The 71652-nt window shown below is 44.6% G+C and overlaps 5 protein-coding genes and 1 pseudogene across 5 annotated transcripts; 1 reads left to right on the forward strand and 5 right to left on the reverse strand.

Annotated features, from left to right (window-relative positions):
* Positions 1-8211: 8211 nt before the first annotated feature.
* Positions 8212-9516, reverse strand: LOC124662424 (chitinase CLP-like). The gene has a single exon (XM_047200262.1). The coding sequence runs from the start codon at positions 9514-9516 to the stop codon at positions 8212-8214; it is 1305 nt and encodes a 434-aa protein (XP_047056218.1).
* Positions 9517-21778: 12262 nt separating this feature from the next.
* On the reverse strand, positions 21779-23366 carry LOC124668697 (probable jasmonic acid carboxyl methyltransferase 2). Its single transcript, XM_047205782.1, has 4 exons — positions 23253-23366; positions 22669-23058; positions 22213-22479; positions 21779-22120 (listed from the first exon to the last, which is right to left on the reverse strand). Exons 1-4 carry the CDS (start codon positions 23325-23327, stop codon positions 21779-21781), a joined length of 1074 nt encoding a protein of 357 aa, XP_047061738.1. The 5' UTR covers positions 23328-23366.
* A 1595-nt stretch (positions 23367-24961) lies between these two features.
* On the reverse strand, positions 24962-26859 carry LOC124668156 (salicylate/benzoate carboxyl methyltransferase-like). The gene is made up of 4 exons (XM_047205342.1): positions 26622-26859; positions 25996-26394; positions 25651-25917; positions 24962-25303 (listed from the first exon to the last, which is right to left on the reverse strand). Exons 1-4 carry the CDS (start codon positions 26694-26696, stop codon positions 24962-24964), a joined length of 1083 nt encoding a protein of 360 aa, XP_047061298.1. The 5' UTR covers positions 26697-26859.
* Positions 26860-31809: 4950 nt separating this feature from the next.
* Positions 31810-33060, forward strand: LOC124660304 (F-box protein At5g49610-like). Its single transcript, XM_047198116.1, has one exon. The coding sequence runs from the start codon at positions 31810-31812 to the stop codon at positions 32998-33000; it is 1191 nt and encodes a 396-aa protein (XP_047054072.1). The 3' UTR covers positions 33001-33060.
* Positions 33061-34659: 1599 nt separating this feature from the next.
* Positions 34660-36304, reverse strand: LOC124668574 (jasmonate O-methyltransferase-like). Its single transcript, XM_047205684.1, has 4 exons — positions 36227-36304; positions 35429-35823; positions 35093-35348; positions 34660-35001 (listed from the first exon to the last, which is right to left on the reverse strand). The coding sequence occupies exons 1-4, from the start codon at positions 36299-36301 to the stop codon at positions 34660-34662; spliced, it is 1068 nt and encodes a 355-aa protein (XP_047061640.1). The 5' UTR covers positions 36302-36304.
* A 3225-nt stretch (positions 36305-39529) lies between these two features.
* Positions 39530-40350, reverse strand: LOC124662426 (annotated as a pseudogene).
* Positions 40351-71652: the final 31302 nt, after the last annotated feature.

A 71652-nucleotide genomic window follows, 5' to 3' on the forward strand; every position in this document is an offset into this window, starting at 1 on the left:
TTTTCCATACATCATTAAACATAAGAAGGGAAAAGATAACATTGTTGCTTGATGCTCTATCTAGGAAGAATATGCTATTAACTCAACTTGATGTTAAAATTCCTGGTTTAGAGATACTATGTGATTTGTATGCTACTGATCATGATTTTGCTGAACCATATCGCTTATGTGCTCTTGGTAAAGCATGGGAAAAATATCACATACATGATGGGTTCTTGTTTAGAGCTAACAAACTATGTGTTCCGAGAATCGTACGTGCGTTTGCTCTTATTGCAGGAATCACATGCTGGAGGGTTGATGGGTCACTTTGGGCGTGAGAAGACGCTACTCATGCTAGCTGACCACTTTTATTGGCCAAAGATGAGGCGGGACGTGGATAGATATGTGAGGAGATGCATTACTTGCAACAAGTCCAAGTCCAAGCTGAAGCCTCACGGTTTGTATACTCCGTTACCGGCACCTACTACACCATGGGAGGATCTAAGTATGGATTTTGTGTTGGGTTTGCCGCGTACTAAAAGAGGCCATGATTCTATATTTGTGGTAGTGGACAGATTTTCTAAAATGTCACACTTTATTGCTTGCCACAAAAGCGACGATGCGTCGCATATTGCTAACCTGTTTTTCAGGGAGATTGTTCGACTACATGGAGTCCCGAAGACTATTGTTTCTGATCGTGATGTAAAGTTCATGAGCTACTTCTGGAAGACACTTTGGGGAAAGCTCGGGACAAAGCTACTGTTCAGTACTACTTGTCATCCTCAAACTGATGGTCAAACTGAGGTGGTGAATCGAACCTTGTCACAAGCTTGTTGAGATCCATGATCAAGAAGAACCTGAAGGAGTGGGAATAGTGTTTGCCGCATGTGGAGTTTGCTTACAACGGGGCGGTACATTCTACCACGGAGCTGTGTCCTTTTGAGGTGGTGTATGGTTTCAAACCCATTACTCCACTTGACTTGTTGCCTTTGCCCATACATGAGAGAGTTAATATGGAGGCATCCAAGAGGGCAGATTTTGTGCGTAAGATCCATGTGAAGACTAAAGAGTTGATCGAGAAGAAAGGCAAGAGCAATGCTTGCAAGGATGAACAAGAAGCGCAAAGAGATGTTGTTCAAGCCTGGTGATTTGGTGCAGGTACATTTTCGCAAGGATAGGTTCCCGAAGGCTGCGGAAGTCTAAGTTGAAGCCGCGTGGTGCTTGGTCCTTACAAAGTGCTTGCCAAGATCAATGATAATGCATACTCGATAGATCTTCCGAGTTGATGAGTTTGGTGTCGGTAATTCTTTCAATGTTGCTGATTTGACACCATATGACGGAGAAGACCTTGGAGCGTCGGGGTCGACGCCTTTTGAAGGGGGAGATGATGAGGACATCCCTACCTCACTACTACCTCCGTCATTAACAAATGAAGATGAACCTCTTTGTGAAGCTCAAGTCCAATGAAGTTCGGATTGGACCAATTACAAGAGCTCGTGCGAAGCTACTTAAACAACGGGTGAACTTGTTTCTAAACGGTACTTTGATTGATGAGAACTTTATACTGCCTAAGTCCTATTACTTATGTATCATCGGGTATCAAGAGGAGACATGCATCGCACGAGGAGAGGAGCATTTGGACGTGAAGACGGACGTCAAGAAGGCCGTGAAGGCTGGACATGGAGCTGGACATGAAGATATCTCATGGACGCGCGAGGGAGGAGCGGGAGGAATGCGCGAGAGGAGAAGAAGAAGTCCGGGCCGGTCAGAACCCGGTCTGACCGGCCACTGACCGGGCCGCCCGGTCCTCGGCCCGGTCGACCGGTCGTAAACCGGCCACCAACCGGAGGAAATTTATCGTACCGGAGCGAGACCGGAACTCCGCGGTTTCCGGTTTCCGACCGGTTGACCGGACCCCGACCGGACCGCCGGTCCACGGCCCGGTTGACCGGACCACCGACCGGGCCGTCCGGTCCACGGCCGGTCGGCCGGATCCCGGACCGGACCGATCCGAGTCTGTCTCGACTGGATCTATTCGGGTCGGTTATTTTTGTATCTTTTCGACAGAACTCGTCCCGGACACCTATATAAGTGCCCGGGACGCCCCCTAGTTGCTTTAGACCACGTTTAAGATAAACCCTAGTTCTTAGTTGTTTGCTCTGCAAAACTATTGAATTCCCTACACTATATTGCTTGGATATTGTGTAGATCATGTTTAAGTCTTGTGTGATCTCGCTGTTCCATTGGGAATTAGACGGTTGCAACTTACCGCTTCGTGGTCGGCGGCTACGTGCGCAAGTGTGTGGAGTTGCGAATATCTTGCGGGGTTGAGAGCTGTTGCATACGGCGACAGGGACCAATCGAGAGATCTCGTTGCGTCATACAAGTTATCATCCACTACATCGTCGTGTTTTCTCCGCTGCCATCACCCCGTGATCATCATCACCACCGTTGCTTACTGAGAAGATCGGGCCACCCCATATCACCGAGCTTCTCCTTCGTGGAGCTTGTGAAGTGGTTGTGGAGCTTGCCATCTTCGGAGTGGAGGAAAAGCTAGCCATAAGGAAAGGGCTATTCCTTCGTGGGATAGGCTCGGAGAATAGGGTGAGCCTTCGTGGTGTTGGGAAATCCTTCGTGGGATCCCCACCCCTCCAAACGTGACGTACCTTCTTGCAAAGGAAGGGAACAAGGGAATACATCTTTGTCTCCGCGTGCCTCGGTTATTTCTATACCCGAGCTTACTTTCCTTGTGAATGCTATCGTGCTTGAAGTACATATATCTTTCTATCACTTGTGCTACATATATCTTGTGCCTATCTTGGTTAGCTCTAGTTATTGTTGTTGCACTTAGTCAAGCCTAGCATATTTAGGATTTGTGCTTGTAAAATAAACGTTAGTTTAATTCCGCATTCTTACAAGACAAATTCGTAAGAGTTTTAAAACGCCTATTCACCCCCCGTCTAGGCGACATCTCGTCCTTTCAATTGAATACTATGTTGAGATGAATTATATATTCTTGTCATATGCTATTTGTGATCTTGCATGCTCTCTGTTGCTAGTAGTTGCTCTGGCCAAGTAAATGCTTGTGACTCCAAGAGGGAGTATTTATGCTCGATAGTAGATTCATGCCTCTAGTTTTCTGGAAGAGTGATAATAACTTCTAAAATTGTTATATGATGTTGCTACTAGGGAGAAAACAACAATGTTTTATCCAAGGGTAATTCTATTGTTTACTTTACAGACATTGCTTAATGCGACAATCTGTTGCTTGCAACTTAATACTGGAAGGGGTTCGGACGATAACCGGAAGGTGGATTATTAGTTATAGACACAGTTGAATTACGGTCTATGTATTATGTTGTAATGCCCAAACGAATCTCATAGTAATCATCTTGTCATGTATAGTCTATATTCTGACAATTGCCCAGCTGTAATTTATTCACCCAGCCTATTATTTATCTTTATGGAGAGACACCTCTAGTGAACTGTGGACCCCGGTCCTTTCTTTTACACAGATACAATCATCCTGTTCTGTTTACTTTCTGCAAACACTGTTCTCTTTAATTCCACTGCAAACAATCATCATCTTTCCACTCGATACGTTTAATCCTGTTTGTTCAGGAAAACCGGTGAGATTGACAACCTCAATGTAAGTTAGGGCAAAGTATTTTGGTTTGTTGTGTGCAGGTTCCACGTTGTTGCTGACGCTGATAGTGCGTCCTGCCAATACTTAGCTAGCAACACCTTCAGAAGTCACGCCTTTCTCCTATTAGTCGATTAAACCTTGGTTTTTCTTACTGAGGAAAAACTTGCTGTTGTGCTCATCATACCTTCCTCTTGGGGTTCCCCAATGGTGTGCAATCTGCGCTCATCATGGAGGAAATTGTTGTATCATAATTTAATAAGTATTGAGTTTCCAAAATCACTAGGAGCTAGAGGAAAATCACTAGGAGCCCAATGGTTTAGGGTTTCGTGCAATGCAATACATTAAAAGGATGAAAGTTTTTTTTTTACTTAACACTACTAACTAGAAAATTCTAAACTGAACAACTAGAGAATTATTATTTAAAAACACGGAAAATGTGTGAGCAAGTGGTAACCCAAGGAAGTAAATGTTATAGGAAAATAGTTGTTTCATTTGTTTTGGTTGTCTTTAAGTGAAGCACATAATTTTTTATACCATCTAGATGATAGAGTTCTAGTTTTGTGTGCGTCACGCGTTTCCTCTTTTCTACCTACACTAGGTGTCGTCACACACCTTATGACCTGGGCAAACAAGGCATTTAGAATATGAACTTGTTGATTAAACTCTTAGGCCCTTTCATGCGCGATCAAAGAAATAATTAAGGCTATTCCTAACCATCGCACTATCTTTTTATATAAACCGAAGTCCATTTTTCTTGTAGGTGGGAGCCATAAATAGGTGCATCCGTGTAACTACGCAATTACACTCCTAGTGACTGATCACAAGGAAAATTCCATGCACAAACAAGGGAATTATTAAGACATAAAAGCCAGCTACCGCTTTCAGTTTTAAGGTCCCCATTAGTTTATCCCTATTAAACATGCAAGTCCAAGAATCGGGACATGGTTTCTATCATCTTCATCCCTCCTCCAAGCCAAATGCAACATTGATGCATGTATGCATTCCCCCAATATATGCATGCACTCATACACCGGTACATAAGAATATCGTAGAAAAGAACAAACGTGTATACACAAAAAAACTATTTCATCATTGACATGACCAACTTACTACTCAAAACTAGACATAGAGACACAATAGATTAAGGCTATAGTACATTGCATCACACATGTTCGTCCATGTCATGTCCTATGATATGTGACTTTGACTCGGGTTGTAAGGGTCGAATGCATATTTCATTCGCATGTCTTTCGAAAGAAAGGATGCTTCCATAAAACTACTTGTTCAATAGTCCATACCGTAAACAAATCACAAGTCGTAAGCCAAAAGATCACAGCGGGAAGATGACGGAGATGTTGATGTAGATGGTGATGATGCCAGACGGGGTGGACCACCCTAGAGGCACGTTCTGAAGCGTTTCCCCCTCTAAACTCTACAGGTGGCGGACTACAAACCCTTTTTTCTCTCCTTATATCTGCCTCAATCCGTCCCAAAATAAAATACAAGGGGCTATTTGTAGATGGTTTTTGTCAAGACAGAGTGGCACACAAAATATCGTGGTTGATCGGACGGTCAAAGGGGAGAACCCCCATAGCTCAGTTGGGCTTCTCGACCTCCCCTTGGCCATTTTCCCTTTTCCTTTTGGCCTAGTCTGTCTATGGTGAAATACTTCGGTGGTAAAATTTCTAGGTTCTTTTGTGTTCGGGAAGGTCCTTGAAAGTAGAAAAAATACACAAAACTTGGGTTTTCCATTTTGTAGAGTTATAAACAAAATAAAGGGAATCCTTTGGAAAACTTGGCTTTACACAAAGAAACCTTAGTATATATCCTTCCCCTCAGCCAACTGCATTTTTTTTAATAATCTTGAGATGGTTTGCGAGTCCAATGTACTGACCTTACTTTATTCTACATGGTTATTTGCTTGGCCAGACCTATAAGAGAAGTATGTGCATGGAGGATATCTTCACAACTTTGCGACCTATGACGTCTCCCAGTCTAGGGTCCTCGTAGTTATTAAGATAAATAGAACAAAGCATTAGGTTCCGTGATGTCATCGAATTTCCCTAGAGAATTATTTTCAGCTACCTCATTCCCCGTTACTCACACCAAGGTTCGCGAGCATCCGCCCACTCTCCTCTACGAATAAATTTCCCTTCATCAGTCTTTCAGGGTAATGGGTACTAGGAATGTCCTAGGATAGAGGAAAAGACAAATGAAAAAAATACATGAAACGTAAAGCAATCACTACACCAACAATCCAATGTCAAAGAACACATATCTACGAGGTAGGCCTCAGCCCTCAGCCTAGGAGAACTACTCAGACATGATTAGGTCGATAACCATAAATATTGTATTTAAAATCCACACAGATGAATAATAAAATTGCCTTATGGTGTCAATAATCGCCAAGCAATCATAGTACAAGTATGGATGGCAATGTAGACGACTAGGGGAATGGTTATGGAGATGGTGGTGATAACAGTGCTTTCTTTTGAGGAATAGAAGTGTTGCTGTGGCGGTTGCAGTTCCTCTCTTTTCTTACAGGGAAATGGACCAGCGTAGGGTTTTAGAGGTTTTCTATTGTATTTTCTAGTGGGTCTTTCAACGACACTGGGTATAGCCAGATGGTACGGTCGAGGGTTGACCATACCCATGCTCGTTAAATCTTGTTTCACAACATCCTAAGGTCCTATTGACTCGGGCATTCCTCTATCATTTGGTTATTAACATACATGCTCAGATATCATCATAAAACGTCCATTTATACAAGGAAACAATTAATCAAATAGATGTTCACATCTATGCAACAATTAGTGACTAGCATCAGGTTAGTGAAATAATCTCATCAATAATTTGAGAATTATCTTGTTCAATCAAAGGTAAAAATCAGTGTGAAATCCACACATCATAGTGTACACTAGTTGTGATGTGCATTCTCCCTCGTATCGTAGGGATATTAATTTTAGGATCTAATTTTTGGTATGTATGAGGCATGACTGGGCATGATTTGTAGATTACTTGTTGTGTTGCATAATCTGTGTTTTATTGTTCTATTTGGATTTTTGTTGTGCTATACTGGAAAGTTGATCCATGGCACTGCTTGCCCCGACGTTTGCGAAGTCTCCAAGGAAGCCGGAGAAGGTAGAGCCACCAAGAGGGCGAGAGGAAGGCTGGCAAAGTTTGGCCACTTAGAAGGTTTTTGCACTCCGTTTTTGCAAGGTCATCTTAGCACATGCGTTGGATTTTCCTCCCATTCGTGTCGGCTTTTGTTCGTTCCTTGGCACTATCCTAATGACCATTGTTCTTAATACGAACACAAGCTTGTACTGGATGTGGAGGCTAAAGGATGTCAACGTAAGGGTTGCCATAGACCAAGGGTGGTCAACCTTTGCCATAGGTCACGAGATCAAGATCGGATACTTCTTAACCTTCTGCTATTATGCCTACTATTATGACTGGTTTAATCTGCTAGCTTCTACTTTAATCTTGTTATTGCAACTTAGTTCTCCACAAATGAGCTGATAACCTCATCACTAGAGGCAGAGGCTATCACAACACACGTTTTGCATAGAACCAGACAATAGACATAGGTTTCAGTTAACTAAACAACTGGCTTCAGTTTTGTGCCAGAATGCAGTAAAATGCCTTTTGATGCAACCAAACGGATACATAACTTATTTTAGAGGCTCAGTGAGAGGTGTTGAGATACATATCCTTGTATATCTGGATGTGTATCTTCTGTAGTTATGTATAGCGATACATATCTTTGTATTTATTATTGGGCCCGCCTCCTTCCTTGTATAGTCGAGGACGTGGCCTATATATGTACCGTCATATGCATCCGATCAATATATCGAGTATTGCATCTCATTCTATAAGAGGGAAAAATAGGAAACAACAAAACATGCCCTAGATGGGGCCGTTGTTTCAAATTCATCGACTTAGAAATGAAATTCTGAAGACTTAAATGAAAGTAGTGACCATGATATAATAAAAAATAGAAGAAAGTAGCAAACAAAAAAAAACTGATTCTTACAACGTCCATGAGAATATTTTCTAACTACACGCAACATGTTGCAGACATGACTTGTGTGGTGGCCTACGCAAAAATAAATAAAAAATGGTCTTACTTAGAGCATTCAGGGCTCCTTTAATTCATAGGATATTTATAGAAATTATGTAGGATTTATATGTTATGGGAAAAATTTCTACACAATTTGTTTGATTCATAGGAACATATGCTATAAAAATCTTGTTGCATAATAGCCTTGTAGTACAAAACATGTAAAAGGTCAGACCTCATGGAAAATTCTTTTGATACGATCAAACACTTCATCTTTCCATAGAATTTAACTAGCCATGACATCTCAATCATATGCTTCTTATTCTTATAATTTTTCTATCCTATGATGAAGTTGCTTAAGCCCTCACTGTATGATCCATGATACTACGCGAAGTGACCCCATTTTATTCTTCTTACCAGAATGCAACATCGAAAATGAACCTAATTTGATCAGTGGAGAAACCAGAGAGCTAGATCATACTCCCACGCAGGCACACGGAGCAGAAATTTGTAACGAGTCACGCTACGCAGGCATGGGAAACTTGAGAAAGTTGAAGTTGCTGCACGTCGTATGCTTGGCATAGAGCAGCGAGCTGAACCCGAGGCGCTGATTCTCCACGTCGAACACCAGCAGGTTGTTCTCCATCTGGAACCCTCCGATCACCACCGCTGGCGCCTCCTTGGGGCCGCCGCCGTACCCGTATTGCTTGTTCTCCTCCCTCATCTCCACGAACGCGAGGCAGGCCGTGTTGTCGTTCACCCTTGCCATGGTGTTGCCGCCGAACAATGTCCAGTTCTTGCCGCCCTCCAGCATCAGGTCGATCTGCGGCACGGCGTAGCCCATCCGCATCTGCCTCAGCTGCGTGGAGTTGTAGCACAGCTCGAACGGCGGAGTCTCCGGCTTGATCCGTGCCATCTCTGACGTGGCCTGGTCGAACGCCGTGATGAACGCGCGGTAGACGTCTGACCGGAGCGCCGTGTACGGGATCGTGGAGGAAAGCGCGATGAGTAGCGGCGCCGCCCCATAGCCGTCGAGCGGAACTTGGATCTGGTTCACGGCAATGCCCTTGTCCGCCGAGATGTAGTAGCCGGTGGACTTGCCATGCTTGCGGAGCGGCGTGTCACCGGCCAGCGTCGCGAAGAGGTCCGGGGTCCCTGGCGGGAGTAGGAAGAGCGGGCCGCCGCCGAAGATGGCCACGCCGTTGCTGACAGCGCTCGGGAGGCAGAGCGCGAACTTGTTGGGCACCTTCTGCGTATCCGCGATCTGCGCGGGGAGCGCGAGCGCGGAGCTCGCGAGCCCCACGACACCAACGTTGTTCCACGGCAGCCCCGTTAACAAGGATTCCGGCGCGCAGGACGTTGATACCATGAATGACACCGTGTAAATAGGGTTCCACCCGTCGGTGGCGTTGACGGAGGTGGTGAACTCCGTCATGTCGTCCGACGCTGTGTCGCCGGTGACGGGGTTGTACGGGTGGGCGGTGCACTTGCAGCGGCGGGGATTGTCGGCGTCAGGCCTGCCGTAGCCGGTCTGCGGGCAGTTGGGCGGGTGGAAGCGGTGCGCTTGCATGCACGCGGGGCTGGTACACCCCAGCGCGACGTAGCCATCTGGGCAGGTGGACCAGATGATGGGGCCGGAGAGGTCGAGGACGAGGTGGTTGGTGATTTGGTCGTTCTCGGCGACGGGGGCGCTGACGCTGTACAGCAAGGTGTCCGCGTCCTTGGTGATGGGAATGACCAGTGGCATCCCGCCGTCGCCGGCCACCGTGCACGCCAGCGCGCCGAGCAAGACGGCGATGAGCAGGAGAAGGGGTTTGAGTTGCCACATCTCGGCCATTGCTTAGAGCAGCTAGCTAGGCTGTGAGATTGATAGAGAGCTAGTTCTGTCGGTTTATGTAGAGTGGAGAGGGGGAGATCTGATGGGTTGGCATGAGCGAGTGATGATGTTTGCGGCATACGTCAGTGACGATGTTTGCTTAAAGATTCTCATTTGCTGTTTTCTACTACCTCTATACCATATTAGTTGTCACTAATTCAGACATACCTAGACATATTTAAATATAGTACTCCCTCCGTCACAAAATGTAAGGCCTCTAAGAATTGGTCAAAAGTCAAACCTTACTAACTTTGACCAAATATTTAGAAAAAATATTTACATCTACAATATCGAATTGACATATTAAGAAAATATACTTTATGTTGAGTCTATTGATATTGATTTAGTGTTGTAAATATTCATACTTTTGTGTATAAAGTTGATCAAACTTTAAAAACGTTGACTTTTGACTAATCCTTAGACGCCTTACATTTTGGGACGGAGCGAGTACATTCAAATCTGCGACAAATAATATGGAATGGAGAGACTATTTCATATTGCTTCGCGTAAAAAAATTGTTTGAAGTCAAACTTTGCCAAATTTAACTGATTATATGTAAAAATATAATATTATTTAGGAAATTTAAATAATACTATCTCCATCCCAAAGCTTAAGGCTTATATTATTTTTATAGTCAAACTATGTCAAATTTGACTAAGTTTTTACCAAAAATCATTAACATGCAAAATACAAAATTAATATTATTAAATATATAATAAAATATATTTTCCTATTGTATCTACAATTTTTTTTATTTGTTGATAGATTATTCTAAAATTTTGGTTAAACTTTACTTGGTTTGACTTTTCAAAAAAAAAAAATCTTAAGCTTCGGGACGGAGGTAGTTTTAATAGTATCGTAATGCAATATTAATATACTCATATACATATGATTATATATATTAATATTAAATTATTAATAGTTGGTTAAAGATTAACCTTGGAGGGAGTACTCTCGTAGTGCCTATAAGATTTTTTCAAAATTAAACCACGCAAAATTTTGATCAATTTATACAAAAAAGATCAACATCCAGAATATCAAACCAATACTGTTATTTGTTGTGAAGTTACTTCAATATAGTATACATACGGTTATGTATGTATAGATATTTTTCTTAATAATTTTGATCTAAGTTAGTGAAGATAGACTTTCGTGAAAACTAATGCGCATTATATTATGTCAATGGCACGACTTCCAGGCGCCATTGAACCAGTCCAAGCTTTTCCGTTGAATTAATCAAAGCTGTCAGTATATCTTAATCACATCCGTATCGTAGTTGAAATTAACTACAGATAGTGAGTGTCGGTGATGCGCAATAGCCGATCGATCAGAGTGTATTGGATGTTCACCACACGATGTACGTTCATGAGTCAATATAGTACACATACGGTTATGTATGTATAGATATTTTTCTTAATAATTTTGATCTAAGTTAGTGAAGATAGACTTTCGTGAAAACTAATTAATGCGCATTATATTATGTCAATGGCACGACTTCCAGGCGCCATTAAACCAGTCCAAGCTTTTCCGTTGAATTAATCAAAGCTGTCAGTATATCTTAATCACATCCGTATCGTAGTTGAAATTAACTACAGATAGTGAGTGTCGGTGATGCGCAATAGCCGATCGATGGATCGATCAGAGTGTATTGGATGTTCACCACACGATGTACGTTCATGAGTCAACCGGTGTAAGTTAATTAATACTTACTCCGATTCATATTATTTGATGCTAAAATAGATGTATTTATAATTAAAATTTATTCAGATACACCTATATTAATATCATCAAGTAATGTGAATCGAAAGAAGAGTAGTTCAGAGTTAGTGTCATACACATCAAGATCTGTCCTGATGTGGTGTAGCTTAAATTGGAAGCAACCGACCGAGCTGTCCTGCACTGATATGGAAGTAATAATGGAGTAATATATGGATAACATGGGTTGATTCACATAACAATGCGTGTTTACATATCGATGACGAGCATATACACGTGAGTGATGATCTTTGCTTGAGGACTTTGCACGACGTCGAGGCGCCATTGCATCGGTCCAAGCTATTGCGTTCAGTTGGGGTCATTAGTCAAAATTCTCACTACTTCTTAATCGATAAACACGTCGGCATGTGAGTAAAATTAACTACAGATACACAGTCCGTGATCTGGGTGTTGCTGACGCGACGATCGATGGGATATGAGATTTTCTTTTCCAAAGTTGGAACCTGATATCTGCATCGAACGTATTACCTCTGTCTATTATCTGAGGTTTGTATAAATCTGGATTTACTGTTACAGATGGAGGAATAACAAAAAAATGGCAACGTGTGCTTGTCGATCTTTCAGGTCGGCAGCTTGGTTTTCTCGCCGTTCTTCAGATCTGGCGAGATCTGTTTCTCGACGTGTCACTAGCGTTTGTCGTTGTCCACGACGGCGCTGGGGGCTGGGGCGAGGTGGTTCTTCTGGAGCGAAGATGTTGTCCGGAGGTGGTGGATATGTCGTTCTTCTCCGACTTCGTCGATGGGAGGCGGCGTATCTTGGTTCAAGACAGCACGGGGATGTCCCCCGGTCGACGTGCCACAGCGACATATGCCTCGCTGCTTGCAGCAGGCTTGTTCATCGACTCACAAAGCCTCGTTGGCGATGATGCTTTTTTGGATCTTGCAAAGGTGGAGGCTCAACGTCTCTTCTTGCGTTCGTCTCGGCGGCGTTGGAATTGGACGGCGGCCGCTGGCTATGGTGGTTGCAGGAAACCCTAGAGATCGTTTTGTATTTCTCGATCGTTTTGGATTTTATCTGCAAATTCAGGATAATCATTTTATCCCGGTTTGTCTTTTAGTTTCCACATGTGTTGCTTCATGTAACTTGGTTTTCGATTAATGAAATATGTGGTTGCTCTCAAAAAAAAAACAAAAAATGGCAAAAACCTTAAAATAAAAAATATATATCAAAACCACCAAACAATGTGAAAGCGTTATCGGGCAAACGAGGTCTAATTCCGAGCCATTACTTACAAGCCAAAACTAGAGGAAGCGTCTTACGCTAGTACATAAAGGCATCTACAGCGCTGGGCGCTAAGATGGGTGCCAGGATTGATATCCCGGCCGAATGATGGTTAAATTCTGAAATCCCAGCTTCAGACTCAGCGTCGACGCAAAAGGTTGCAGCGAGCGCTTAATTGTTTTTTTTTTCTGTGCGAGCTAGCGGGGAGGCAGCTGGGCAGCTAGCACCTGGACGGTTTTGCGCCCCTTATAGCGCCCAGCGTTATGAGTTGGGACTCTTAGGGCATCTACAATGTGAGACGCCTATTTCGGCGCTTGAGCTGAGGGGAAAATGGAAATTAATCATGTCGTCTCTCCAAGAGTCCAAGGTTCCAACGCAGACTCCAATTGCAGACGTCTATTCTTCGGTTAACTACCTCCGATTTTCATGCGGAAACGTCAGGCGCAGCTTATTGCATTGACTGCTTTAATTAAGCGCCTTCTGGCCAAGATCATATGGCATAACTGCCGATCGGATGGGAAAATTTTCCTGGCGCCCGCACATAAGCGGCTGCGTTGTAGTTGCCCTTAGGAGGTAAATCCTATTTTGTGGTATTTATTTTATTCACCTAAGCGCCTAGTTTAGCGTCTACCGTTGTACTTGCCCTAATAGCTCTCTAGTGGCGTTGCATTTTTTAATTCGTGGCGTTGATTCAACACGCAACTGAATTGACACCACTATGAGGCTGCTCATAGTGGAGAGTAACATAAGGTGGTGTCATGCATAAGTTACTAGTCCATGTTACTAGCTTCATAGTGGAAAGTAACTTAGAGATGGTATCATGCAAAGTCTCATTTATTAGTTTGTAGACTTATTTTATCTTGGGGTGTGTGATGTTATGGTAATATAGCTAGTTACCATCTTCCTCTTTTTTTCATTTATTGCTATGCCATGTCATCAAAATATCTTGAAATGTGTGATGTTACTACCTAAGTTACTCCCACTATGAGCAGTCTTACTCTGGCTCATTCCGGGAAGGACTCCAACAAATTGCAACCAAAGTGGGAGGGCCTCTTTCGGATGGTTCAAGTTTCTAGGTGGGGAACAGTCCGCTTGGAAACCGAGGATGGCACGTCGGTAGGTAACTCGTGGAACATCGAGCACCTACGAAAGCACCATCTTGGTAAGGGCATATCTAACGGGGCGACGTATTTTGGACGCTCAAATTGTTCGCGGGCGTTCGTTTGCATCGCCTGACAGACGCGGAAATAGTCGTGCGTCCATTTGCGTCGGGGGTGGCTTCAGAGGACCGACGCATTTCTGGCACGGGGCAATTCAGTTTCAGAAAATCCAGAAAAGAGGTTGTAGCCTCAAATTTAGCTCAAATTTACACGAAATGATAGCCTCAAATTACATCAAATTGATGTCTGAAATAAGTTCATCACACTTTGCATGGTACGGCGCAAAGTGGAGTCCAAAAGGGGCACAACAAAGCCTGAACAGCATAAAAAGTCCAAAAGGAGGCCATGGTGCTGGGCGCATGGCGCCGGTGATCAGGCCTCTCTCGCGCGGATTTCGGCGCGCCTCTTCAAGAACCAGGTTCTGTGTCGTCGATGACACTGGTCAAATCGGCTAGAATGATCCTTGTATCCTATGCACGGGTCTTGGCGTCGGCGTCCATCCTCCTGGCCTCGGCGTCCATCCTCCTAGCCTCGGTGTCACGCAATTTGGCCTCGGCGTCTGCTTTTTTGGCCTCGATGTCCATCCTTTGAACCTCAATGACCTCTTTCGTGAGGTTGACGTAGATGGCAGCTGCGGCCTTTTTTTTCAGACGCCTCTTCTCGTCCCTAGCAGCCAAGGCGGCATGATTGTCGGCCATCATCTTCTCCAGACTATGGGTGAATGCAATGGCATGTGCCTCCCGGGCTAGATCGGCCTTGGTAGCCTTATGGCCTCGGGGGTGAGGTGGAAGGGCTTGACGGCCATGATCATCGTCTTCGCCATCAAGGTTAACCGCTGTCCCATTATTCACAGCTTCATCGTAGGACGCAAAGCTTGTCTGCCACTTTTGCGCGTCCTTGAGCTTCTCCCGGCAATGGACCATATATATGGTAGCCCTTCTTATGCACTGCCTTGAGCCTCTCCAAGGCCCGGGAAACCAGCAATCACACCAACACCGCTGATGATGTACATACAATGATGTAAATAGAATAGAATGATGATGGTTGTCTCTTGTTTACCACTGAAATCACGCCAGTGCCGCTAACGGGGTGGCTCTTAGTATGTTCGATGGACGAGCAGAACTTGCTTGTCTCTTGTTTGATGTAGTTCCATATTTTTCCAAGAGACTCTTACGTGCGAGGGCTTGGGATATGGTACGGCGGGTGCATCTTTGTCTCGTTGTACTCCTGCATGACCTTGGCCCAGTACACCTTGCCCTTTTGTTGGGCGCCATTAATACAGTTATGGCTTGTTGCCAGCCACGCGTCGCACAAACACTTGTCCTCGTCATCGATGAATCCTTGTGTCCTGTGGCTCTCCCCCTTCTTCTTGGTAGCATTGTCCGTGGTGAGGACAAGCCCTGTTGGCGAAGTCGTTGATGCAGACGGGTGTTGGCTGCGTGGGTTGGGCGGTGAACAGCGGCGCACCATCGATGTCCTATGCATCTGGCGTCGGTGCCCACTCATCATGCGGGCCTGTCCCGGCCCCGGCGTCACCAACGAAGCCGCCGCCGAAGATCATGGCCTCGATGTCTTTGTCATTCCGGTCATTCCAATAGGCCTACGAATGACCGGACGTCAGACGCATGATACACGGTAGTCGCACACATTGAGAGAGCTCACGTACCGGGTCGTCCATTGTCGGGTTAGTTGGTGCCATTTCGTCAAACAAGATGCAGGGCACCGACATGCTCTCCTCCGGCAGCTGTCGTGTCTTGTGTGTCACGACCGGGCACGACTCACCGCTTCTAGGCGTCCGGTTGAGGTCGGGAACCGGCGCCCCGTTGAACTGCACCGGCGCCATGCCGGAGGCGAACCGCGACACCGGGTGGACATGCAAGTGAGCGGGAGTTCCAGGGCGCAGCTGGGAACTTACCGAGCTCACTGAAGACGTCGGAGGAGCGACGCCGGTGATCCCCTCTCGCTTGACGAGCATGTAGGCCTCCGCTAAGGTCGGATGGAGGCCTACTTGCGCGACGCCGGCTTTCATCTGCATCTGCCACGCCTGGTGGCCGGCGTCCATTGCGGCGGCCGCTGCATTCCTTTCCTTCAGGTTCTTGCACCGACCGCGACGCTTCGCAGCCTCGACGCCTTTCTCCTCCTTGGACAACACCTTCTTTGCCGCCTTCGGCTTACCGTCCGGGCCGCCGGTGGCGGCCCGCTTTGCTTCCGCCGGAGCTGCGGCCTCCATTGTGGCTATGGTCGTGGCTATGTGGGAGTCTGGGGTGGCGGCGGGTGCGAGGGTTACCTCGGAATCCATGGTGGTGGCTACGGCGGCGAGGATGTCCATCGCTTCAGGACTTCGCGCCGGTCTATTTTGATTTTTCGCTCGAGGAATAGCCACTGGCGGGAATGTTATCGGCCTCCCTGCCACTGACGCGTGGGGCCTACGTCATTGGGCTAGGTTTGCGCCGCCGCGGACGGTCCGATCACTTTACGCCGCCCCGCTGGAGTAGGACCCAGACGCATCGGTCACGATGGACGCAAACGATCACGTGGCCGCGTTGAAGATGCCCTAAGTTCTACCCGCACTGCTGAGTTAGCCGAGCGCGTGAGCTTCGACGGGATCACCCTGCATTAATCATGGTGGACGCGTGAAACCAAGTCAGGCGCAGCCGAACTTGCCCGTGATTCCTCTTCTTTGGCAGCAGGCTATCAATCGAGCAGTCTACCCGGGGGCTTCCCCCAAATAATAAAACAGCCTTGTGCACCGGCTTGGTCCCATAACACAAGCAATATATCCAGAAACTATTCAAGTGAATGAATACGGATGAGAGCATCTCCACTCGTTGGCACTCCCCACGCTCAAATTCGGTGAAAGTTTCGTCCGGATTGGAGGAAAATTAGGCCTGGGGAGCGCCGAAGTTCCAGCCGTCCCCCGGCAAGACACCCCCAACTTGGGGCATTTGACATATTTCAAACAAATTCGACATAAAATTTAACAAGTTCGGCAAACAAGATTCAGAAAATTTCTGAAACAAATTCGGCGAAAAGCAGTACAATGTTTAAGAAATGCTGAAACAAATGAAGCACACAATTTCACAAGTTGGCGTCGGCGTTGGCGTTGCCTCGGAGCGTCCATATGTGCTCCACCAGATCATCTTGCAGCAGTTGATGCATTGTAGAGTCTCGGATCTCCTGGCGCATAGCAATGAAGGTGGTCCATGATGTCGGCACCTGGTGATTAGGCTGTGCAAGAGGTCCCTCTCTCTCATATGGTGCTTGTTGCTCAGCCAGAGGAACCGGATGTTTTCGCTCATTTTCAATAATCATATTGTGTAGGCACACACAACAGTTCATCACCGCCCACATTTGATCTTTGGACCAAGTCATAGCAGGGAACCGGACGACAGCAAATCTCTGCTGGAGGACACCAAATGCACGCTCGACGTCTTTTCGGCAAGCTTCTTGTTTCTTCACAAACTCGCAAAGTTTTGGGGTGCCAGATTTCGAGACAGTCTTCACAAATGTTGCCCACTTTGGATAGATACCGTCTGCAAGGTAGTATCCTTTGTTGTAGTGCCGACCATTGATCACATAGTCCACCGGGGGAGCATGACCCTCAACAAGCTTGGAAAAGATCGGGGAGCAGTTTAGGACGTTGATGTCATTGTTGGATCCAGGGCATACCAAAGAAAGAGTGCCAAATCCCAGAGATCATGGGTAGCCACTGCTTCAAGTATCACAGTGCAGCCGTTTTTGTGACCCTTGTACATTCCCTGCCACGCAAACGGACAGTTCTTCCATTTCCAATGCATGCAGTCAATGCTTCCAAACATCCCTGGAAAACCCCTAGCTTCATTTGTTGCAAGGATCCTCTGAGTGTCTTCGACAGTGGGTGATCTCAAGTAAAAGTCTCCGAACACTGCTATGACGGCCCTGCAGAACCGGTAGAAACAATCAAGCGCGGTGGACTCCGCCATCCGAAGATAGTCATCTGTACCATTGCCGGGAGCTCCATACGCCAGCATCCTCATAGCCACTGTGCACTTCTGCAGTGACGAAAATCCTACCAAACCAGTGCAATCCGCCTTGCATCTGAAGTAGGGGTCAAAGTCTCGGATGGCATACACAATTTGCAGAAATAGCTTTCTGCTCATCCTGAAACGATGCCGGAAAACACTCTCACCATGCAATGGATTGTCGGCGAAGTAGTCGGCGTACAACATGCAGTAGCCCTCCATTCGTTGTCTCGGCTTGCACTTCCGGCGACCTGGTGCCGACCCACCACGTCGACCAGTTGCCAGTCCGGCGTACATGCTTGACAAGCAACCGAGGATCATCATGTGCTCCTCGTCTTGGGCGGTGGCTGCCATCTCTTCTCGCATAAGCTCGACGAACATCTGCTACTCCTCTTCGTCCGAGTCCATGGCCGGCGAGGCAAATGGACGAACACCTGACGGGCGTGGTCGAGGCAACCCGAGCCGCGAGCGACGAGGAGTAGGCCAAAGTCGGAAAACAGGCCGGCGGAGGAGCAGCCAGATAGGCCTTCGTCGAAAGACGGCGGAATATAGGTATGTGGAGAAGGAGGGACGGCGGAATCTGGGCAACAAGCCGGCGGGGTGGTGCCGGCGGCGAGAGAGATACGAGGGGTGGGGGAGATTTTGAGCGAGGTGGCGGTGGGGTTCGTGTGTCGAGCCGCCGACAGATCGGGCCCTTCCCCGTTTTTCACTCGTCCGGAGTCCCCGATAGATCCCCGGGGGACCGGGGATGGCGTGGGCTCGCCGGATGGATGAAGGGCCAAATCCGGACGAAAACGAGAAACCGGGAGCGCGACTGGGCCGAATTTCACCGTCCGGATGAAAAAAACATCGCTCGGGGGCCTCGTCGAGGTGGAGATGCTCTGAGTGGTCTTTCTCGCACTCATTTTGGTTATCGTTCATCCGGACTGCTTTGCGAATGGAGTCTCGTTGATAAAGTTTCGTTCTCGTCATGGGTGTCCGGGACTAACCCCGGCCTGCCCCCCCGTCAAGCAAAATAAGTAAAGAGTACTTCTACATGGGATCTCCAACGAACAGTTAAGTACACAGATCTTTAAGAGAAAACTAGTACAAAGTTTACTAGCCGGAAAAGCGGCAGCCCTCTTTTTCTCCCAGTGCTACTCTTTCTACCTGCTTTGCTAACGCAGGGCCAACATGGCCTCCCCGCAGGGCTACCTCCATTTTATGGCAAAAGAGCTCCACGATAAAGTGTTGTGCCGCAATAGGCTGAACACGAACAATAGATCGGAGTGATCACATATTGTTATGGATCATATAGTAGTGTCCGTTGTCACCAAAACAAACAATGTAATATGACTAAGGAGTTACAGGAACAAATAACACATTTGTTATCTTTCTGCAAGAAAAGAGAGCAATATTTTAACTACTAAAGAAACTAAGAAAAAGTGCTATGATCTCAGCCAATCTGGGCGCTTAGCTTCACTCTTGTTTCTGCTATTATCCTCCATACTATCTTTTGCAAGTTTTTCTGGTGTCTCATTTTCAATCTCCTGATGCGAATAGAATCTTCAGAAATGAATAGCACCTTGTGACTGATCTGTAAACAAAAGAGAGCAGGTGTTTTCAATCTCGAGCAGTCAACCAGTAACTACAACTCAAGCTTTGCAGAAAACATACTTCACAATTCTTGCACACTCACTTAGCTAGTTGGGCGAGTTCATTGGCAGCAGTATTTTGATAACGGATATAAATGACAGTTCATTCAATATTGCTTGTGCATATCTGAAGACATTCACAAGATGTTGTTTACGTAATAAGTGCACATGCATTGGTTGTCACCTTTTAAAATGTGAAGATGCAGAGTTACTTCCTAACACGGGTATGAGGCACTACGGGAGAATTGCCGTACGCCGACGGCCTGGCGATGTGCCGACGGCCAAATGTCGGGGCCGTCGGCACAGTAGCCTCCGGAGCGCGGCGACGAGGATGACCGTCAGCGTTAAATTGGCCGTCGGTACAGGCTGGATGTGCCGACGGTCACCGTCGGCATAGTTCTGGCCGTCGGCACAGGACCAGTCTGGCCGTCGGCACAACATTTTTTTTCCTTTTTTTTCCACTACAGACCTGTGCCGACGGTTTAACCGTCGGCATAGCTTTTTCCTATTTCTCCAAAAAGCATAACTAAATCATTCTAACTGAGAAAAATAAGTATAATATATCAAATTTTGCAGAAAAACAAGATCTATCATAGAAAAATATCAAAAATGGAATATTCGAATACCTAAATAAATTTTCTTAGAAATGAGCTATAATGTTCGAGGTTTCATGGCTTTCACACACGCCAAAAATGAAAAATGGTCGCTCGTGGGTCGGATTAGAAATCCACGTCCGGGGTATTGCTTACCATCCTAGGGCCCACACACGTGCCAAATATGACCTCGTTTCGGCAAATTATGCCATACCGAGGCCGTTTCCCACCTCATTTCCCCTGAAATCCATAGAACTCCGGACGTGATAGCTCTTTTCGTGAACGGTTTTCCAAAATAATTGCCACATCCCAGTTTTGACAAACGGAATAGTTACTATGACATATAAAATGACGCCACGCGGCTCCGGTGGGATTTTTTGACTTCGTTCAAATTGCCATCCGGCCAAAATAGGCCCCCAGGACATGCGGTATCGCCGTACGGGCGTGCGGGTGCACCCATTCGCGAAAAACTAAACGGACAAAAATTAGCACATATAATGATGCGTCTTAGAACTAAAAACATTTTTTCCGGAATTTCTGGAGCGACGGATAGTTGAGCCCTAGTTCAAATCCGGTCAGTTTCCAGCGGATTCGGCGGGACACCGCCGGAAGCCGCATGTGTTCCCAAAAAGCTAATGCGTGCACATATCATGTGATATGTGGTGCGTAGGTGGTCTACTATAATCGCACGGAGGTTTCACGTCATACTAAAATGCGCCCCATGTAGCTGCTTCACAAATAAAAACCGTTTGGGCACGCTAAAAATGAAAAGATGGTTGCCCGTGGGCCGGATTAGAAATCCGCATTCGAGGTCTTGCTTCCATCCTAGGTCCCACACACGTGCCAAATATGACCTCATTTCGGCAAACTATGTCATGCCGAGGCCGTTTCCCACCTCATTTCCGATAAAGTCAACCAGATTTAAACTAGAGGTACTTGATCTATTGCTCATGATTTTTGGGTAAATTAAATTGTAGGTTCAAAATATGATATGGATGTCATATTTGTATTCCTCTCATTTTTCTGATCAATTTAGACATATTATTTGCCAAATTCGTATTTACTGATATTAATTATTCCATATTAAATAAAAAAGACAAAAATGAAATCATTTAATTGTTTTTCAAATTCTATATTATTATTATTTATATATATTCATTGTTGTTTACTTAAGTAATTGTTTAGAATTCAAAAATATAGAGATGTGGCAGCACGGTCAAAGGGTTAATATGATTGATATGGTAGTATTAACAACAAGGACATCATTTCTTTCATGGAAGCTCATCCGAAGAGAACCAAGAAGTTAAGCGTCTTTGGAGCGGGAGTAGTGTGAGGATGGGTGACCAACTGGGAAGTTTGACTACAAGTGCAATTTGACCTAATATTAGGTGTAAGTGTGATTGTGAAAGATTAACAAGTAAAAAAGAATAAAAAGAATATTGGAAAAAAATATTTAAAAAAAAAACATAATTTGAATCTTTTTTCAAAAAAAAATTTGAAAATTTTGAAATACTATACCGTTGGCACAACAATCTGTGCCGACGGCCAGTCTGTACCGACGGTGATCGGGCAGTCCCCGACCAGAACTATGCCGACGACGCTACGCCGATGGTCACCGTCGGCACAGCCTATGCCGACGGCCTTCTTTGCTGTGCCGACGGCTGGCAGCCGTCGGCAGACTGGAGCTCTCCCGTAGTGAGGTGTCACCACTCACCATTCTTATATTTACACAAACCACAAAGACAAAGGTCAATGGAAATGAATTGGTGCCATCAAATTGGATGTACCTTTTAGAAAAAAAACAAATAGAAACAACAACAGTTACCTGGTCATGCTTTCGCGAGAGATACAGCCAACATAACTCGCGGGTTTCCAGAAATTTCTTCTTGCAAGCTGCCTGGCTGGCTCCACCGCTGCTCCGCGGTCCTCACAAATTCATCCATGACATTACCAAAATGCTGGACTATTATCGGCTCAAATACAGCTCTCAAAAGAGTTATGAACCTGCTTGGGATAATGAGTGTGCTGTCCCCACCGCTTGTAAGGTCATGCACCCGCATCTCACTAATTGAAAAGGATCCCTCTTCTTGGATGATCTCCCTCAGCTCCTCGTCGGAAGGTGCATACATCGGCACGTAGAAAGACTCAAACTTCAATTTGCTGATCACACCCTATCAATCATATCAGAATGTCAAAAACCCGCTTGTTTGTATGCAAAATTGCAAATCATAAAATACTATACTAAAAAGGTAAAGCGACATACCTCTGAAGCCATGACACGTAAAATCTGAGCTATGGCTTCCCAGATGTGAGAGAATTTGGAGGCGAGTTCATCAGAACGCCTCCCTGGAAGAGAAACAACCATCCGTCCTCCTGGGACCAACTCTTTGGCTCTTAATTCCAGGAAAAGTGTGAAATCTTTCCTGAACTGTTGTCCATAAGCCTCCAAGACCATTGGGAGACTTTCACGCCTAGCATACTCATCCATACCATACGCTGAGATCTGGTTACTGGTTAGAACTTCAGGAGCCTGTAAAGATAAGGTTTTGCTTACCAAGTTGATAAGTAATATTCCCTCTGTCCCAAATTAAGTTGATCCAAAGATACGCATGGTTGCTGAGAAGCACGCAGACATGCATATCTAGACAAAGTTGAGTCAATTAATTTGGGATGGACGGAGTAAACTGGATCAACCCATCGAGCAGTGTCAAACTCACACCTTTGAGAGCCAATGCAGGCTGTTGGACGAGCAGACAAGATGCAAGGATCCACTAGTGAAGAGCCTCTCGTAAAACGACCCTGAAGAAACACCGGTTACAACAACAGGATCATTGCTGTGGAGCTTGACCAGGCTCTTCACCACAGTGTTGAAGTCATTGTCAGGTAGGTCGTTGAGAAGCACACACACTTCCGGTGGTGGCCGCTGGAACTGAATGCAGTAACTATGGATGGCCTTCACCGCGATTGACACCAGCACTAGCGCGTTTGGACCAGAGGAGCACCCCAGGTCAGCAATCACCATCTTTGTCGGCAACAAGGTGTTGTTGTTGCTGCCTAAGTCAAGGATGGCCGCTTCTATCAGGGGTTTCATCTTGTTTTGTTCAGCATTCTGCAATTGAGTTATAGTTCTTTAGAAAAATCTAGTCTAGTATGTCTTTGATAAATGGTGTTCTTAACGTCCTCAACTTTTCTGTATAACTCAGTAATATAAGCGATAGACTGAAGGAGTGCTCGATGCAGTAGTTTTGATGAGCCAAAGGTGTCAAAGAACATTAGAGAATTAATCGAGAGAGGAGAAGGTACCTGAATAGTAGAGTTGTGAGCATAGCTTGTTTCCCCTTGTCCTTGATTCATATGCACCGTGTGTTTGGAGGCCATGGCGTTGGTTGAGAAACACTAAAACTTCAGATCTTGAATCTGCAGGAACCAGAAGGAAATGCCGACAGGATACTGGAAGCTGAAATACTTCTTATTTTGGTGGTCAACTGGGATGACTTTCCTGAGCTTGGAGCTACTAATTGGGGGCAACAGCAAGGCCGGCATGCTTTATTATTTTAATCTTAGGAGCAGCCTATGGAAACACTGAAAGGTTGGTCAAATCCAGATCAGAATACAATACTAGCAAACACTTCGGTGGATATGCATTATTTATTTTAGACTTCCAAGCCTGTTATTTTGAACTGGTTAAGTTGTTCAACATGGGATCGAGCTGAAAAATGCTGAAAATTTTAGAGCAGCACAGACAGTCCTTTTACTATTTTCGGAGTGGTATACTTTTATTTATTTACTGTGGCTGCACATTTGAGTTTTCCTTTAGTGCTTATGCAGCTAATAAATTCTTGACCAATAGGCACAAGAAATTGATCAGCCAATGCATGCCAAACAAGCATGTAAATAATGAACTATTTTACAGAATTCAGATAATTAGCATCAGAAGACAAATAAAATGGCAGAATATAATGAAGAATCTTAGAAGTTTCTTGATACTTGCAGGATTACCATACGAACGGAAGAGGATATGTCCTATCACTGCAAAGTTCCAGTACCGAACACAAAGTTCACGTCCCCGGCCAGCCCATGGTTCCGCATCTTGATTATCTGACGTGCATCTTCATGGTTTGTTAACTAAAAATGCCCACGAAGCAATTTGTTGTTGGACAGAGTGGTTCAGTCCGCATCCATGCCTTATCCCAAACTCCTCTGCACGTATTTAGTGGGCAAGCCAATGCATAGTAATTGCCCAAGCAAAATTTAATTTATTTGAAGAGAATATGAATGGGGGTGACGTGCATTATTATTTCTAATTTCTGACTCCAGCTCCTACTAAAATCACCCCTCTCATATTGGAGCTGTGCTTTCTAGTGCATTTTCACATTCCATCAAACAAGTAAACTGACACTGATACTGTTTCTCTGTATAGAGAATCAAAGTTCAGAGAACAATTGTGTTCAGGATTTGCTAACACAAAATAAGAAGCAACCATGTGTGTACTCAATTAGTCTGTCATACACTGACTACACAATCAGTTATTCCAGACCCAGGGGAGCTATCCAAGAATATCTGCTCTTTTTTTTTGCGAGTGAAGAATATGTGCTCTTATAAGTCAGCAATGCAACAGGTGTGTATTGGCCTAAAATGTCAATACTGGATGCAGTATCAGTGGGGTAGCTAGCTACATTTACATAAATATAGCAAGCAGGTGTAGTATGATATTTCCATCACAAGTACTAGAGAATGAAGCTCAAATTGAAATGTGCTAGACTGGGGTACTATGAACACTTGAACAGCAACACAGACCAAGTTCTTCCAGAGCTAGTTCGTTTTCTATGAATTTCTCAATCCTCCCTTGCCATGTGGTAAGAGTTTTCACTAAATATGTACAATAAGTTGGGAGTTTCACATAATTGGCACACACAATTGTTACTTTGATCTTCCAGATGTTTGAATCTCATTGCAAAACTTACTAAGATAGACGGAGTACATAACACAATCTACCGTCAGGTGCCTGATCATCATGCTTTTGCGAGGGATGCGACCAGCATAACTCGTGGGTTTCTAGCACACCCATCTTGCATGCTTCCTTCCACACTCCATCGACGCTCTGCGGTCCTCACAAACTCATCCATAACCTCTCCAAAATGCTCGACTATTATCGGCTCAAATATGGCTCTCAGATGATTCAAAAACCTGCTTGGTGTCACGAATGTGTTGTCATAGTCGGTTTTAGGGTCATGTTCTCGCATCTCCCTGATTGAAAAGGAGCCTTCTTCTTGTATGATCTCCCTCAGTTCTTGGCAGGAGGGTCCATATAACGGAATGTAGAAAGAATCAAATTTTGCTTTGTCAATCGCACCCTGCCAAAAAATACCATAACATCAGGGGGCAAACACTCGTGTATTTGTTAGCAAATGATAAATTCTATGCTAAGAAAAAACGAATGTACTACCTCCATCCCAAAACTTAAGGCTTATATTTTTTTGAAAAGTCAAACCAAGTAAAGTTTGACTAAATTTTTAGAACAATCTATCAACAAATATAATATTTTGTAGATACCATACGAAAATATATTTCATTATCTATTTAATGATATTAATTTTGTATTTTGCATGTTAATGATTTTTGGTAAAAGCTTAGTCAAACTTGACATAGTTTGACTTTCAAAAGATAATATAAGCCTTAAGTTTTGGGATGGAGGTAGTACCTCTGAGGTCATGACACTTAGAATCTGAGCTACAATTTCCCACAGGTGAAAGAATCTGGAGGCAATTACATAAGAAGGCCTCCCGATAATGGAAACAACCATCCGGCCTCCCGAGACCAATTCTTTGGCTCTCAACTTGAGAAAAAGTGTGAAATCTTTCCTGAACTGTTGAGCATAAGCCTCATGGACCATAGGGAGCCTTTCACGCCTAGCGTTCTCATCGATGTCATACGCCGGAATCTGATTCCTCGTTAGATGTTCAGGGGCCTATAAAGATAAGGTTTTACTTATATATTCAACAAGTAATCAAATGGATCGATCCATTGACCAGTGTCAAACTCACACCTTTGAGAGCCATTGCAGGCTATTTGACGAGCAGACAAGATGCAAGGAACCACTAGTGAAGAGCCTCTCGTAAAATGACCCCGGTGTGACACCAGTCACGACTAAAGGCTTGTTGCTTTGACGGAGCGTGACGAGGCTCTTCACCACCGCGTTGAAGTCGTTTTCAGGCAGGTCGTTGAGGAGCACACATACTTCCGGTGGTGACTGCTGGAACTGAAGGCAGTGGTTGTGGATAGCCTCGACGGCAAGCGATACCAGTGCTAGCGCGTTTGGGCCAGAAGAGCAGCCCAAGTCTGCGATCAGCATCTTTCTGGGGAACACAGTGCTGCTGTTGATGCTGCTGCATAAGTCAACGACGGCCGCTTCTATCAGGGGCTTCATCCTGTTCTGTTGAGCGTTCTGCAGGTCGAGTTCTAATTTTTCAAAAAATCTAGTCTAATCATTTAGCTAATTGGCGTGCTTCTTAACTTCTCACGGCAGTTTCAATCTCAGTAAAATAAGCCATGTTATGAACAGATTCTTGATTAAACAGTTCAGAGAAGCCAAGTGTCAAATAAAAAAGAGATCAGCATGCAATAGAAGATTAGAAACAGTATTAGTGGATGGAACAAGAAATGAGAAGATACCTGAATACTGGAGTTGCGAGCGTAGCTTGTTTCCCCTTGTCCTTGATTCATACGCACCATCTGACTGGAGGCCATGGCTTTGGTTGGAGCAGAGATAAACTCTAGATCTTGAGAAGTTCAGTGCTTCTTTGTTCTATGATCAATGCGAATGTGTTTTCTGGGGGCTACTTATTGGCAACAATACTAGGGAGGTACCAGGCTTCCTTATTCTAAATCCTGGACGAGCAAATGGAAAGGCGGCTGGCAAGGTTGGTCAAATCCGCATCAGGATATCATACTAAGAACCAGTCACTTGCAGGGTTGTTTCAGACTAACACGCTTGTTATTTTCAACGAGTTCAATTATTCAACATGGCTTCCAACTGAAAGGAAACAATCACGCGAGATACGTTAGAGTAGCACATACGCAACTCCCTGTTTGGACACTTGACTTTTATTTATATGCGGTGAGTGTACACTTGATTTTTTTTAGTGGTTACGCTGTTATACAACCCTTCAAGTGGACAAATGTCAACCGGTGCCATATACACCACGACTGAAGCAGCCAAATAATGACCCAGGAGGCGGCGTTCAAATAATAATGCATGAGAATGGAAATGAAATGGAGAAAACAGCATGTGAAAATGCTTAACAGGATTGGTGATATTCGTGCAAGGTTGCCTAGGAGCATTTGGTCGAACACCTCGCGTGCAGTGCCCAACGAGTCCAGCAGTGCCGCCTTTCTTCCTCGCATCCTCTATCCCAGATCAAACTCGGACAAGGAGATCATGAGCGCGGCGCCAATCGCCACCCGCCGGAGCGCGTCCGCCGTGCGCGGAGGCAGCATTTCGCCGAGCCACTGGCTGGCGCTCCGTCGCCTCAAGGCTCCTTCTGCAGTTTCATGTGTGTGACTAGTGAGTAGTGAGTAGTGACCTCTTTATGGGCTAAGCCCAGCCCAAGTTCATTTCGGCCCAATTCTACTCTGAAGACCTAACCTAACTCCCTTCCGCCGCCACACCACTCGCCGGCAACTCCTCTTGCTCCTCCTAGGAGGATCTTCAGCCGGCGGCCATGGCGGAGGCCGCAAGAGCACGAGCGGCGCCGGTCCACCCCGGCCTCCCGGATGAGATCTTCATCTGGGAGATCCTCCTCCGCCTGCCCCACAAACCCCTCCTCCGCTGCCGGGCCGTCTGCCGCGCTTGGCGCCGCGCCACCTCTACCCGTGAATTCCTCCTCGCCCACCACGGCCGCCAGCTCTCGCTGCCCATCCTCTACAAACGCAACAGCGCGTACGACGACGGCGGGTACCTAGACATCATGCTGCTGGACCACCGAGCAGGGGTCGCCGCCGCCGACCAGCTCCATTCGGTCGCCCGAATTGACACCGGTGGCGCGTTCACGCATATAGAGGCTTCCTGCGACGGCCTGATCATCCTCAGCACTAATGAAGGTGAGTCCGTCTGCAACCCGGCCACTCGTCAGTACGCTCCCCTCCCGCAGCTTCGTGGCTTCTGCATCATCGGATTGTACCCGCACTCTCCTACGGGCGAGTACCGGCTACTGCTGTACCTTGAGGCTTGGTTGGTGCACGATGAACCAGAACCAGGGCCCGACGCTGGATATGGCTGCTACGTTTACTCATTGGGCTCCTGCGAGCCTCCGAGGAGCATCAGGTGTCCCGAGCCGAAGCCGGATGCAGAGATGGAGGATGCGATTCATACAGCTGGACCTGTCCTTTTCCGTGGTGGCCTACATTGGTTCATTGAGAAAGATGAGAATGAAAACTGCATGATAATGGTATTCGACACCATAGCTGAGTTGTTCAGGCTGATGGGCGCTCCGGCTGTTCCTGGCGTTGCCGAGCTGTTTGAGATGGATGAAATGCTGTGCATAGCCAGCTTTTATAATGGGGAGACACCCATTGATATCTGGATGACACAGGACTATGACAGTGAGGTATGGGCCTTCAAATACCGGGTTGAATTGCCGGTTGCAGAGCTCACCGTGCGGTTTGGACTTCACAAATTCTCTAAGCTGGTGGTTGCGTCTTGGGATGATGGTGGTGGGCACATTCTGGTCAAATGTGGTGAGTGGCTACTTCAGATTGGCTTGGATGGCAAATTGGTTGCCAGTTTCCGTCGTGGATTACTTCGTACTACAGAATTTCGTCTCAAACAAAGTCTTGTCCCGCATGCCTTCTTTCCGAAAATAGAGGGTTATGTTGTGAACAGTTGGCCTTTCATCTCACCAGATGATCATGCTGTGAACACTTAGCTTTCCATCTGGATGCTGTTTAGTGTGGTGATGGTGCTTCTTAAAGGCCTAGCTGTTTGTTTCGTCATGAGCTGCAATATTTATTCACTGTACCCCACCACTACCTTCTAATTTGATGTATAAAAAGTTGTGATCGAGAAGCTCTGACTGTTACATGGTTGCATTATCTTTCCTTAAATAATCTTTTCGGCTGAAATATCTTTCATGTGTGTTCACTAAATACATCATTGTTAGAGATTACCTAGTAGTTTTACCAGAACACTAAAGATATAGCAAATATACATGTGTTTCATGCTTCTGTTTGTCTGTTGTAACCGACGCAGATTATCCACCTGTTGGCTGTTGACTAGCAAAATGCACCTGATTTTCATAAGAGCTTAGAGCAGTACTTGTTATATTAAATGGTTGAATCGTAGTCACCTTTAAAAAAATGTTCTACTGCAATTATGTTTTCCTTCCTGAACCCATTGCATCTGGTTAGGTGTGAAAAAATTCTGTTATAATTCCAGCTTTATGTTGCATCATGTGGAATTATCATTTGAGTTTAGTTGCTAACCAGTTTAAGGGATTAATATTTAGTGTAATGTTTTTTTCTTGACATAAGCTTAAGATAAGCAGAAGGAATATTTGTCATGGTGATACTCAGGTTAAACATTGTGCTCCCAGCTGGACAAACTATGAAACTTCCATCACAAATACTCCAATGAAAGTGAACCATAATAGGTCATTTTTCTGTCAGACTGTGATAAAACTTATGTTACAGTGTGGTAGACTGGTGGTATTATGAAGGTCACTGGCCACTGTGTCCATCACGCCATCAAAGCCGAGAAAAGGAAAACATCTTGCTTAATATGGGGTCCAAGTAAAGAAAAATAAACATTTCATACATACATTGTTTTATTGTGATCACCATGATTTGAGGCCTGACGTGTAGAGCAGCACAGGTGCAAACCAACATTGAGGGAGCAATTCTTAGCTTTGGCGTGGTATATAACTATAGATGGTCTGCTGATTTACAGTGATTCACACTTGCATTTTGCTTTAATGGATATGCAGAAATGCACTTCAAATAGCGATGAATCTGAGCGAAAAAAATGGCAAAAAATGACACAAGAGATTTCATGGTATTGTCAGAATTAGCTTAATACCACTGCGTTGTCATGCCAAGCTTAGTCTACGGGACACACTCGTTCCTATGATATTTGTATTACTGACTTATTGTCACTTCGTGGGTAATTTTATCCTAACTATGGTGGCAGACATCAGAATTCAGTAAGGGGGAGCTGACATCTTCGTAGGAGCAAATATTACCAGGTGAAAACTTGTTTTCGATGCAAACCATACGGCACAATGCTTCCTAGGCTTAGCTAGTTAATTAAGTTCATGGACAATAGCAACTTGCTAATTGGTGTGAATTATTGTTGCTTCAACATTAGTTTTGCATGCATGAAAAATATTCACAGCATACTCCATATAAGGAACAACCGAACAAGGGGAACAAACCAACGTGAAATAGTAACAAAAAGAAACAAAACAAAAAAGGATGAATGCCCCTGGCCTCTACATCGATTGATCTATACAACCAAACAAGATAGCAAAAGTAGCACACAAAAACGCATACATTCGCATCACCAATCTCCTTACAAAGTAGAGACAAACCAGAACGCCCGTCTATGCTTGGCAAAATTTCCAGGGAGACAGTTGGCCCCTCACAAATACTACAATTAAAGTGAGCCATATTGCCAGGTACCGATCCTCACTCGTTTGTAAGTGTCTAAGTGATATGTCTTTGCAAGCACGTCCTCCAAGCTTCCCTCTAGGCTAAAGTGTTGCAATCCAATCCTCGCGAAGTCACCCATCACATCTTCGAAATGCTGCAAAATTGTCGGCTCAAGCACGGCTCTAATCTCGTCCACTAGTTTTTTTCGTGAATAGGACACTGGCATTAAAAGAAACATCGAATAGTACAAAACACTCCAAGAAAAACGAAAATTACAACGAGATCCTTGAGAAACCATTCATCTTCAACCTCCAGACCGTGTCGACGGCGCGCCGCCGCTGCCGCTCCTCCCTAAGTCGGCTTGACATTGTTGGTTGCGGACAGGAAGTCGCCGATCGAATCAAGAAGACCACATCCGTTCCGAAGATAAAGAAGAAGGATGAACTGCCGCTGAAGCTCCTTGATGATCCGAAGATCCACACAGCCAGAAGAAACCTCGAAGACGACACCACTCCTACAAACCTCTCGACGTTGCCGCTGAAATGAGGTTGAAGCCGAGGAGACCTTATTGCACGAAGCGGCGCCACCCCTACAAACTTTGACCCTAAAATGGAGAACGGAGCCAACAAAACTGGGGGTGGAGACCTCCCGCCGACGAGGGCCGCGATCCACCGCACCCCCCATGACTCGAAGGTCACAGAGGCGGGGCAGATCGGCAGCGGCGACGTCAGGAGGCGAGGAAGAACTAGATCGCTATTGTAGCCTCACGTACCGGTTCGTTGCTCAAGAATCTTTGTGGGCTCGTCCACTAGTTAGCTAGTTTAATTTTCGTTCAATTTTGTTGCAAATAGTGTAGTTATATTATTAGAAGATTGCATATTCTTTTTACGTGCAATGTCCAAATTATCCAATTTAGCTTCAGATTGATTACTCTGACTTCATGTAGTTTTATTCACTCATAATGTAGAAAATGGGAGGTTTCATTATGTAGCAACGAATACAACGAGCTCATGTTTTTGAAAGCCTAGTAAGCAAAACAGGCTCCTTCTGTAGCATCAATTGAACTTCTTCTGGGCCCAGCCCAGTCAACGCATACGATCTGAATCAAATCAATCAATCAATCTCCCCAAGACCTAACCGATTCCGCCGTCACCCTCGCCGTCGCCGGCAACCACTCCGAATGCTCCTCCCAGGAGAGATCTCCTAGCCGGCGTCCATGGCGGAGGCCGCAAGAGCACGAGCGGCGCCTCTCCACCGCGGCCTCCCCGATGAGATCTCCATCTGGGAGATACTCGTCCGCCTGCCCCCCAAGCCCCTCCTCCGCTGTCGCGCCGTCTGCCGCGCTTGGCGCCACGCCACCTCCGCCCGCGACTTCCTCCTCGCCCACCACGGCCACCAGCCCGCTTTCCCACTCCAATACGAGCTCAGCTCCAGCTCCAGCCTGTCCGTAGACATCATACTCTTGGACCACCGGGCGGGGGTCGCCGCCGCCGACAAGCTCCATTCCGTCGCCCGGCTGGGTTTCGACGAGACCTACATCCATCTACAGGCCTCCTGCGACGGTCTCCTCATCTTCTGCACAGAAGCTGACTCGTGCTTCTCCGCTCCGTTGCACTTCTCCGTCTGCAGCCCGGCCACTCGTCAATATGCTCCCCTCCCGCTGCTCCGTGGCTTCTGCCTCGCCGGAATGTACCCGCACCCTCCTACCGGAGAGTACCGTCTACTGCTCTACCCTGACTCGATGTTGCCTTATGACGAACTGCCCCCCGGCGCTCAAGATGCCTGCTACGTTTACGCGTTGGGCTCCTGCCACCCGCCGAGGCACATCGGGTGGCCGGAGGTGGAGCTCGAGATCCATGCCATTGTGCCCGCCCTCATCCGGGGCAGCCTGCACTGGCACATAGAGCGGGACGAGTACGAAGGAAACAAGATAATTGTATTCGACACCACGACCGAGTCGTTCAGGAAGATGCGTGCTCCGGCTGTTCCTGGTTCTGCCGACCTGTTTGAGATGGATGGAGTGCTCGGCATGGCCAGCTTTGGCAATGGAACACTCGATATCTGGACGATGCAGGACTATGACGGCGAGGTATGGGCCTTCAAATACCGGGTTAAATTACCGGTTGCAGAGCTCACAGAGCGGTTTGGATTTAACACATACTATTCGGATGTGGTGGTTTCGTCTTGGGATCACGATGTGCTCATTCTCGTCCAGTCTGGCGAGTGGCTACTTCACTTTGACATCGCTGGCAAGTTGGTCGTAAGCTTCCATCGCAAATTACTCCGGGCTACTCAACTTCGTCTCAAACAAACACTTGTTCAACATACCTTCTTTCCGACAATAGAGGGCTATGTTGTGAACACTTTCCCTTTCATCTCACTAGATGATTCTGGTGTCCACACTTAGACTTCCATCTCAAGGTTGTTCAGTGTGATGGTGCTTCTTGAAGGCCTAGCTTTTTTGGATCGTCATGAGCTGAGATATGTAAGAACTGTATCAACCGCTTGTTTCCTTGTTGATGCATAAAAAGTTATGATCCAGAAGCTTCAACTGTTACGCGGGCTCTATTATGTTTCTTTAAATATTCTTCTGGGCTGAAGTGTCTGTCAAGTGTCTTCAGGCCAAAATTACAGAGTCATTTTTTGTCTGCATTTCAAATGTTTGATCTGACTCATGCCTCTGTTTCCTTGAACTAAAAATAGAGCTCTGACTTTGCTTTGTTTTCTTTATATAATGATCTTCTTAGTACTCAATAGTTAACGTTTTAGCTGCCTCATGTCTCTGTCTTTTTAACTGAAGAATTTGCCTGGCCATTTTTCAATGGCTTCTTAGAACTTAGTGGTCTGTTGTAACTGATGACGAAGCAAATAAACTTGTGCTTCATGCTTTTGTTTGTCTGTTGTAACTGATGACGAAGCGAGGTCGATTATCCACCTGTTGACTAGCAATTTGCACCTGATTTTCAGAAGAGCTTAATAGTAGTACTTGTTATAGTATATGATTGAATCATTGTCACCTTTTCGGAAATTTTCTGCTGCAAGTCATTGTCTTCCTGAATCCATTGCATCTGGTTTGATGTGGAAATATTATGTTATATTACAGCTTACTGTTTTGTTGTGTGGAATGATAATTTGACTTTAGTTGTTAACAAGTTTAAGGATTAATACTTCATGTGATGTTAAATCTTAACATAAACTCCATTGTATCTGGTTAGATGTGGAAATATTATGTTATATTTACAGCTTACTGTTTTGTTATGTGGAATGATCATTTGACTTTAGTTGCTAACAAGTTTAAGGATTAATACTTCATGTGATGTTCAATCTTAACATAAACTCAAGAAATAGAACTTGTATTGATAAGCAGAAGGAATTTTTTTTTGGTCACAATGATGCTCAGTGTAAGATTGTGCTCCACAATTGGACAAGGTATAAAATTTCCATCATAAGTACTAGAAACTCGTAAAACTGAAAATGAACCAAGTCCATAATAGGTAACTTTCCTGTTGAGTATGGACAAAACTTATGTTTTGTATGGTTGAATGGTGGTATTGTGAAAAGCACTAGCCACTGTGTCCACTGCACCATCAAAACTTAGAAAAAAAAACCACGTAGTTGCTCAATATGGGTCCAAGGAAGAAAAACAAACATACCATACACTGTTTTACTGTGAGCACCATGCTTTGAGCCCTGATTGTAGAGTTATGCTTTTCAACATTTCATACATTTTAGAGCTGGTTCTCAAAATTTCATTGATGTTAGAGCAGCTCCGATGCAAAACAAAGTTGAGCGGAACAATTCTTAACTTTGGAGTGTCATAGGTGTATTTATTATTTAGAGTGACTTGCACTTTCTGTAGTGGTTATGCAGAAATGCCCTTCAAATACCTATGATAGCAAGGACCGGAAAAGAAATGACAAACATAGGTTCTGTATCTGCGAAAAACATTCACATCGTACTCTAGAATGCAGTGACGCTGATTCCTTACTCTTAATGGTACTTCTTAAGGAGTAAGAGAATTAACAAGGGCAACACGACCACTGCCACTGCCACCCCAGTTGTCATGTTATGCCTTGGCAAGTGATACAAGCACCATAACTATTGGGTCTTCTGTACCCTCGACTTGCGAGCTTCGCTGAAGGCTCAAGTGCTTCTCGCCGGTCCTTACAAATTCATCCATGATCTCTCCAAAATGCTGGACTATTATTGGCTCGAATATAGCTCTCAGAGTATTGGCTATCCTGTTTGGGGTGAGGAGCGCCCTGTCCATGCCGGTTGCATAGTCGTGGGCCTGCATCTCAGTGATTGAGAAGGAGCCCTCCTCTTCGATGATCACTCTCAGCTCTTTAGCGGAAGGTCCATATGCTGGTATGTAGAAAGAATCAAACTTTTTTTTGTCAATCATGCCCTGTCAGTTATCCAAAAAAGGAAAATATTCACATGCTTGTTAGCAAACGATAAAATTGTTGACAGGACAGGTAAACCATGTACGTATGTACCTCTGAAGCCATGACACCTAAAATTTGAGCTGCAGTTCCCCAGACATAAGATATTTCGGTGGCAAGTTTATCAGAACGCCTGCCCACAAGAGAGACAACCATCTGGCCTTCTGGAACCAATTCTTTGGCTCTGAGCTTGAGGAAGCGTGTGAAATCCTTCCTGAACTGCCGTGCATAAGCTGCAGCAACCACTGGGAGTCTTTCACGCCTGATATGCTCATCAAAGTCATATGCAGAGATGTGGTTTAATTTGCCACTAAATCTTCAGGATCCGGTATATGTACACGATCAGATAATGAATGAACGAAGGTTGCTGGAGTGGAGTGTCAGGTTCACACCTTGGAGAGCCATTGAAGGCTGTTGGATGAGCAGACAAGATGCAAGGAGCCACTAGGAAAGAGCCTCTCGTAGAATGACCCTGGTACAATACCAGTTACACAAACTGGCTCGTTGGTTTGCTGGAGCGCCACCAGGTTCTTCACCACCACGTTGAAGTCATTGTCTGGGAGATCATTAAGGAGTACGCAGACTTCTGGAGGTGGCTGCTGGAACTGAAGAAAGTGGTTGTGGATGGCTTCCACGGCTATTGACACCAGTGCTAGCGCATTTGGACCAGAGGAGCAGCCCAAGTCCGCGATGGCCATCTTTCCGGACAACAAGGTGTTGGGGTTGCTGCATAAGCCAACGATGGCCGCTTCTACCAGGGACTTCATCCTGTTCTGCTGAGCGCTCTGCAGTCTACTTATACTTCTTCAGAAATCTAGTCTAATGTTTCCCAATTCTTGTTCTTATTTATCTTTATGTTGGTTGTTTAACTTTTTTCGAGAAAACTTTATGTTGATAGTTTATTGTCACTAACATGAAGTATATTGTGAACAAAATCTTTACCGGGCAGTCTTCAGAAGCCAAATTTCGGCAGAACGGCAGTATAAAAATTTAGACCAATAGGGAGAAGCCCCTGTTGATTTTTAATTCAAAGAAGAAGCAACCGTGAGCACCGCAGGGAGTCAGGGACTCAAACTCTGGTGTGCTGGGCGAGCACAATAGCCATGGCCAACTAGCGGACGCCTAATTCTCATGTGCCGTAGAAATAACACCAGTGAATAAAACAAGAGAGGAGAAGATACCTCATACCTGAATACTGGAGTTGCGAGCATAGCTTGTTTCACCTTGTCCTTGATTCATATACACCCTCTGTTTGGAATCCATGGCTTTGGTTGCAACAGGACTAACCTCAGATACCTTGAGCCTGAGAGAGCAAGATTAGGTGGCGATGACCTGAAACTGCAGATCTTCTTTTCTATGCTAACTGGGGATGTCTGGCTGGCTGCGTAAAGGGTGGAAGGGTACTGCGGTAGGGTGAACATGCTTACCAACCAGCTGTGGCTGCTAGCAGAAGTATAGAATGAAAGATTCGGTCAAATTTAAATCAGGATATAATACAACAACAACCTGTCACTATTATGTCAAAAAACCCTGTCATTATTATTTATTAGTACCACTAAACTTGTTATTTGAGGCCATGGCTTTGCTTTAATGAGAAGTTCAAATCTTCTTTCCATGCATGTTCAGCAGAAATTGTTATTTCACATGGTCAAACTTTGCCGGCTCTTCCAGTTGAGAAGCAGAATATTAATTGGACTTCCAGTGTATTCTTTTACCATGAGGTTTATTGAAGAACATGCCAGCACAACCTCTTACGACTGTAGTAAAAGGTCACAATGCCAACCAGTGCACCAAGGGAAACAAAATGAGTCATAAAATGTGTTGTATTTTGAAGAAAGCAAGCAAGCAGGAAGCGACAGTTACCAACCAGTCATTGCTGTCGCAACAGTACCTTGATCTTTTTTTTTTTTTTTGAAACGGAGGCAAAAGCTCTGCCTCAATCTATTAATTAAGGAGAAGATTTACAAAGTAGCAAAACCGATACTTTACAACACGCCTACTCTCGCGGCATCAAAAGACTCACACGCTTGGCCCCCGCGGCAACCCAAAGTTTTAACTCATTTTTGATGTTCCCAAAAACCACCGATGGTGGTGCATGCTTGTGGCGAAAAATCCGAGCATTCCTCTCGTTCCAAACTTCCCAAGAGGTGAGGAGAACAACGGAAGCGAGCGCTCTCCGGTTAGGCGTAGACGTACCGGTCAAGAGGCTCCACCAATCTTGAAGAGACATCGCATGCCATGCGTGGAGGTCAAGAAAATATAACCCAAACCACGCTTTGAGGAGGCCCCAAAGTCTTTGGGTGAATCTACAATGAACAAGAAGGTGGTCGATGGATTCCGGACTCCTCGAACAAAGGGGACAAATGGCATTGTTGGGCCAACCTCTCTTTTGCAAACGATCCGCCGTCCAAAGCCTATTTTGTAGGGCAAGCCAAGCGAAAAACTTTACTTTGGGTGGCGCCCAAATCTTCCAAACGGATCTCCTAAAGTTGGATGCGGTGGCACCAAAAAATTGTGCCTTATAAGCCGAAGCCGCCGAGTATTGACCATCATCCGTAAGCGTCCAAGAGATAGAGTCATCCATGTCCTCATGAAGAACGTAGACATGCACCTTGATCCAAAGATCCACAAATTGCTCGAGGTGGGCGATAGTGAAATCTCCCTCAATGTGAATCATGGCAATCCAAGCATCATTTTTTGTAGCCTTGTTGACCGTGCACTTTTTGTTCTTGGACTCCGCATAGATTAGGGGGGCGATGTCTTTAGGCTTCGAGCCATCAAGCCAAGGGGCGTCCCAAAACTTAGTTTTCAAACCGTTTCCAACCACGATTTTTGTGGAAGCATAGAAGAGGTCCATGTCCACCTCCGTACAAGGGTTTCCCAACCCGATCCAAATCTTGGTTGGGTCCGTCCACTCCAACCAAGGCCACCGCAATCTAAGAGCTCTTGCGAATTTATCGATGTTGAGCACTCCAAGACCCCCCAGATCTTTGGGGCGGCACACCGTCTCCCAATTGACTTTACATTGTCCTCCCGTGACTTTATCGGTAGCCGTCCAAAGAAAGGCTCTCTCAATCTTCTTCATTTTCTCAATGATGGGTGGCGGAACAACAAGGGGGGTAAGGTGCTAGATCGCTTGAGAGGCAATGACGGACTTCACGAGGGCGGTGCGGCCGGCCATGTTGATAAATTTGCCATCCCAAGTAGGAATCTTCCCGGCCATCTTATCGATGAGGTGTTGGAAATCGACGCTCTTCAATTTCCATATTGAAAGAGGAAGCCCAAGGTATTTCATCGGGAAATTTTGTCTACAAACCGGTAGACCCTCAAGAATATCGTCCAAAGAAAGATCATGGCAACGGATAGAAACGACGGAGCTCTTTTGGAAGTTGGTGCGGAGACCGGTGACCTCACCAAACGCCTCGAGTATACGAGAAAGGTTTTGAATGTCTTCTCTTATGGGCGCAAGGAAAATTGCCGCGTCGTCGGCGTAAAGGGAAGTGCGCAAGATAGGGCCCCGGCCCCTAACTTTGTGGAGTAGGCCATGAGATGTGGCAAGGTCAAGCACTTGTTGCAACGGGTCAATGCCAAGGTTGAATAACAAGGGAGAGAGAGGATCCCCTTGTCGAAGACCGCGACCGTGGGAGATGGGGGGGCCGGCCACACCATTAAGAAGGACACGCGAAGTAGATGTGGCGAAGAGGGCGGTGATCCAATTGCGGAAAGCACTCGGGAAGCCTCGCCGTTGAAGGAGATCAATCAAGTAGTCCCACCTAATGGAGTCAAAGGCTTTGCGAATGTCAAGCTTGAAGAGAAGACTCGGGGTCTTGTTTTTATGCAACCTTCTTGCCATGTTTTGTACATAGAGGAAGTTGTCATGAATGCTCCTTCTCTTGATGAATGCACTTTGGGCATTTGAAATGAGCTCATTCATGGAAGGACCGAGGCGGATGGCAAGCATTTTTGTGATGATTTTTGCAATTGAGTGGATGAGACTAATGGGTCTAAAGTCGGAGATCTCTTCGGCACCATCCTTTTTAGGCAAAATGGCCACATTTGCGGAGTTTAACCAATGCAAGTTGGACACATGATGGTTTCCAAATTGTTGAATCACCCTCATGAGATCCGCCTTGATCACTATGCAAGAGTGAGCCTTGTTGGTGGGCGTGTCCTCCTCAATGTTGCCTTTAATCCTCACATCTTTCAGGGGAAAGGCAATCTTCTGTTTTGAAGTGGTGTAGATTTTTTTTATTTTACAGTAAGAGCAGTTGAGATTTCTTTTTAGTTCTTATGCAGAGAAACAGGGAAAGATAATAATCCATGCTTACAGTAGAGTGCATGCTGAAAACATTAGCTGATTCTCACTGAGACAGGGAAGATGCACGAGAATACTCAGTTTCAATTCCAGTTCAATCAATAACTAGTAATCGGACATTCACCCTGCCAAGTATACGGAGTAGTATACATCTAGTGCAAGAGGAAATAACGCGACTACAATTTGAACATAAAGCACATAGGGGCTTTATACCAGTGGTATACTGGCATAGTCGACCAAGTCACCTTCACAGAAAAGAGGCAGGCTCGAGCATTTTTTTCTTGACAGTCCTATCCATGGATATCTGCTTGGAAGTAACAACAGTGTTCAAGATCAATATTTTTAGAGCCTTTCTGACCTAACTTGAACTTCAAATGCATCCAGCTATCCATCTTTACTGCAATCACGTATCTTCTTAAGTCACATGGCTGCCAATAGTGCCACGAAAAAGCTGAATTCTCTCATGTGACCCACGAATAAACACAGACGAATTGAGAGATAAAGTGAATCCACTCTGCACTTTTGATATTGTAAAATCTATTGTGGGCTCCACTGCACGGTAAAGGAGTGCTAAAGTAATGTCAACCGTACCACAATTGCCATGAATGCAAATTCGTGAATGGCATGCAAGGCATGGTCAGATAGCTGTAGTCTATTGCACCGTCAATTAATTGTAGATCATCTTCTTCTTGCTCTCCTTTCTTGATCCTCATGTCAAACTCAACTAGAACAGAGGAAATCATTGAGATGTCTCGCTTAGGAGTCATCTCAATCATGGAACCCTGAAAACATTTCACTTATAACTAGCCAGGCAAAAGGGACAAACAAACTCTAGTTTCGCATACCTTCTTCCAGACACAAGAGGGTGCTGTTGTGAACGCTTCGCCTTTCATCTGAATGCAGTTGAGTGAGTGACTTTCTTAATCTGGAGAAGCGACTTTGCTTTTTATCTAGTGGTCTTGTTATTACTTACTAGTTAGCAATCTACCTGCCTCATGTCTCTATTTCTTTAACTGAAGAATTGATTTTGCATCTTTTATCGTCTTCTGTTTTTCTAAGGGTCTTCTCCATGCTAAATATCTAGCGGTCTACATGTGTTTCCTGTTTCAGTATTTTGTTCTAGTTGATGGTGAAATGTGGCAAATTGTTGTATTTGCTGACTTGCAAGTTTTACCTGATTGTTAGAAGGACATGGATACTAATAAATGTGTGCACCGTAGTTAAGTTTTATTTGTTTCCTTGCAAGCAGTGGTATTTTATTCTTGGTAGGAAAAAAAAACTGCTGTACTGCCATGTACATGCACTGATGCACATGTGAGTAAATGAGTTATCTGAAACACACGAGGGCTTTATGATTCGAAAAAATTGGAGACGGAGTTTTGTTGTACCAAACCCACTTTCTGCATAAACTTATGATTAAGAAGCTCAGATGTGTACATGGTTGTATTAAATTTATACCTGTGTCAATATCCTTTTGTGCTGAAGAGGCTCCAGGCTTTGTCGATGCTAAAATCATGAAGTCGTTTTGTTCAGCGTTTGAAATAGTTGTCGATTGATGTGCCTCATGTCTGTTTTTCATGGAACTGAAGAATTGACTAGGCTTTTTTGTCAACGTTTTCTTCTTTTTATAGATTATCGAGCGGTCTTCTTGATACTAAGTTACTAACTAATTAGCGGATATAATTGGTTTCATGCCTCTTAGTTTTGTTGTGGCTGATGATGAAATTAGGACACTGATTATAGATGAGCTTGGAGCATTGCCCGTTAAACTGAGTGATCGCATTACTCAACTTCTCAATGAAATGTTCTGTTGCGGCTCATTCTTCTTCATGAATATGTTGTATCTGGTTAAGTATTCCAGTGTTCTGTTATAATTCTGCCTTTGTTGTTGCATTATTTAGGATTATCTATAACACAGATTTTGTTCCTCTGCAGGTAATGTTCCTTTTTTTAATCTCTATAACCGGCGCAAGGCCATATCGAGTGCCACTTGTAAAAGTAAGTTGAAATGTCACTCTGATCCTTTTATTACTGTACTTGTTATGTGACATTGCAGTGGAGTTGTTGAGCTGCTCACATCACTTGTAGGCTAGTCAAAAAGAAATTATGTTGCATACATGTCCCTTTTGGCATCTACTGGCGACAAAATATTTGCAGTTTACACTATGGAGTATGGACTGAGTTTAACACCCGGATAACACTTATATTCCAGCGTGTCTGCTATCTGGAACTAGGAAAAGGTCTCTTGATCTTAAACTGTGTTTTCTGATTTTCGTTGCATGGTTGCAGGTCTACCGGAGCTGACAGAGTGCCTACATGCCTGACCATGCAACGATGGATATACGTGCTCCATCAGATTTCTGTGCTCTGGATGCCTGCGCGTCTCGTAATTCCCCTGTACTTAACTGAATGTGTTCTTTCTGATCTCCATATCATATTTCCTGGTTCTCCTCCGTATGTGTAGTGTACGAGAATTGGTGCAATTTATGTACTTCTGGGTTGGTCAGTGCTTCCATGGTGATGTCAACAAACAAGGATTGCATCAAGACTGTATGCATGCAAATGATCTTCTGTATTAATCTCAGTGAATAGCGCTACCTAAAAAAACACTGATTAGTAATCGCTTCTGCACTGGCTGCACCGTTGTTGTATCCGACAGAAAAGTAAGTAAATATGATAAGGAACCCTGCAATGGTTTGAACATGCTGGCTGAATTTTCGAGATTGGTCGGAAGAAACTGCCTTGTTGAGTAGTATGAGGTTTTCTTTTATCGAATGAGAGGTTATGGGCATTCTGAACATCAACAGATGTAGAGTGGGATTCATGTAAAAAAAAAAGCTCTAGGTGTCGAACAAATGGCCCGGGAAGATACCTTCCTTGATTTTGCCACGATCACTTCTTCACTATATCATGGTATCTCTAACCAGCTGTTTCAGGCTCAGGATGGGATTTGGTTAAGCATTTATCTTTGGGGTTCGAACCTATTTAACCAGAAATGGTTAACCATTGATTATTAAGGTTCGAACCACTTTTAACATTATGCAACAATAGAATATCACAAATCGTTGGTAAATGAGAATATATTATACCAAACGTTAAATACTCGCAAAGCTCGGTGTTCTTGCTTGAAGACACTGAAAAAATCATACTAGACAACTTCCGTTGAAAGCTGTCGCACTAGCTAGGCATCTAGGAGCAGCAATGTAAGCTGACGTTCGAACCCAAAAAAACCAATTGCACATTACGGTTAACCCATAGGCCCATTGGGCTCTCTTTTTTTAGGTTAGGTTAACCTAACCATATTTACTTCAGGCGAGAGCTTGGGTCTCTTTCTACTTTTTTTTAGTGTAACTACGGTGAACCTTCTGTATCAACAACATTGGGCCATTACAAGGTAGCTCATTACAAATTTTTAGAGGGAGACGAGAGCGAGAGGAAGAGGAGCTCAAGGAGGATCATAAGAGTTGCACCAAGATAGAAGCACAAGACGGGAGTCTAAATTGCGGCACATGTTGGCCCACAGTCTAATGTCTTTGATACATCTTTGCACAATGAGGGGAAGAGGTTCATCCATCGCGTTGAAAACTTTGGAGTTGCGCTACTTCCAAATATTCCAAGCAATAGCGGATGAAGTGGTGGCTTTGGTAGTTGAGCAAAACCAAGAGCTGAGCATGGACTGAAAGGAGCGCGTGCTCGGTCGGGATTCGGTCTGAAAATAGCACCGGACTTCATAGGAGTCAACATGTTGTCGACGTCTTCAGCCTGAATGAAGAAGGGGCAGGTTGCAGTAGAGGTAATGTTGTGATAGAATCTTCTCTCGTTGGTTGGCAGGCGACGTTGCCAAGCAAGCCAAAGAAAAATCTTGCACTTCAAAGGGGCCTCGCTCCCCCAAGTTTTTGTTGCATGCTCATCCTGCTGCAAGTGCCTGAAAGAATTAACATAGAAATCTTGGTTTGTAAGCTATTTGTTTGTGGTGCGACAAAGCCTAATATCAGTACTCCCGGGAAGAAGGGGAACGCGAGCGACCTCAGTCGAAAGTAAATTCAGTTCGCTACTCGCAACAGAGGTAAGGCGCAGAACGAGAGAGTTAGAAACTCATGTAAGACAAATAAAAGCTATAGAGGCATTGGCTCGAGTGACATGCGAAAAATGAAGGAGATATGCCCAAGAGGCAATAATAAAAGTGGTTATTATATATCTTTATGTTTATGATAAATGTTTATATATCATGCTATAATTGTATTAACCGAAACATTAGTACATGTGTGATATGTAGACAACAAAGAGTCCCTAGTATGCCTCTTCTAGCTTGTTGATTAATGGATGATTAGTTTCATAATCATGAACATTGGATGTTATTAATAACAAGGTTATATCATTATATGAATGATGTAATGGACACACCCATTTAAGCATAGCATAAGATCACGTCATTGAGTTATTTGCTATAAGCTTTCGATACATAGTTACCTAGTCCTTATGACCATGAGATCATGTAAATCACTTATACCGGAAAGGTACTTTGATTACACCAAACGCCACTGCGTAAATGGGTGGTTATAAAGGTGGGATTAAGTATCCGGAAAGTATGAGTTGAGGCATATGGATCAACAGTGGGATTTGTCCATCCCGATGACGGATAGATATACTCTGGCCCTCTCGGTGGAATGCCGTCTAATGTCTTGCAAGCATATGAATAAGTTCATAAGAGACCACATACCACGGTACGAGTAAAGAGTACTTGTCAGGAGACGAGGTTGAACAAGGTATAGAGTGATACCGATGATCAAACCTCGGACAAGTAAAATATCGCGTGACAAAGGGAATTGGTATCGTATGTGAATGGTTCATTCGATCACCGAAGTCATCGTTGAATATGTGGGAGCCATTATGGATCTCCGGATCCCGCTATTGGTTATTGGTCGGAGTGAGTACTCAACCATGTCCGCATAGTTCGCGAACCGTAGGGTGACACACTTAAGGTTTGATGTTGAAATGGTAGAACTTGAATATGGAATGGAGTTCGAATATTTGTTCGGAGTCCCGGATGAGATCCCGGACATCACGAGGAGTTCCGGAATGGTCCGGAGAATAAGATTCATATATAGGAAGTCATATTCCAAGTTTGGAAATGATCCGGTGCATTTATGGCAGGTTCTAGAAGGTTCTAGAAAAGTCCGGAAGAAATCACCATGGAAAGTAGAGTCCCGGAGGGACTCCACCTTGCATGGCCAGCCAACCCTAAAGGGGAGGAGTCCAAGGTGGACTCCCCAAGGGTGGCCGGCCAACCCCCTCATGGAAGGGGGAATCCCACCCCAAGTGGGATTCCCACCTTGGGTAGGTTTCCCTACACATGGAAGGTTTTTGGTTCGGGTCTTATTCGAAGACTTGTAGTCCAACACTTGGGGCTTCCACCTATATAATGAGGGGCATAGGAGAGGGGCTGACCACCTCAAACCCATAGCTTGGCCGCACCCATAGGTGGCCGGCCACCCCTCTCCCAAACCCTAGCCGCCCTCTCTCCTCCTCTTCTCCCGCACGCTTAGCGAAGCTCCGCCGGAGATCTCCACCGCCACCGCCACCACGTCGTCGTGCTGCCGGATTCAAGGAGGAGCTACTACTTCCGCTGCCCGCTGGAACGGGGAGAAGGATGTCGTCTTCATCAACACCGAACGTGTGACCGAGTACGGAGGTGCTGCCCGATTGTGGCACCGTGATCAAGATCTTCTACGCGCTTTCGCAAGCGGCAAGTGATCGTCTACCGCAGCAATAAGAGCCTACTCTTATAGGCTTTGGAAATCTTCAAGGGTTAGTCTTGATCATCCCCTCGTTGCTCCCGTCTTCTAGATTGCATCTTGGCTTGGATTGCGTTCTCGCGGTAGGAAATTTTTTGTTTTCTATGCAACGAATCCCTACAGTGGTATCGTAGCCGTGTCTATGCATAGATGGTTGCACGAGTAGAACACAATGGTTTTTTGGGCGTTGATGCTCTTGTTATCTTTAGTTTGAGTACTTTGCATCTTTGTGGCATAGTGGGATGAAGCGGCTCGGGCTAACTTTACATGACCGCGTTCATGAGACTTGCTCCTCGTTCGACATGCAACTTGTATTGCATAAGAGGCTTTGCGGGTGTCTCGTCTCTCCTACTATAGTGAAGATTCAATTTACTCTTCTATTGACAACACTAGTATCACCGTTGTGGTTCATGTTCGTAGGTAGATTAGATCTTACTCGAAAACCCTAAACCACGTAAAATATGCAAACCAAATTAGAGACGTCTAACTTGTTTTTGCAGGGTTTGGTGATGTGATATGGCCATGATGTGATGATGAATATGTATGATATGATCATTATTGTATTGTGGCAACCGGCAGGAGCCTTATGGTTGTCTTTAAATTTCATGTTGAGTAGTATTTCAAAGTAGTTGTAATAGTTGCTACATGAGGTGAACAACCATGAAGACGGCGCCATGAACCTTGACGCTACGCCGACGATGATGGAGATCATGCCCGTTGATGATGGAGATCATGTCCGTGCTTTAGAGATGAAGATCGAAGGCGCAAAGACAAAAGGGCCATATCATATCACATATGAACTGCATGTGATGTTAATCCTTTTATGCATCTTATTTTGCTTAGATCGCGACGGTAGCATTATAAGATGATCCCTCACATTAATATCAAGATAATAAAGTGTTCTCCCCTAAGTATGCACCGTTGTACAGCTTCGTCGTTTCGAAGCATCTCGTGATGATCGGATGTGATAGACTCAACGTTCACATACAACGGGTGTAAGCCATGTTGCACACGCGGAATACTTGGGTTTGCTTGACGAGCCTAGCATGTACGGACATGGCCTCGGGACAACGGAAACCGAAAGGTTGAACACGAGTCATATGGATGATATGATCAACATTTTGATGTTCACTATTGAAGCTACATCATCTCACGTGATGATCGGTTTTGATGTAGTGGATTTGGATCGTGTACCACTTAACAACTATGAGGGATGTTGTATTAAGTGGGAGTTCATTAGTAATAAGATTAGAACATGAACTAATTATCATAAACATAGTCTGAGTAGTATTTTGAATTAATTTTGTAGTATTGGCATCCGTTTTCTACTATGCGCTAGTCTTGTTATTGAGATAGAAATACTGTTAAAATCTGATAAGAAACTTTACGGATTGGTACCGTATTGTTAATGAATCAAGAAATGATTAAGTCCTATTGCAAACTTTTAGTAAACCTCACATTTTTGATTCAAAGAGCTATGGTTTCAATTAGTACCTAAAGTTATCTTGTCTCCGTCAAACTTGAAGTTCAAATTTGTTTGAAAAGTAAGGAGCTGAAAATTTAGTTTTCGTAAATAATCAAGGTATGAGATATATGTGATATCTAAGACCTTATTGCAAGATGATAGAATATAATTTGGTGAGACTACATGAACTCATAAGTTTTATGGGAATGTACGAAGGTTGAAGACGCAAGGCGTCACAATCCACCAACTATTGGGGCACTAACGATATTCGCATATCCATGAAGTTATCATCCTTAGTATGCACCGTTGCTAAGACTCGTCGTATCGAAGCATCACGTGATGATCGGGTGTGATAGATTCTACGTGTGCATACAACGGGTGCAAGCCGGATTCGCACATGCGAATACCAAGGTTAAAACTTTATGAGCCTAGCATGTACGTACATGGTCTCAGAAAGTCATCATGATACAATGGATAAAATTATGAGTGAAATTATTCAGCATATTACAAGGTTACTAATAGTGAAATCCGGAACACTTATCATATGATGATCAACTTCAAAGTAAGAACCTCAAGGTTATTGGTATTTGACCAACAAACCTAGAAGTTATTGATGTTGAAGTGTTTTTCTGAATAATGAGGAAAGCTAAAAGAGAAACTGCAAAAGATATTTTGGCAAAAAGAAAAGAAAAGACTAGAAAGTCTAGCTCGGGTGTATATAAATGATATACATGTTATGGTTGTATTCCTAGTTAAGTCACACTATGAAATTCTTGGGTATTAGTACTATATTGGTTGGTATGAAGTGTCATACAAAACAACGCAATACAAGAATACAATGGCCTAAGTGACTGACAAGGAATATGATAGGAATACACGTCTGGAACAAAATAAAGTGTTATTGTGTTCGTCGTTGACATTCTATCTAGCCCTTAGAATTTATAATAAAGAACTTAATAATTGTTATTTTGTTCTGGTCAAATGAAAACAATGAGTTGTTCAAATTATGACATTACTCCATGTACGATGGATAAGTTATTATAAATCTTAATGGTGAAACACACATACATAATACTGACGCTAAAATGCCATAAGGCAAATGATTTGAATTCCACTTATTTGTGGAACCGCCATTTACGTCATGTTAGAAAGAAACGCATGAAGGAACTCCATGCAAATGGATTTTTGGAGTCATTTGATTTTTGAATCATTTGGCGCTTGCAAATCTTTTTCTAAAGAGAATGATTAAAATACCGTTCATAGGCCAAAAGTTGAACGGGCAACTAACTTAGTGGAAAAATACATGATGATGTATGTGGTTCACTGGGCATAGTTGTGTGCGGGAGATTCTTCTACTTCATGAAAACTTTCAACAATGAATTGAGTATATATATGTGGATATATTCAATAAGGAAGAAGTTTGAAACATTTGAATGGATTCAAATAAATTTCAGCATGAAGTGGAAATCATCGTAATAGAAAAGTCAAATATCTATGATTGGATCATGGCAGAAATATTTGAATTACGAGTTTTAGCGAACATCTAAGAGAGTTATGAAATTGTTCTACAACTCACATTTCTTGGAGTATCATAATGATGATATAGTATCCGAGATATGTATCCAAACCTTGTTGGATTAATGATGAGATAAAATATTATGACGCCATTATATTTTTGTGGATTATGCTTTAGTGACTACCGCTTTTACACTCGAATAGAGCATCATCATGATCCGTTGAAATGACACCATACAAGTTATGGTATGGGTATAAACCCTAATAGTCTTTCTTTAAATTTTGGTCTAAGTGTTTACAACCAAAATCGGATGAATGTCTTTGTTGGTTATCCCAGAGATTTAATTGGGAATTCTTCCCACGAGACAAAGACAAAAGTGTTTGTCAATGTTTCTTATTTCCGAGAAATTGTTTCTAGTGAAGTTTTTGAGTGGGAGGATGATACGTCTCCAACGTATCGATAATTTCTTGTGTTCCATGCCACATTATTGATGTTATCTACATGTTTTATGCACACTTTATGTCATATTCGTGCATTTTCTGGAACTAACCTATTAACAAGATGCCGAAGTGCCGATTCGTTGTTTTCTGCTGTTTTTGGTTTCAGAAATCCTAGTAAAGAAATATTCTCGGAATTGGACGAAATAAAAGCCCAGAGGCCTATTTTCTCACGAAGCTTCCAGAAGTCCGAAGGAGAGACGAAGAGGGGCCACAGGGGGGGCAAACCCTAGGGCGGCGCGGCCCCACCCCTGGCCGCGCCGGCATGTGGTTTGGGCCCCCCGTGCCGCCTCTCGACTTGCCCTTCCGCCTACTTAAAGCCTCCGTGACGAAACTTCCAGTACCGAGAGCCACGATACGGAAAACATTACTGAGACACCGTCGCCGCCGATCCCATCTCGGGGGATCCTGGAGATCGCCTCCGGCACCCTGCCGGAGAGGGGAATCATCTCCCGGAGGACTCTACACCGCCATGGTCGCCTCCGGAGTGATGAGTGAGTAGTCTACCCCTGGACTATGGGTCCATAGCCGTAGCTAGATGGTTGTCTTCTCCCCATTGTGCTATCATTGTCGGATCTTGTGAGCTGCCTATCATGATCAAGATCATCTATATGTAATTCTATATGTTGCGTTTGTCGGGATCCGATGGATAGAGAATACTATGTCATGTTAATTATCAAGTTATTATACATGTGTTGTTTATGGTCTTGCATGCTCTCCGTTTCTAGTAGAGGCTCGGCCAAGTTTTTACTTTTAACTCCAAGAGGGAGTACTTATGCTCGATAGTGGGTTCATGCCCGCATTGACACCGGGACGATGGATGAAAAGTTCTAAGGTTGTGTTGTGCTCGTTGCCACTAGGGATAAAACATTGATGCTATGTCTAAGGATGTAGTTGTTGATTACATTACGCACCATACTTAATGCAATTGTCCTGTTGCTTTGCAACTTAATACTCGGAGGGGTTCGGATGATAACCCGAAGGTGGACTTTTTAGGCATAGATGCAGTTGGATGGCGGTCTATGTACTTTGTCGTAATGCCCAATTAAATCTCACTATACTCATCATGATATGTATGTGCATTGTCATGCTCTCTTTATTTGTCAATTGCCCAACCGTAATTTGTTCACCCAACATGTCTGTTCGTCTTATGGGAGAGACACCTCTAGTGAACTGTGGACCCCGGTCCAATTCTCTTTACTGAAATACAATCTACTCGCAATACTTGTTTTTACTGTTTTCTCTCGCAAACAATCATCTTCCACACAATACGGTTAATCCTTTGTTACAGCAAGCCGGTGAGATTGACAACCTCACTCGTTTCGTTGGGGCAAAGTAGCTTGGTTGTGTTGTGCGGGTTCCACGTTGGCGCCGGAATCTCCGGTGTTGCGCCGCACTACATCCCGCCGCCATCAACCTTCAACGTGCTTCTTGGCTCCTCCTGGTTCGATAAACCTTGGTTTCTTTCCGAGGGAAAACTTGCTCGCTGTGCGCATCATACCTTCCTCTTGGGGTTGCCCAACGAACGTGTGAAATACACGCCATCAAGCTCTTTTTCTGGCGCCGTTTCCGGGGAGATCAAGACACCCTGCAAGGGGAGTCTCCACTTCTCAATCTCTTTACTTTGTTTTTGTCTTGCTTTATTTTATTTACTACTTTGTTTGCTGCACTAAATTAAAATACAAAAAAATTAGTTGCTAGTTTTACTTTATTTGCTATCTTGTTTGCTATATCGAAAACACAAAAAAATTAGTTTACTTGCATTTACTTTATCTAGTTTACTTTATTGTCTTGCACTCTATATTAAAAATACAAAAAATTTTAGTTACTTTTGTTACCATGTCTAGCTCTGAACCTCGTTACTTCTTCGCTCGAAGAATTAGTCTTCACTTTTAAGCAAGGGGATGAGGAGAGTTTTAAGGATGCCTGGTCTAGAATTTTTACTTCTTATCGTAAAACCGAACCTCAAATGACTCTAAGTTTGCTCCTTAGCAATTTTTATTTTGGTCTTATGGTTCGCTATAGATATGCTTTGGATACTTTAGTGGGAGGAGATTTCCTTCATTGCAATGGGGATCAAGCTTTTAATGCCATAAAGAAGTTGGTTGCATCATATGATTCAGCTAATAACTTTGATTCAGTCCTCGCTAGCATATATAGTAGATTAAATACTCTGGAGATAAGTACATCTCGCTTGAATGATAACTATTGCCACGTTCGTAATCGTCTTGAACAAGTTTTAGTGAACTCTAAACTCTCATTGTGGGATCCTGCTATTAAAATTGTTATCGGTGATCGAACCCTCCATGCCTACTGTGATATTATGTATGAATTTTGCCTTATGCCTGAAAGTATTTATAAATCTTTGAAACTTTGGGGAGTTGAGGAAGGAGGAGAAAAGATAACTCTCATTGATAACTCTACTATAATCCCTAAAGGAATAGCCGCAGGTGTGCATACAACTATTTGTGGAAGAACAATATCTATTGATTATCTTGTTGTTGAAACAGGAAAACTCACACTCGGAAGATCCCTGCTGAAACTATTGGGAGCAGTCATTGATGTTGGAGAAGGCACTTTGAAATTCACCTCTATACCGGGAGAAACTCGTATATTTCCTAAACCAAAGGGAAAGAAAAACAATAAGAAAGGTAAGGGTAAAGCACAAGGTAATGTTGATGCTCCACCCCTTGATAATACTTGATACACACTTTCTGCGCCTAGCTGAAAGGCGTTAAAGAAAAGCGCTTATGGGAGACAACCCATGTTTTTACCTACAGTACTTTGTTTTTATTTTGTGTCTTGGAAGTTGTTTACTACTGTAGCAACCTCTCCTTATCTTAGTTTTGAGTTTTGTTGTGCCAAGTTAAGCCGTTGATAGAAAAGTAAGTACTAGATTTGGATTACTGCGCAGTTCCAGATTTCTTTGCTGTCACGAATCTGAGCCCACTGCCCTGCAGGAAGCTCAGAAAATTATGCCAATTTACGTGCATGATCCTCAGATATGTACGCAACTTTCATTCAATTTGAGCATTTTCATTTGAGCAAGTCTGGTGCCATTTTAAAATTCGTCAATACGAACTGTTCTGTTTTGACAGATTCTGCCTTTTATTTCGCATTGCCTCTTTCGCTATGTTGGATGAATTTCTTTGATCCACTAATGTCCAGTAGCATTATGCAATGTCCAGAAGTGTTAAGAATGATTGTGTCACCTCTGAATATGTCAATTTATATTGTGCACTAACCCTCTAATGAGTTGTTTCGAGTTTGGTGTGGAGGAAGTTTTCAAGGGTCAAGAGAGGAGTATGATGCAACATGATCAAGAAGAGTGAAAGCTCTAAGCTTGGGGATGCACCCGGTGGTTCACCCCTGCATATATCAAGAAGACTCAAGCGTCTAAGCTTGGGGATGCCCAAGGCATCCCCTTCTTCATCAACAAATTATCGGGTTCCTCCCCGAAACTATATTTTTATTCGGCCACATCTTATGTGCTTTTTCTTGGAGCGTCGGTTTGTTTTTGTTTTTGTTTTGTTTGAATAAAATGGATCCTAGCATTCACTTTATGGGAGAGATACACGCTCCGCTGTAGCATATGGACAAATATGTCCTTGGTTTCTACTCATAGTATTCATGGCGAAGTTTCTCCTTCGTTAAATTGTTATATGGTTGGAATTGGAAAATGATACATGTAGTAATTGCTATAAATGTTTTGGGTAATGTGATACTTGGCAATTGTTGTGCTCATGTTTAAGCTCTTGCATCATATGCTTTGCACCCATTAATGAAGAAATACATAGAGCATGCTAAAATTTGGTTTGCATATTTGGTTTCTCTAAGGTCTAGATAATTTCTAGTTTTGAGTTTGAACAACAAGGAAGACGGTGTAGAGTCTTATAATGTTTACAATATGTCTTTTATGTGAGTTTTTGCTGTACCGTTCATCCTTGTGTTTGTTTCAAATAGCCTTGCTAGCCTAAACCTTGTATCGAGAGGGAATACTTCTCATGCATCCAAAATACTTGAGCCAACCACTATGCCATTTGTGTCCACCATACCTACCTATACTACATGGTATTTTCCCGCCATTCCAAAGTAAATTGCTTGAGTGCTACCTTTAAAATTCCATCATTCACCTTTGCAATATATAGCTCATGGGACAAAATAGCCTTAAAAACTATTGTGGTATTGAATATGTAATTATGCACTTTATCTCTTATTAAGTTGCTTGTTGTGCGATAACCATGTTTATCGGGGAACGCCATCAACTCATTGTTGAATTTCATGTGAGTTGCTATGCATGTTCGTCTTGTCTGAAGTAAGGGCGATCTACACTGAGTTGAATGGTTTGAGCATGCATATTGTGAGAGAAGAACATTGGGCCGCTAACTAAAGCCATGATTCATGGTGGAAGTTTCAGTTTTGGACAAAAATCCTCAAATCTCTAATGAGAAAAGAGTTAATTGTTGTCAAATGCTTAAAGCATTAAAAGAGGAGTCCATTATCTGTTGTCTATGTTGTCCCGGTATGGATGTCTAAGTTGAGAATAATCAAAAGCGAGAAATCCAAATGCGAGCTTTCTCCTTAGACCTTTGTACAGGCGGCATAGAGGTACCCCTTTGTGAAACTTGGTTAAAGCATATGTATTACGGTGATAATCCAGGTAGTCCAAGCTAATTAGGACAAGGTGCGAGCACTATTAGTACACTATGCATGAGGCTTGCAACTTATAAGATATAATTTACATGATGCATATGCTTTATTACTACCGTTGACAAAATTGTTTCATGTTTTCAAAATCAAAGCTCTAGCACAAATATAGCAATCGATGCTTTTCCTCTATGAGGACCATTCTTTTACTTTCATGTTGAGTCAGTTCACCTATTTCTCTCCACCTCAAGAAGCAAACACTTGTGTGAACTGTGCATTGATTCCTACATACTTGCTTATTGCACTTATTATATTACTCTATGTTGACAATATCCATGAGATATACATGTTACAAGTTGAAAGCAACCGCTGAAACTTAATCTTCTTTTGTGTTGCTTCAATACCTTTACTTTGAATTATTGCTTTATGAGTTAACTCTTATGCAAGACTTATTGATGCTTGTCTTGAAGTGCTATTCATGAAAAGTCTTTGCTTTATGATTCACTTGTTTACTCATGTCATACACATTGTTTTGATCGCTGCATTCACTACATATGCTTTACAAATAGTATGATCAAGTTTATGATGGCATGTCACTCCAGAAATTATCTGTGTTATCGTTTTACCTGCTCGGGACGAGCAGAACTAAGCTTGGGGATGCTGATACGTCTCCAACGTATCGATAATTTTTTGTGTTCCATGCCACATTATTGATGTTATCTACATGTTTTATGCACACTTTATGTCATATTCGTGCATTTTCTGGAACTAACCTATTAACAAGATGCCGAAGTGCCGCTTCGTTGTTCTCGCTCGTTTTTGGTTTCAGAAATCCTAGTAAAGAAATATTCTCGGAATTGGACGAAATAAAAGCCCAGAGGCCTATTTTCTCACGAAGCTTCCAGAAGTCCGAAGGAGAGACGAAGAGGGGCCACAGGGGGGCCAAACCCTAGGGCGGCGCGGCCCCACCCCTGGCCGCGCCGGCCTGTGGTTTGGGCCCCCCGTGCCACCTCTCGACTTGCCCTTCCGCCTACTTAAAGCCTCTGTGACGAAACTTCCAGTACCGAGAGCCACGATACGGAAAACATTACTGAGACGCCGTCGCCGCCGATCCCATCTCGGGGGTCCCGGAGATCGCCTCCGGCACCTCGCCGGAGAGGGGAATCATCTCCCGGAGGACTCTACACCGCCATGGTCGCCTCCGGAGTGATGAGTGAGTAGTCTACCCCTGGACTATGGGTCCATAGCAGTAGCTAGATGGTTGTCTTCTCCCCATTGTGCTATCATTGTCGGATCTTGTGAGCTGCCTATCATGATCAAGATCATCTATATGTAATTCTATATGTTGCGTTTGTCGGGATCCGATGGATAGAGAATACTATGTCATGTTAATTATCAAGTTATTATACATGTGTTGTTTATGATCTTGCATGCTCTCCGTTTCTAGTAGAGGCTCGGCCAAGTTTTTACTTTTAACTCCAAGAGGGAGTACTTATGCTCGATAGTGGGTTCATGCCCGCATTGACACCGGGACGATGACGAAAGTTCTAAGGTTGTGTTGTGCTCGTTGCCACTAGGGATAAAACATTGATGCTATGTCTAAGGATGTAGTTGTTGATTACATTACGCACCATACTTAATGCAATTGTCCGTTGCTTTGCAACTTAATACTGGAGGGGGTTCGGATGATAACCTCGAAGGTGGACTTTTTAGGCATAGATGCGATTGGATGGCGGTCTATGTACTTTGTCGTAATGCCCAATTAAATCTCACTATACTCATCATGATATGTATGTGCATTGTCATGCTCTCTTTATTTGTCAATTGCCCAACTGTAATTTGTTCACCCAACATGCTGTTCGTCTTATGGGAGAGACACCTCTAGTGAACTGTGGACCCCGGTCCAATTCTCTTTACTGAAATACAATCTACTGCAATACTTGTTTTTCCTGTTTTCTCTGCAAACAATCATCTTCCACACAATACGGTTAATCCTTTGTTACAGCAAGCCGGTGAGATTGACAACCTCACTGTTTCGTTGGGGCAAAGTAGCTTGGTTTTGTTGTGCAGGTTCCACGTTGGCGCCGGAATCTCTGGTGTTGCGCCGCACTACATCCCGCCGCCATCAACCTTCAACGTGCTTCTTGGCTCCTCCTGGTTCGATAAACCTTGGTTTCTTTCTGAGGGAAAACTTGCTGCTGTGCGCATCATACCTTCCTCTTGGGGTTGCCCAACGAACGTGTGAAATACACGCCATCAGAGGACAATATAATTAGATAAGGTTTATGAACCTGAGCATAATGATCAGAGTAGCGCAGCATCGGAATTTGTTTCGGAAGCGGCCACGACGATCATGGCTCCCATGACTACAAAGTGTTTTAGCTATGGAGATCGAAGTACATATTGAACCTTGTAGGTATGGTTTACTTTGTGATCAAATAAATGATTTGTGAACAAAGGATTGATTTTGAATAATGATAAACCAACTACAAACAAAGAAGTTATGATGGGCCCTGACTCCGTTAAAATGGCCATGCGCCATGAAATCCATAATAGATGAATACTTTTTGAAAGCAAATGGATCTATAGACTTGGATGAAATATCCTTGAAGAAGCTCGACTTGTCAAAAAATTGTTTACGACAAAGTTCAAAGAATTGACTACGATAAGATTAGATCTTCCGTAGCAATGCTTATAGTCTATGTGGATTATTCTAGTAATCACTACATATTTCTTTTATGAGATATGCTAGTAGGATGGCAAAATACATTACTTATCAGAAGTATGTATTAAAGGTGTATACAAGATACAACCCAGAGTTTTTCTGGTCCGTGGAATACTAGATAGGTATACGAACTTCAATTAGATGAAGTAAGTATTGCGGAGTTGGAATCTTCACCAGATGAAATAGTCAAAGAGTTTTTGATTTCATCAGAGACGATGAAGAGGCTTGCATTTGCAAGAAATTAAGTGGGAGCGCTAAGACACATTTATAATACTTTATGTAGGTGACATATAGTTAGTTATAAATGATGTAATTATATACTTGATTAAAAAGGTTTCATTGAGAAATCAATTTCAATGAAAGGATATGGACTGAAACATATCTAGTGTCAAGATCTATGAAGATAGATTGAAACACATAATATGTTCAAGTCAAAGTACATAGAATGCATATTGAAATAGTTCAATATAAAAATTTTAAGAAAATATTCTTGTCATGTTAAGTTTTAACAAGACTTGAGTGTATCTGACACTCAATGAGTAAAAACACATGAGTGATTATAGATCACGAATAATATGTACACAATCAGATGTCATGTGCTATAAAGTGTTATGAGCATATACCAGAATGATTCATATGATGATCATTGGACGACAGTAAGAATATTCTTGAGTACTTTAGAAGAACTAAGGATATATATATATAGTTTTGTATGAGAAATAACAAACAAATCGCTGTAAGATGTTGCACCGATATTTGTTTTGTCACATATGAAAATAAAATTTCAATCTCAAATTAGACTAAGTGTTGTTTAAAAGGTAGCACGATGAGCTAGAAGTTGTCTATGCTAGATTTAGAAGAGTTCTAAATATTATGACGGATTCTACAAAAGAAGGCAGAATATGTCATTGTTTTGACAATGACAAAAGATGTTAAAGTCAAGAGTTTCTTTGAGAACTTGGTGTAGTTCCGACAGAGTCAGAACTTTGAAGCTATATTGTTTGTGACAATATTAGTAACATATTTCAGACCGCGGAATTAAGGTTCCACCAGAAGACCAAACATATTTAATGCCGACTCATTTGGAAATGAGTGATGCGTTGAGACGCAAATGAATTACAAAATACATACGTTTCTGAGCATGTCAGATCCGTTGACTAAAACCTCTCCCGTGAGCAAAACATGATAAAACACCAGAAGGCCAAGGTGTTATATCTTTACAAATGTAAACTAGATTATTGACTCTAGTGCAAGTGGGAGACTGAAGGAGATATGCCCAAGAGGCAATAATAAAAGTGGTTATTATATATCTTTATGTTTATGATAAATGTTTATATATCATGCTCTAATTGTATTAACCGAAACATTAGTACATGTGTGATATGTAGACAACAAAGAGTCCCTAGTATGCCTCTTAACTAGCTTGTTGATTAATGGATGATTAGTTTCATAATCATGAACATTGGATGTTATTAATAACAAGGTTATATCATTATATGAATGATGTAATGGACACACCCATTTAAGCATAGCATAAGATCACGTCATTGAGTTATTTGCTATAAGCTTTCGATACATAGTTACCTAGTCCTTATGACCATGAGATCATGTAAATCACTTATACCGGAAAGGTACTTTGATTACACCAAACGCCACTCGCGTAAATGGGTGGTTATAAAGGTGGGATTAAGTATCCGGAAAGTATGAGTTGAGGCATATGGATCAACGAGTGGGATTTGTCCATCCCGATGACGGATAGATATACTTCTGGGCCCTCTCGGTGGAATGTCGTCTAATGTCTTGCAAGCATATGAATAAGTTCATAAGAGACCACATACCACGGTACGAGTAAAGAGTACTTGTCGGAGACGAGGTTGAACAAGGTATAGAGTAATACCGATGATCAAACCTCGGACAAGTAAAATATCGCGTGACAAAGGGAATTGGTATCGTATGTGAATGGTTCATTCGATCACCGAAGTCATCGTTGAATATGTGGGAGCCATTATGGATCTCCAGATCCCGCTATTGGTTATTGGTCGGAGTGAGTACTCAACCATGTTCGCATAGTTCGCGAACCGTAGGGTGACACACTTAAGGTTTGATGTTGAAATGGTAGAACTTGAATATGGAATGGAGTTCGAATATTTGTTCGGAGTCCCGGATGAGATCCCGGACATCACGAGGAGTTCCGGAATGGTCCCGAGAATAAGATTCATATATAGGAAGTCATATTCCAAGTTTGGAAATGATCCGGTGCATTTATGGCAGGTTCTAGAAGGTTCTAGAAAAGTCCGGAAGAAATCACCATGGAAAGTAGAGTCCCGGAGGGACTCCACCTTGCATGGCCAGCCAACCCTAAAGGGGAGGAGTCCAAGGTGGACTCCCCAAGGGTGGCCGGCCAACCCCCCTCATGGAAGGGGGGAATCCCACTCCACCTTGGGTAGGTTTCCCTACACATGGAAGGTTTTTGGTTCGGGTCTTATTCGAAGACTTGTAGTCCAACACTTGGGGCTTCCACCTATATAATGAGGGGCATAGGAGAGGGGGCTGACCACCTCAAGCCCATAGCTTGGCCGCACCCATAGGTGGCCGGCCACCCCCTCTCCCAAACCCTAGCCGCCCCCTCTCTCCTCCTCTTCTCCCGCACGCTTAGCGAAGCTCCGCCGGAGATCTCCACCGCCACCGCCACCACGCCGTCGTGCTGCCGGATTCAAGGAGGAGCTACTACTTCCGCTGCCCGCTGGAACGGGGAGAAGGATGTCGTCTTCATCAACACCGAACGTGTGACCGAGTACGGAGGTGCTGCCCGATTGTGGCACCGTGATCAAGATCTTCTACGCGCTTTTGCAAGCGGCAAGTGATCGTCTACCGCAGCAATAAGAGCCTACTCTTATAGGCTTTGGAAATCTTCAAGGGTTAGTCTTGATCATCCCCTCGTTGCTCCCGTCTTCTAGATTGCATCTTGGCTTGGATTGCGTTCTCGCGGTAGGAAATTTTTTGTTTTCTATGCAACGAATCCCTACAAAAAAGGGCTGGAAATCTTTGAAAGAGGGGTGGTTCCAAGCCAAGAGTTTGAGCTAGAAGGCAGTGGTTTCTCCATTTTGGACATGAAGAACAATAACGGAGCGGAAGGTAGAAAGGTCGGCGCGGATGTATTTTCAGATGGGAGTAGCGCGAGAGCATGGGTCACCCAGATCTCGACCAGTAGACCACCAATACCAATGGCGGAACCAACAAGCCTAGGGGGCTGTGGTGTCAAAGTGCAGTTTCTTGAGGAACTTCGAAAGGATGGCATCATTTTGAGCATGATGGATAGGACCACTAAGCCACCTAGAATTTTAGGAGTGCAGACTTCGGTCCAAGCTATTTTTCATTGGACGCCAGAGAAGAAGTCTTCACCAGTCTAGACGAAAGCACATCTCCTTTTATCAATGGCTTTCAATAACTCCTGCAAGAAGTAAGCCATCACTCATAGCATGGGAGATCATGGAAGTGAGCACCGAGTTAATGAGAAGAATGCGTCCTCCGATCGGAAGAGAGCGGCCCTGCCAACCGGTCAGACGCATGTCACTTTTGGAAATGATGGGGCAAAGTCACAGAAGCAAAGTTATGGGTTGAGAGATGGAGGCTAAGGTATGTTTACAGGGAGAAGGAGATGACACATCCAAAAGAAGAGGCCATGCGAGTGGCAGTGGTGAGGTCATTTTAATCGGGACAAAGGTACTCTCATGGAAGTTAATGTCGAGACCTGTGGCAGCCGCAAATTCATCCAGAAGCTTTTTTAGATTTTTGACATGCTCTGGGATATCCCTTATAATGATGAGGGTGGCATCGGAATACTGGAGAATAGGGCAGGGAGATCATCGACAAGGGGGTGGAGCAGGAGTCCATCATGGGAGGCATGAAGGAGAAGTTGTTGTAGGACGTCAGCAACAATGTTAAAGAGGAAGGGGGAAAGTTGGTCTCCATGGCGGACTCCACGTTGACATTGGATCCATCGACCGGGGATGCCATTAACGAGGACCACAGTTTGGCTGGTGAGATTAACCATCTTGATCCAATGTCTCCACAGCTCCAGGAATCCCTTGATAAGGAGAATCCGGTCAAGGGCCTCCCAGCTAATAGACAAAAGCCTTCCAAAAATCCAGTTTGAAGACCGCAGCAGGGCCCGATCTCTTGTGACAGGATGGGACTATGTCGTTAGCGTAGACGAAGTTCTCGGTGATGGAACATCCCGAGATGAACACCATTTGGACAGGGTGGACAAGGAAGGGGAGAAGAGGCACAACGATTGTCGACATGGACTTGCACGAGGTGTGGCGTTGACTCTCTGTCTGGATTTGATTCATCGGAGTGGCGCCCCATTGAGTAGTCATTCTGGTTGTTTCAGCCATTGTCAGCAGGCCTGAGGCGAGCACGCATTCCAAAATAAAGGGAGCATATGCTCCTATGTCAAAACACCACTCTCCAAGACAAGGTCGAGGTTGCCCCAAGATCTATTATCCGTATTATTAGAGATGTTAGTAGGGTCCGATTCCACGTAAACCCGTGAGGTAATTCACCTATTAGGGGATGATGGTTGCATCTTACACTAATAGTATATCTCAGTTATTCGAAGTGGGGAAGTTTCGTACGACAAAATTACATATCTATATCATCTTAAACTTTTATGAATTAACATAAGTTCATATATTGTGCAATTTGCAAATTATTGAAATTTCAAAAATTAGTTTTAGTAAAAGTGATAAAGCGAGAGACAAAAAATGCTGTTGCGCTAATGTCTAGCGCCTTTTTCTGTACATTTTGTACAAGTTTACACAGTTAATTTAACGGGGCCTTGTATACACATTCTGTACATTTACATTTACATACATACATATTTTTTGTTTGCTTATGCCTACATGCCGTAGGATACCTGTACAAGCAGGGTGGTATAATTTAAACCAGTCAAACACTACCATCGGTAGCGGTGTGGGACTAAAAATAGTCAGGCGGCACGGTGCGAGGAACACACGGAATCATGGTTGAGACTAGCCCACCGCATGCACCGTCCGCGCCGCCGCCATGGGTTCTCGCGCGCCGCCCTGCCCCACCGTGGAGATCCCACCCCGGGCTCCACCCTGGATGACCCCGATCTCCCCTTCTCAGGCCTCCTCCTCTCGCCTGAATCAGCAGTACTGCCGCCTCCTTGCCGCGGTGTGACCGCGCTCGGCCGGGACGGCACCTGGCCGCTGGTCGTCGCCGGCGTAGTGCGCGCGGCCGCCCCTGACCCGCGGACTCCCTTCATGGACCACCCATCCGGCGCCCACTTCCTCGAGGTGAAAAACCCTTCCGGCGTCCCCCTTTGGTTGAGGTTTGAATCAGGAGGAGTATGTAGGCTGCCTGTTTCAGCGATCACTCTTGCTACCAAAAGACACTGTCGGAGAGCTTGAGCATAACACTTCCAATTGCCGCATTTTCCAAACTTAAGGCCAGCGGCGTAGCTTTAACTTAATAAAGCCACAACACGGACGTCAAGCTTAATTACTGCATTCAAGCTTTCGAAAATTCAACACTCAGAGTATTCCAGTGTGTTCATCAATCTGAAGCCGGCCAAAAGTCTGCACTCTCTGCTTTTCGTTGCAAGGTTGCAGTTCTTCTACCAGAGCTGACTGGCTGGCTGCATCCACGGCCAATCTTATATTTCGATTTATCCATGTTTTTACTCTTGCTCTCCAATATAGTGCCGTGGAAACTAGATTGAGGAATTGACGAAGGAAAGCTGGAAAAAAAAGACAGTTGAAAAAGGAAACATGTGAAACGACGGAAAAAAATAAAAGGAAATAAACTGTACTACCTCCGATTCAAGGAATAAGGCGCCCTCGTTTTACGTGCTTTTCGTTTGACTAAAAATTACTTCAAATATATAAAAATTGTTTGTATGAAATTAACATCATTAAAAAGTGTTTTTCAATACGAATCCAACGATACTAATTACATATAATATAACCAAGATTTTAAAGTTCGCTTTGGAATACGCGTGCGCCTTATTCCACGGTCACCACGCACAACTCCTCTCGTTCATGTGAGCGGCGACCATGGCGAGCGCCGGAGCGACGCCTCTCCTCCTCGGCCTGCCGGATGAGATCGTCATCTGGGAGATTCTCGTTCGCCTCCCACCAAAATCCGTCCTCTGCTGCCGCGCCGTTGGCCACGCCTGGTGCCGCCCCACCTCCACCCGCAGCTTCCTCGTGGCACACCACGACCGCCAGCTCGCCCTCCCCATCATCTCCGGCAGCGGTAATATCCTCACCTTCGACCACAGGACCACCGCTGCTTTAGATGACAAGCTCAATACCGTCGCCCGACTTGATGACTTCTTTTTTTAGATATGACTTCTTGCATCTGGAGGTTTCCTGGGACGGCCTCCTCGTCCTCTCCAAGCATAGCACCACGACTGGAACCTGCTTCTTTGTCTGCAACCCGGTCACTCGTGAGCATGCAAGCCTTGGGAGAACATGGGATTTGAATATCATGGGGATGTACCCACACCGCTCTACTGGTGAGTACCGTCTGTTGCTGCATCGGAGGACCCATAGGATGGATGCTCGCAGATCTTCTACCCGAAGGTGAAATTGGCTCCCATGTCTTGACGTTGGGTTCCGATCAGCCACCGCGGTACATCGGGTGGTCGGAGACATATCCACCTTGCTTCAATCCCTCTGGTGGCCCGGGAGACCCAAACCCTAGTCGCCGCCGGGCTGCCGCCCTCGTCTCCCCCACCGCCACTGCCGCTGGCTGGGTCCACGGCGGCTGTCCCTCGCGGTGGCGGAGTACTGGATCCCGGGGCGGCGGCCTCGATCGGTGGTGGCGGGTGAGGCTCGAGCCTCCCTTGGCTGCGCGGCGCGGAGAAGATCAAGCCAGGTAGTGCTGCTCCGACGGTATGGTGGCTTCGGCCTGGACGACTGCATGGTGCTGCGGCGGCTTGGTGGTGGCGCGCTTCGGCAATGGCCAGTGCGCCAGACTCCCGAGGTGCTGCGCGGCTGTGGGTGGTGGGCTGATCTGGGTGGTGTGCCCTGCCGGCGGTGGAGGGAGGGGTGGGGGCAGGCTGCAGGGGGAAACCCTAGGTCCTCTTCTCCTCGCATCTCGGCGGCCGGTGGTGGAGGTCTGGTTCTTGGCTGCGGCAAGGCCCTGGCGTGTGCAGTGTCTCTGGACTATGCGATCTGCGCTTGGTGTTCCGGCGGCAACCTTGGCCGGCGTGGGATGGGCGCCGGCGTGGGGGCGCGACCTGAAGAAAGGCGGCGGTCCTAGGATTCCAATTCGTGTCAAGGTGATGATCTGCCAGAGCTGTGTCCCCATTGATCTGGCTAGAGTGACGGGTTCCGTGAGGCGCCGCCGGCGATCTTCCATGGGCGATTCACGCCTGGAGACTGCTGGATCGGGTGGGACTCGGTCGTGCGCACCCATGTTTTACTCTAGCCGTTTGCTTTCAGAGAGAGCGCTTCGAAGCTCTGCTGGCTGTTAATATCATGGGGCATGTTCTCGTTCCATGGTGCTAGCAGAGAATGCCATGAAGGTCGAGATCTGAGGACTAGCAATGGAGGATCCGCTCTTTGGGGCGAGGAGGAGTTGGGTTGGTGTTTCATGACTTGGAGCAGCGGCATGCAAGTGGGGGCGACTGTACAGGAGAAGACCAAAGTCTTATCTTTCAGGGTGAAAATCCAAGGTCTGGCCTTAATTGGTTGTGCCTGACAATGGCCTTGTTGAAGGCATTATTTTGAGAGTGAGGACCTTCTTCAGCGTGAAAACTCAGATCTTTGTTCGGACGACAATGCTTGTGCACTGTTCCCTTCTTGGAAGCGCCGCTTTTGAAGAAGTTGGACTTTTGGTGCTGTCTTGGTGTTGTTAGTGTTGTTGTTTCAATGATTAAACTACCGTATTGTGACTTTTTTTTCCTGTAATTCTTCTTTCTTTTTTTGGCTGTGTGAATCCGTAAGGCCGCTAAGGCAATGTGTTGTTGCAGAGGCTGAGTGTAATTGATATCTCCGATATTAATATATACTTTTTTATCGAAAAATTGCCTTGGTACGTGGTAACCTGCATTGGAACCCATCACAGTATCAGGCTGAAAGCAAACCCGTAGTAGTATCTTAGAAGAGCTCTAAGGGTGTGTTCGGTTGGGGAACAAAGTGGAATGTAATGTAATGGTTCCATTCCAAAATAATGGGTTGGTTCCATTCCTATGTTTGGTTGGACTAAAAAATGGAATGGAATGGTTCTATTCGAGTGTTTAGTTTGAGAGATGGAACGAGTACTAATTATGTCATGTTGCTCTTTGCTTAGCCCCTGTCGTGCTGCTGTTCACGTCGGTCTGCTCCTACACTTGCACCGGCTGCCGCCCTGTAGCATGTCCAGCCGCTGCCTCCTGCAGCTCGCCCGGCCGCCGCGTCCTGCAGCTCGCCCGGCCATGCAGCTTGCCTGGTCGCCGCGTCCTGCAACTCGCCCTGCTGCCGACTGCCGCAGCTCGCTCGGCCGCCGCCTCTTGCAGCTCGCCCTGCAGCTTGCCCGGACGCCGCGTCCTGCAGCTCGCCCTGCCGTCGACTGCAGCAGCTCGCTCGGCCGCCACCGACTGTAGCTCGCCCTGCAGCTTGCCCGGACGCCGCGTCCTGCAGCTCGCCCGGCCGCCGCGTGCTGCTGCAGCTTGCCCGGTCGCCGCCTGTCGTTGCTCGCCCGACAGGAGCTTGCCGCGCCGCCGAAGAGACTAGTGGATAGGGTTAGTTACACGCCACTAGGGACGAGAGAGAGAGGTTAGCGTAAGCATCTTGGGTGAGTTAATTTCTAGGTAATGTAGTGATTTGTGCAGAGTTAGCGCGAGGAACGTATACATTCCACCGATTATGTGCAACGACTTCGTTCCGGATCTAGCGAGAATATTCCATTTTTTTGGAACCACTACATTCCATTCCATTTTTCAACCGAATACAAGAATGTGTGCCAAGTGTGAAACCATTCCATTACATTCTACTTGGTGACCCGAACCGAACACACCCTAAGCTCCCAGGATTCCCAGCACCTACGGTGGACTTGGGCGTCGCTATCATCGGACCTACATCGATCGTCGGTTCTTCATGTATATACGTATTGCCTATTAATCCCTTTTGGCCCACCGCTTGGACCATGTAGTCAAAGGTAATTTGGAAGGAGCGACCTGGGATAATTCCGTCGGCCTCCTCTGATCCCCATAATGGCGCTGCCCTGCATCAAGCCAGCGCCCGCGGCCGGCGAATCAGCGGGGGCTTGGTGGTGTCGTCTCATTGTTGCATAGGTGCAGAGAAGAAAAACGATCTCCTCTCCCTAACCCGCCGTCACCCTCTCCCGCCCCCTCCCGGGCGGTGGCGGAGTCCTCCTGCCCCGCGCCCCACAGCCACCCGCCGTCCGTCGCCCTCAGCCGCTGCCGCTGCCGGCTGCGGCCTCGACCCGGCACTGACCTCGGCCCTGGCCCCCATACCTCGGCCCCGGCCATGGCTATGGTGGTGGTGGCGGCACCCCCTCTGTCGAATCGACGAGGGGGAGAAGAGGGTTTCCGCGGCGGCGCTCCAAGGGAGGTGATGTAGCGCTGGTGGAGGAAGCCGAGCGGCACAGCTACTTGGCCGGGGTCTGAGGCTCTCCGTCGGTAGCCATGGAGGATTCGGTGGAGCTGTGGCGGCCTCCGCTCCCGGTAACGGTTCGGCGGCGGTACGCATGATCTGCGTCAATGTCCTCTTCCTTGGTGATCCGGCAGGAGGGATTGGCGGTGTGGAGGCTGCTGATCTTGCTTTGTTTTTGGTGGCGGTCCTCGGGTTTCTCGCATGCGAGGATGAAGATCTTCCGGAGAACAGTTTGCTTTGATCTGGATAGAGACATGAGTTCCGGAAAGCTCCGCTGGCGAATGGAACAGTGCATCTTTTGCCTGCAGTTTGCTGGATCGGGTGGTATTCGGTCGCACGCACCCATGTTTTTATTCCGACCGTTTGGTTCCGGGGAGTGGCGCGAAGCTCTATTCTGTGTTGACATCAGGTGACTTTTCATGGTAAAGTTAGAAGAAGGAATATCATGAAGGCCGGATTGGTGGACTGGCTAAAGGAGGTTCGAGTCTCCGTGATGCTAAGGGATCTGTTTGGCGTTCCGGGCTCTGCAGCAGTGGTATGCATGTGGGGGTGGCAGCACATGAGAAGTTTAGAGTCTTACCTCTTAGAGAGGAAATCTTGGCTAAACAACGAAGTAGAGTTGATTGCCTCAATTCTCTTTCAGCAACCAAGCTGTTTCAAACCTTCGTAAAAAATACTGACATAGTCTGACAACAAAGCGAGGAAGATCGGACAGGGTGAAAACCTGCCGGTCTGGCCTTAACTGGTTGTGTCTGGCAATGTTCTTGATGGAGACATTGTTTTGAGAGTGCACTGTTCTCTTCTTGGAGGCGTCGCTTTTGGAGAGTATGTACTTCAGGTGTTGTCACGGTGGTGGTTGTATTGCTGTTGTTAGGTCTAGAATGCTGTAGCGGGACTTTTATCTATTAGTTTTCTTTACTCTTTTTTGGATGTGTGCAACCGTATTGCCATTAGGGCAGGATATTGTTGTAGAGGCTAGGTGTAGTTGATATCTTTTGATATTAATATATTTCTTTTATAAAAAAAAAGTATCCTAACGCTGATTCCGGCGAGGCGGATCGCCACCGGCAGCACCGGCAGCAAGGGCTTGCTGGCACCATGCTCGATGAGGACTAGAAGCCCTGGATTTGTCAGGTTGCGGAAGCGATGGCTAACGGAGCCACGTCTGGTCGGCCCGAGTTGTAGCGAGGCCGTCCAAAACCGTGCTGCTGCCGGAGCTCCTAATCCTCGCGGAGGCGTGTCCGTGCGACATGGACGTGGAGTCGTGGAGTGCTGGTACTCCACCACCATAGATGCCATCGCTGACATGCAGGGCCCCCACTTGGTCGTCCAGGCGTTCGCCGGCGACTCGATCCAATTCACCGCCATGCACGCACCGCTGCAGTCCTGCCACTTTCTTTCAGGTTGGATATTGTTCGCTTAGGTTTGCTCTCTAATTAATCCCCAGGACAACACTGTTTTTCTGCAACAACTATATAGACCCATACGGGGTGTGTCAATGAAGTGCTCAGCAAACAGGAAAACTAGAGGAGGATTGTTTGTTCTGCCATAACAAGTTATTTGCTCTTGACGACGTGGGCTTAGTTCAGTGGTTGGGGTCGCAGTGGCGCACCCCAACGATCGAAGTTCGATTCCTGTCAGGGACGAATTTCGGAACTGTCACGCCGTGTCCCGCTTCTACTATATCAAAAAGTGTCTAGTTCCTCCTAGACACAGTTTCATTTTTTTTTTATAGTTATTTGCTCTCTGGCTGAAGCCTCTCTGCCGTGCAAATTTTATCCCAGGTCCCACCTAGCTGTGGTCCATACAATTTCTTCAAAAATAACTTTTCTTTGCTTTGACAATGACACTAACTATGCAGATATGAAATTCCTTGATCTAATTTTCTCATGTCGCAGTCAGATTTTATTCACATGATTTGATTTCACCAGTTTAGCGCTGCCTTGAACAATATGGATAGTTCATAAGAGGCTTGCTTTTTTTTCTCTATTTGTATGCGATGCAGACAGTGATACGAACTATGCAGATATGTGATTTATCAATTTAATTTTCTCACGCAGCATTAACATTTGTAGGCTCTAAATTTTTGTATTTTTTCGCTCTACGGGTTTTTGGACATGTTTATTTGAACATTTCTCTGTGAATTATCACACGGTGCTGTAAACATCTGAGTATTCTTCCTTGTTAGTGTATATTTCTCCACTTAGGCTCTTAGCTCCTTACTTTCCACTTTGTGATAATTTTCTCTTATGCAGATGAACGGGACCAATCTGCTAACCATATCCAATAACTTCGGAAATAAGAGCTTGCTGAGATATGGATTTTTAGATGAAAAGCACCATGTGCCCATCTTTACGTTGAGATCGATTTGCAAAAGGAGAAAGAGAGTAAAATAGCACAATTCATGTTGACATATAATACCTATTTTTGGCACGTGAAAGAAACTGGAAGGACAACAATGGTAGCGGCACCAAGTACTATATGGCGCAAGAATGTTCAATATACGGCATGGATGGTTGAACGTTTTATTTTAGGTTATGATAATGTATTATAATGCTTCAGTGGATTTTCATCTCATACGGAAATACAGAAACCCACTCATAATTTAGTACAAAATAATACACAGCTGATGAATGTTATTGCAGGACTTCCTCTAGTCATGTTGTTTAAAATAAGAGGATGGATGTCTAACTTGTATATTAGTATTATTGTTTTGTTCAAAGATTAATTCTTGCACATCCTCCTGTTATGATAAAATTGTAGGAAAGATGAATCCCTTCACAAGATTCTCATCTTGAGATGCTATAGAAACAAGCGCATGGCAATCTCCGTGTGGTAGAACGGAAAACTAACTCACTGCCAAAGTTGTGCCCTTTGATGCTAAATCTAGCATATTCAGCTAGGTTTTTTTCTTCGAAATGGGGGAAATATCACTCCAGCTTCTGCATCCAAAGGATGCACACGGATTTTTTTATTAGATTATTCACAAAATCTTACAAGAATAATACAAAAGATCAACCTCGAAGCCACCTCACTAAACCTATAGTGGGATGAAGGGGGTGACAATACACCCAAAAAAACCAAATGCCTTCTCAAACCACCCAATAGCAGGTGAGAAGCACATCTAGTCAAGAAGACTCTCAGCGCACGCCAAGTCGCCAACACACACGCCACAGAAGTTGCTACCGCCGTCTTCCTCGACTCCATCTTCAAGAGAGATCATCGCATTAACCTTGCATGACATGTCGTCGATGCCACCATGACGCCAGACGGCTCCATCATCCTGCACGCATACATCATCCCGCATCCGTCGTTGATATCCTGTAGCACCATGCCACCGAGACTCAGCGCCAATAATGTGGTAGATGAATACCACTCCACCAACATCCGCCAACATCCAGCCACTCCTCCAAAAACGATGCCCCAAGAGGTAGAACGACGCATGTAGCACCGCCATCGTTCGATCCGAGAGACCCAAATCTAGAGTTTTCCCCGGAGAAGCACGAGTGAGTAGATGCAGGTTGCGATGGTGATGCCTTCAAGAAGGTAACGACTTGTAACGTCGCCATCGCCCGCCATGACCAGGGTCGGAGCACAATTTTCACCGGCAGCCACACATCTCCAACTCGCCGAGTGGAGTGACGAGACAAGCAAAGACGATGCCTTCGACAAGGTAATGATGCCAAGCGATGCCGCCATCATCCACCAAGCCCGAGAGCGAAGCATGGTTTTCACCGGCTGCCCCGTCACCCTAAACTCGTTGTCGATTGGATCTCCACCGCCGGAGATCTGTGTGGGATCCCAAGATCCCCCACCCCAGATCCCAACGTCGCCGTCCACCTCCGGGGAGGAGGTCGCCGCCAGGTACTTGCAATTGATATTTGTAGTTTGTATTGGCCGACATTTGTCATGTTACTATACTTTCATTTTAATTAAAAAATATCTTTTTAGATATTTATTACCAAACTGCAGATATGTGTTACTATGACAGTACTTTTAAAAATAGCTTCAGTGCAGATAGGTGTTTCCTAATATTGACGCATTGCTGCATTTTTTCATTTACTTCACAAATTTGGCTCTTTCATTTGTTCGCAGGTTGATTGTCTTTTTGCAGGCATCTTTTAGTTGATGAAGCAGTCCAACTATTGAACTTCATCAGTATCTAGCTATTATAACTCTCTAATATATCTTTTTGGTATAATTTGAGCTTAAAAATTGGTTAGTTTGTATGAACTATAATCCTCTTGGTGTTGTGTATGTGATAGTTTAGTTGTCTTCTTAATTTTTTTCACCTTAACAATTTATATTTTCTGCATCCCTTTGCTCATATTTGAAATCCTTCTATAGATTGTGAATAGATAAAGAACCATTCTTTTGCATGAGTCACTGATACTTCTCACCAAGGTGATTCTCATGTTCCTTAGTAAGCATTTAGGTGATATGTACAAAATATTGAAAGGAAACCGGTGAATCTGGTCCCATCACAGTGTCTCAGTTGTTATCATTGTCTTCATTATACGATTCAATTGTTTGGATTCGTTTACTAGGTGACTAGTTTATAAGTATTTATCAAAATATGTAACACTAATATCTTCTTTTTGGGCCTACTGCAATATTAAAATGTATTCCATTAAATAAAAGGTTGTTTTTTGGACATTAAAGATGCTAGCTACAAATGCAGATGAGTTTGACTACCTTTGTGGTTCTTCCAAAAGAATGTAGGCCACACAAGAAGTAGAGTCTAAGTAAAGGCTACTATCAAGCTCAGGTCTTTATAGTTGGATATATATGTGTGGAAGAGGATATCTACCAAATGCTGAGTGCACAAACAGTAGGTATCACATTGTAATGAATTTCGAAGATTTTCATTTCTTCTAGATTTCAGTAGTATAAGCTCATGCGTAACAAATATCCAGCGGAGAATAGGGCAGCTGTCTTATGTATGCATATGTCTTAGTTAGTTAAAATCATGACAATAACTATGTGCTCAAAATGAGCTGCCATAAAATCTTTTAAAGTTGTTGTTTGCCTCTCTTTGTGACAGGTCAAATGCTGCAAGGACGGCAAAAAAATTAAGGTTGGGCTGTTCTGCATTTTGCGTGCTTATGCTTTTCAAACTATTCTCAGGTGCTCTACCATTCATATTATCAACAAACCTTTTATTTATCAGCCTAATCAGGGTACATAGTTACTATGGCTAAACTTCAGGGTCTTGCAGCCACTAGTAGAAAAAGGGGCTTCCGTCTAGACCTTTAGTACCGGTTTCCTTACGAACCGGTACTAAAAGGTGCATTAGTACCGGTTGCAATGCTCATCCTTTAGTACCGGTTCGTAAGGACCTTTAGTACCGGTTCGTGTCACGAATCGGTACTAAAGAGTTAGCGTCAGGCGGAAAACCTTTAGTACCGGTTCGTGACACGAACCGGTACTAGAGGTAGACCTTTAGTACCGGTTTGTGTCACGAACCGGTATTAAAGGTTTTTCTGCTCCCCACGCCTTTTTTGCTTTGTAAAATACAAATGAAAATGAAACAAAATTCAAAAAATAAAATGTTTTCAGATTCTTGTATGTTATGCAACCTACTATTCGGTGAAATTAAGAAATTCGAATTTTGACTTTTTTTGCAAAAAAAGTTTGAAAAATGGTAAAATCTCATTAATTTTTGCATACGACGTCGGAAAAATGCGTATAATATATCAAAATCATCGTGAGAAAAAGTTACATCCGAATTCACTGGGGTTTACCCGGTTAGCCAATTTTTAGATTCTCAAAATTCCAAATGAAAATATGAAAGCAAGAAGATTTTAGTTTTTTTCCAGAAATTTAGAAATTTATATATTTTTTATTTTTTTTAAAAATAAATTAATAATTATAAGATTTTTTGAGTCCTAAAATATTACTATTACTTTTAGCAAATTATAAGATTTTCAAATTTTCAGGTTTTAGGTTGGGCAAAAAAGTATTAAGTTTTTAAAAAATAATTAAAAATAATACAAATTATAAAATTTAATTTAATTTATTTATT

Source organism: Lolium rigidum, chromosome 6 (assembly GCF_022539505.1).
Source record: "Lolium rigidum isolate FL_2022 chromosome 6, APGP_CSIRO_Lrig_0.1, whole genome shotgun sequence".
In the NCBI taxonomy this organism is placed as follows: Eukaryota; Viridiplantae; Streptophyta; class Magnoliopsida; order Poales; family Poaceae; genus Lolium; species Lolium rigidum.

Coding starts and splice junctions, on each gene's coding strand:
- LOC124668697 (XM_047205782.1), bottom strand. CDS start 23,327: ATGGCCTCCAAACACACGGTGCATATGAATCAAGGACAAGGGGAAACA. Junction 22,480..22,668: donor GCCTGCATTGGCTCTCAAAG/GTGTGAGTTTGA, acceptor TTATCTTTACAG/GCTCCTGAAGTTCTAACCAG. Junction 22,121..22,212: donor TACGTGTCATGGCTTCAGAG/GTATGTCGCTTT, acceptor TATGATTGATAG/GGTGTGATCAGCAAATTGAA.
- LOC124668156 (XM_047205342.1), bottom strand. CDS start 26,696: ATGGCCTCCAGTCAGATGGTGCGTATGAATCAAGGACAAGGGGAAACA. Junction 26,395..26,621: donor CTCGCAACTCCAGTATTCAG/GTATCTTCTCAT, acceptor CTCGACCTGCAG/AACGCTCAACAGAACAGGAT. Junction 25,918..25,995: donor GCCTGCAATGGCTCTCAAAG/GTGTGAGTTTGA, acceptor TTATCTTTATAG/GCCCCTGAACATCTAACGAG.
- LOC124662424 (XM_047200262.1), bottom strand. CDS start 9,516: ATGTGGCAACTCAAACCCCTTCTCCTGCTCATCGCCGTCTTGCTCGGC.
- LOC124660304 (XM_047198116.1), top strand. CDS start 31,810: ATGGCGGAGGCCGCAAGAGCACGAGCGGCGCCTCTCCACCGCGGCCTC.
- LOC124668574 (XM_047205684.1), bottom strand. CDS start 36,301: ATGGATTCCAAACAGAGGGTGTATATGAATCAAGGACAAGGTGAAACA. Junction 35,349..35,428: donor CTTCAATGGCTCTCCAAGGT/GTGAACCTGACA, acceptor CTGAAGATTTAG/TGGCAAATTAAACCACATCT. Junction 35,002..35,092: donor TAGGTGTCATGGCTTCAGAG/GTACATACGTAC, acceptor GATAACTGACAG/GGCATGATTGACAAAAAAAA.